Below are 61,739 nucleotides of genomic sequence, written 5' to 3' on the forward strand. Positions count from 1 at the left end.
GCTCGGGTTCTCTCCCCGGCCTGCTCCCCTGGGTCTCAGGGAGTCCTTCCCTTTCCTGGGGATTGTGGGGTCCTGCACCATCTGGGCCATTTCCCTCCAGCTCCTTTGGGCAGGGGCAAGGTACCCAGCAATGAGCCCGCAGGTTCACGACATGGGCTTGGCCGGGGAAACCCTGGGGACTTGCCACATGAGTTTTGCCCTTACTAAAAATGGCTGCAGGCCTCCCCATTGTTCTCAATAGAAGGTGAAGCTCACAGGCTGCCCACCAGCAAGATGGCCACCATCAGCCCCCTGGCAGGGGGCAGTGAGGCTGCCCTGACTGAAGATGGCTGCCACTGCCTACTGTTTGAAGCCAGGCTGCCCTCAAGGAAGATGGCTGCTCCTCCTTCACCATGTGTGTCCCAGGGAGGCGGCAGGGAGGGGTCAGGGGAGGATGGAAAGGGAAATGTGTCTGTGGGGGGAAGTGGGGCAGGGGAAGGTGTCAGGGCAGAGATGTGTGCTGGTAGAGAGGGGAAGTGGGGGCAGTGGGATATGGGGGGCAGTGGAATGGTGGGGTGTACAGGGAGGGAGACGGGGGGCAAATTAATACAGGGAGGCCGGTCAGGGGTCTGAGGAAGCGGGAGGCTGCAGAGGGAAGGGAATGTAGGGGGAAGGGAAGGAGACAGAAGGCTGAGAAATGGGGGCGAGAGAGAGGTAGGGGGAGGGGAGACTTGGAGACTATGAGGGGGCAGGAAGCGAGGTTATGGGGCCAAAGGCATTGAGGAAGAAAGCGAAGGATGAGAGAAGGAGGGGACAGGGAGGGAAGATGTTGGAGACTGGAGCATGTTGGGGGCAGAGACTGAAAGAGATCTGGGAGGGATCTTGATGGGGGAGGGCAGTGGGCTGGCATCACCCCTACTCCAGGGGTTAGGGGAGGGTAAGTGGAAGCCAGAGGAGAGGACTGATTTTTTGTGTGTGCCTTTAAGGCTGGATTTTCACCCTGAAATAATCACATGCAAATTGGGGGTGGGTTGCTCTCACAGCAGTGTCTCACTGTTGCAGGATCGGGGCTTCCTGTGCGCCCCATTATGTTCAGCGTTGTTTTACTTTGTGTTCCTGCCTGTGTCTTGTGCAGTTTCCACTCTGCGACTCCAGCGTGCTGGGCTTTGTGTTTATCCATAGCAAACATGATCCATTTAGCAGCTGGCCCTGCAAGCCCTGGACTCTGAGGCCTTGTGTGCCCTAGAAAAAATAGTGGATGAATCACGCTCTCGCTGCCACCACTGGCGTTAGTTTTAGGGGCAGAATGGGATAAGAACTCAGGCGTTTTCGTTGTTGTTCTGATCGGGTTTCCTGAGGTGGTGGTAAACATGTTTGAGCCCTGTCTGCATTAAGAGCTAAGTACGTGGGCTGCTGCACCACACCCCTTACTGCTATAATATGGGTATTCATTTTTGTAATGTAGATGCACCCTGGGAGTCATGCTGGGGTAAAGACTCTGCTGGCCAAATTCTACTCTCAGTGATCCCTGTACAGCTTCATTGTGGTGTTGCTGACTCTTGTGAGTTTATTGAGAGTCTTGTGATTTTCTGAAAGCCCTGGCTTCTGGAGTCCTGGGAATAAACGAGAATCTTGGTTTTCATTACAAAAAAAAATAGTTTCTACCCCCCCTGGATGCAGAGAAAAACTTGGAAACGTGACCCAAGGGTAACCTAAGGCTAAGAAACCAAAGTCTTACCATTTTTTTATGATAATCTCCTGATTTGGGGTGAGTGATACAGCCATTGATGTCAATGGGTTTGCACAGGTGTAGCTGGTCAGAACTTTCAAAACAATCCTGTTAATGCCGCATAAGTTGGCACCATTGTTTGCCTTGATGGCATTGACAGATGCTGGCTCTGCTGATGATAGCTGCAGGGCCAACGGCAAATGAGCAGGCATTCGTAAGTGGTTCGCTGCACAAAAGCTGGACCCGCCAGTTCACACCAGGTCTTACACCCCTAGAGAGAGGAGTTTGCTCTGTCCCAAAGAGCTGACACTCTGATGAAACGTGGGTCAGCAACTGTGGGGGGAAAGGGTGCAGGCAGTTCTTGATGAGCATAAGGAGGTAGAAAGTGCTGAGGTGGAGTTTAAAGAAGGACTCCAAGGAGGAGAGAGGCGGACACTTGGCGGATGAAGACAGGGAGACTGTGCCAGGCAGAGGGGGCAGCATGACAAGAAGCAGAAACGGGAAAAGAAGTGGAACCAGGAAAGCAAGAGGATTGGGAAGAGCATAAAGGGGAGCTGGAGGACATTCATAGAGGCCAAGGCCAGAGAGGACCATTTAGATGATTTAGTCTGACCTCCTGTGTAACATGGGCCGGGGAACTTCCTAAAATAATCCCTAGAGCAGATTTTCTTTTAGAAAAACGCCCAGTCTTGATTTCAAAATTGTCAGTGATGGAGAATCCTCCATAACTCTTGGTAAGTTGTTCCAGTGGTTAATTACTCTCACTGTTAGTAGCCGTGTTAGTCTGCATCAGCAATAAAAACCAAGGAGTCCTTGTGGCCCCTTAGAAACTAACAAATTTATTTGGGCATAAGCTTTCGTGGGCTAGAACCCACTTCATCAGATGTATGAAGTACAAAATACAGGAGCAGGTATAAATACATGAAAGGATGGGGGATGCTTTGCCAAGTGGGAGGTCAGTCTAACGAGATAAATCAATTAACAGCAGGATTCCAAGGCAGAAAAAATAACTTTTGAAGTGGTAAGAGAGTGGCCCATTACAGACAGTTGACAAGAAGGTGTGAGTAACAGTAGGGAGAAATTAGTATGGGGGAAATTAAGTTTAGGTTTTGTAATGACCCAACCACTCCCAGGCTTTATTCAGGCCTAATCTGATGGTATCTAGTTTGCAAATTAATTCCAGTTTTTCAGCTTCACGTTGGAGTCTGTTTTTGAAGTTTTTTCATTGAAGAATTGCCACTTTGAGGTCTGTTATTGAATGACCAGGCAGGTTGAAGTGTTCTCCTACTGGTTTTTAAATGTTATGATTCCTGATATCAGATTTGTGTTCATTTATTTTTTTGCATAGAGACTGTCTGGTTTGGCCAATGTACATGGCAGAGGAGCATTGCTGGCACACGATGGCATATATCACATTGGTAGATTTGCAGGTGAACGATCCCCGGATGGTGTGGCTGATGTGGTTAGGTCCTGTGATGGTGTCTCTTGAATAGATATGTGGACAGAGTTGGCACTGGGGTTTGTAGCAGGGTTTGGTTTCTGGGTTGGTGGTTTTGTTGTGTGGTGTGTAGTTGTGGTGTGTAGTTGTTCAAAAGACCATGTGATACTGGGTCAAATGCTTTACAGAAGTCTAAGTCTATTACATCAACACTATTACCTTTATCATCCAAATTTGCAATACTGTTCAAAATATCAAGTTAATTTGACATGCTTTATTTTCCATAAACCCATGTTGACTGGCATTAATCATAGTACCCTCTTTTTATTCATTATTAATCAAGTCTTGCCCGCATGCTCGGGGTTCAGCTGACCGCCATATTTGGGGTCGGGAAGGAATTTTCCTCCAGGGTAGATTGGCAGTGGCCCTGGAGGTTTTTCGCCTTCCTCCGAAGCATGGGGCAGGGGTCGCTTGCTTAAGGAGTGGGTGGATCGGCTTATGTGGCCTGCATCTTGCAGGAGGTCAGACTAGATGATCATAATGGTCCCTTCTGATCTTGAATTCTATGATTCTATGAAGTCCCATATTAGCCTCTCCATTATCTGGCCCAGGATCGATGTCAGAGTGACAGGCTAAACATTACCTGGGACATCCCTTTTACCCTTTGTAAATATTGACACAATATTAGCTTTCTTTCAGTGATGTGGAACTTCTTTGGTGTTCTAAGACTTATTGAAAATCAACATTAATGGTCTAGCAAGCTCCTCAGTCAGCTGTTTTAAAAACTGTTGGATGCAAATTATCCAGACCTGCTGATTTTAAAATGTCTGACTTTAATAGCTGCTGCTTAACATCCTCTGGGGTTACGAGTTAAATGGAAAGAGTTTCATTATGTAATATATTTCCCATATTCATTGAATACATCTTTTTCTGCATTATTTTTGATAATTCTACCATTTCCATCTAATAATAGACCAATACTATTGTTAGGATTCTTTTTGTTCCAAATATACTTAATAAGCGCTTTCTTGTTGTCCTTAACTCACTGGCCATAGATGTCTCCTTGTGTCCCTTTTGCTTCCCTTATCAATTTTCTACAATTCCTAGCTTCTGATTTATATTCATTATTATCTGCTTCCTATTTTTTCTACTTTTTTATACATATTTTTGTTCTTTATAGCATCCTTCTCTTTTCCTCTAAATCAGGTTGTTTTTTAAATCAATAAAGCCTTCTTCCTCGATTGTGAGAAGTGAGAGCTGAGTCTCAAGAGGAGCTGGATTATGCAAGGGTCCCTGGCTTGTAATTTTTATTTGTAATTACCTGGGTGATTAATGATATTTATGGAGGGCTGAGAGTTTTCTTGGAACCAAACTTGCTGTGTATTTTTTTCTGTGGAAATATTTCATGGATCCTTTGAGCTTTGTTCTTTCTCCCCTGCCCCCACTTTTTTTTTGGTTTTCGACTCAGGTTTCTTTTTCCCAGCAGCAAGATTTGTGTTGCGCCCGTCTTAGGTGACAGTTAATCCCGATGCATATACATACACACGCACAAACACCCAGCTTTCATTTCAAGTATGTGCCTCAAATCCTGCCAGCTGCAGGTGCTTAATTCGCTGTGCTGTTTGTTTGGGGGATTTTTTTGGCAGCCGCTGGGAACATCGGTATTTCTGAGCTGCTGAGCAATCCAAGCAGAAATAACAACACAAAAGTTATTCACTGATACAATGGGGCTCAGAAATGCCACGTGCATCAGGAAGATGCTGTATATTAGAACTTTCTGTGAGCACAAGAGGCCCCTTCTGAAGTTATGCCCAAAGCAGGAACCGCATGGCCTGCCTTATGAATTCCAGCTGAAGTCAGTGAAATGTAGGCTCAGATCCTCTCTGGGGTTAGTTTATTTGTGGAGAAACCCATTTTTAAAAAAAGACGTGCTGTCTCTGTCGGTGAGATTTTTGCCCTAGTCAGTGTCAGGAGTGGGAGGGGCTGGGGCAGGAGCAATTCTCCCCCTCCTCAGGGGCTCCCCGCTGGGGAACGTAGGCTCTGCCACTGCCCCAGCCTTAGCAGGGCAGCATGCCTCCTGCCGCACCCTCAGCTGACGCAGAGAGGAGGAGGAGCCACGGGGCATCTCCTGCTTGTGTGGGTCACTAGGACGACCACTGGGACTCGGGTGCAGAAGCTCAGATCTGACAGCTGTAGAGATGAGGCAGGGGAATTCTTTATTAAGGCTGCTGGACACAGACAAGCCTTGTGGTTCTCTCTGGCTTTGTAGCGCCTAACCTGTGCTGTCCTGCGTCTCTGCACAGGGATCCCCTACCTTGGGGTGTTAATTCACACCTTTGGGATTTGGGGGAAAGGCTGTGTGTGGATGCTCATTCTGGAGCAAAAGTGTCCTATTTTGGTAACAAAAGATATGAACTAAACCAGATTCACTTAGTTTGGTGCTGTACGTACAGCAGCCCTTGGTCCGGATTGAGCAGCCACGCACGAACTGGAGCTGCACTACAGAGAGCTGATGGCTCCCAAAGCTCCAGGCAGGCGAGTTTGGGTTTGGGGTTGTCAGATGTTGCCCTTCCTCGGGGGTGTTGTGAGTGTCTCCCTAAAGTGGTTTGTGCTCATGTGTTCAGGGGCAAACTTAGCATCAAACTAAATTGCACTGGGCTGTAATCAGAGTGACGGGAAGAGGAAAAAGGGAGCGCGTGAGAGAAGGAGACACTGCAGGGAAAGAAGAGAGAAAAAGGAAAAAAGGGAGGCGATCAAAGGGAAGGGATCAAAATAATGGCAGGGCAGACCTCCGTGTGGGATTATTAACTAATGAGATAATTAACGCTTCACGCCTCTCTGGTTCCTTTCATCTAAAGATCACAAAAGCATTTCACAAACAGCCCACAAACATACCTGTGCGGAAGGTCTTCGGATTACTGGGCATAAAGCCAATCTTGTAATTGACAGAGGTGTTTGCTCTTTGGGCATGAGACGCATGGTTGGGATCGCAGGAGGGGACAGAGTTTCTCCTACACGATGATGGCCCCAAACGATTTCTTGCAACCTCTTGAGCAGGGAAATAGCTAGGAGTTGTTCTGAGCAGCTGGGGCTGGACTAAGGTGGGGCTCGAAGATAATCCATGCTGCTGCTGCTGTGTCAACTGTTAGTGCTGGCTTCGTCTTAAATACAGGTTTGGTCACCTCATCCCAGAGAAAACCACCTCAACGTTGGGCCAGATTCTGGAGCTCTTCTTTAGACATTGGCCACTCTGATTTGAGTGGGAGTGCTGTCCCTGCAAAGTCTGAATAGCCGTTAATGAATCCATGAGCTGCAAAGCTATGATTAACCACTGGAACGAACTCCCAAGGGAAGTGATGGACTCTGCATCTCCCAATGTCTTCAGATCCAGACTGGCTGCCTTTCTGGAAGAGATGTTTGATCAAATCCAAATTATTGGGCTCAATGCAGGGGTAACTGGGTGGAATTTTAGGGTATCCCAAGGACGTCACTTGGAGCAGTGAAGGTCAGCTTCTTCCAGAATAATCTGCATGTGCACTTGAGGAGTCATTGCTAGAGCCCTGGGACCTTTGCTCTAAACATACAGGCCTTTACTACTTAAGCTAACCTAGACTTCCTGTAATTGATGCTACTAGCAGGACCCATTTGATTCCTACAGGCCAGCTAGGTCACTCATTTACTCCTGCACAAGGTCAGTACATTGCTTCAGGACCTAAAGAGTGCCGCATGCAGATATTTGATCCAGAGGAGAGATCATGAACTCTGGAGAAGTTCGGAAGTAGGTTTCGAGCCAGTTCTGAATGCCGCATCTAGGTGGCAAGGCAGTGAACATGACTCGAGGCCAGAGTGAGAGAAATTAAAGCTGAGGAACTAGATTTAGTCCTTCCACAAGTGGTTTCAACTCATCTGGACTGACATTAACTTAAGCCAGCAGAGCGTTTGGCACTGTGACTGTTTTGTGCAAAAAGGAGATTAATAGGAAATGTGATGGAAGAATGTAGCGTAACAAATGGGATTGCTGGCCCTCATTGCAATGAAAAGATACCGCCTTTAAAACAGATGGAAAGAAAATACTTTTTTTATGCAGCACATAATCAGCCTGCTGTGGAATATAAACTGAGACAAGGAGTTAATTAAGGAGAATTGGATGTCAGGATGGATAACGTGTATTTACACCTGCTGGGGTAATAAAATCTAGCCAATATGAGGCTTCAGGGCAGAAGCTCATCACCGTCTTGGGTCAGGAGGAAATTACTCCACTGTGGCATGGTATTGCATTCTGGGATATCAGCCCCAGAGAGCTTAAAGAACCAGGGCAGCACGGTTACAGTGTATTGCCATCCCACGAAAGGAAAAGAGCTGTAGAACTATAAAACCTTGCAACGATTATTGTTCATTATCGTAAAGATGTTTGGTTCCTTTGCTTTCTAGATTCTGGCAGCATGACCCACCAGGAGTCACTCGAGAGTTACCTGAATGGGAGTAAGAAGCAGTTAGGTCAGTGCAAGATGGCACGGCTGGGTTGTTTGGTATTGGGAGAGCGGATGGGGAATGGCGTGTAGGGAGCCATAGTAAGTGGGGAGTTAAGAACCTTGACTAAGAATGTCCCAGCTTTAGACCCTGGCACTAAAAAGAGAGATCATAGGATCTATTTAAATGATTTTGGCTGGGGGACTGTTCATTCACCAAGGGTTTGGTTGTGCCGTTAAATCACCATCTTTGCCCCGGGATTGTTCCTGAGGGAAAACGACTGAGACGGGCCCTTCCTGACCCCTTGGACTGCCCAGCCCATGCCAGCTCTGCTTGGCTTGATTTTCCCCAGTGGACTCCAGCCCCAATGTAAGTGCTGGTTTCCCTCAGTCCTCAGGCACCAGAAATCCAAGAGCCGAGCTTGCAACAGGCTCCGGAGCAGGCGTGAGTGGCAAGGGAAGGCTTCCGGTGCTCTCTGTCCCCTGGCAGGCTCTACACCGGGCTGGGCACAATCTAGTGCTTAGTGAGGAGCAAAGAAAAAAACCGGGGCTGGAGCTGGGTCTCGCTGGAATGGACTCTCGCTCTGCTCCAGTTGCCCCAAAGGCCACTTCTAATCAGGCCTGTGGGATCCCAATCCCAGTGGGTCCCAAGGTCCTCCTCCAATCATGCCAGCAGCAAGCAGTACCCGAAGCTCCTTGCGGGCCTTATGGTGCTGTCATCTGTCCTGGTTCTGCCTCATTTCCCCACGGGCCAGAGACTGTTGCCCAGAGATGGCTAATGGCTCAGCGTTTGGCTGCTTTTCCAGATTTCACCTGGGAGGTGAAGGCCAATGACCGAGCCTATCACAAGCAGTTCAAGAAGAGAGCTGCCTTCTGCCTGACGAGGAAAAAATATGAGGTGAGTCACCTTGCTTCAAGCCTGTGCTTATTTTATGGCCACTAGTGTCTCTGCTGATTTCCCAGCTGGCAGTGCAAGCCCCTTGGCCGTGGGCAGGGCTCGAGCAGACAGATCTCCAGAGCGGCTGACTGGAGGCGCCTTTTCTGCGAGTGCCTTGTACTATTGCTGCAGTGTTCGCCAGTCACGGTCCAGAGCAGCGTGTCGGGCCATTGAGATTTCTCCTAGAAGGGAGTCGTGGCTTTGTGTGCTTGAGGGAGCCGCGTGGTCTGTAGTGGCTGGTCCGTAGAGAGCGTAAGGGACCGGATAATGCTCCCTGCTAACGGAAGGCTCCCTTAGCTTGAGTGGTAGAAGCCACTGGAGAGGGTTTGGAGCAGGGTTCTCGTCCTGCTTCTTCAGAGGCGTGTGAGTTTTGCAGTGACTGGGTAGGATGTGTTACCGTGGGACCTGGTGGCAGAGGTCAAATGGAAAAGCCTGCATGCGAGAGAGGGGATAAGAAAGGGTAGGATGGGGTGTGTAACCCACAGACTGTGTTCCATGTTCCCCGCTCTGCCCGATCCACTGAGGATACGAGTCTGCTGCCTGCCTTTAGCTCTGGAGACCCCTGGCTCAAACCCGGGTGTCAGCCACACTGCCAGCTGGCTGGACCCACCCGGAGTAAGCCTGGGAGATGAGCTGATAGGCCCAGATGCTCAAAGGTATTTAGGCCCCTGACTTCCATTGATTTCAAAGGGAGTTAGGCACCTAAATACATGTGAGGAACTGGGCCACGAAGAGTAAGGGCCTGATTCTCAGTTGCCCTGCACCTTGGGCAGTCATTCACTGGGCACAAAGCGGGGCTTGGATGCTTCCACTCTGACCTGTTAGTGCTTTGTATTGGCGTAAAAAATGACCCAGGGTTGCTGAGCCTGAGGCGGAGGAGTGGGTGTGGGGGGAAGGAACTCTGCTTCCACCGTATTCCCCCTCCCTCGGTGTAGATCCCTGGCACTTTCTAGGCCCAGCAGCCACGCTGCAGAGTGAATCTGGAGTTTAACCTAGGAAGAAGGGGATGCCTGTGCCCCATGAGATCCCAGTGGCTGGCAGGAAGCCCTGCTCGGCCCAGCTCTTGCTGTGTCCTGAGAAAGCCCAGCCATGTCAGTCTTTAAAATGCTCCTTCCAGGATAACGCCATCAAGACAGCCAAATACAATGCCCTGACCTTCTTGCCGCTCAACCTCTATGAGCAGTTCCATCGTCTGGCCAACCTCTACTTCCTCTTCGTCATCCTCTTACAGGTGAGATCTCGCTGGAGGTCGGGGGGAGACTGCTGGGCCTGCCAAGCCAGTGCCCTGAGATGGGCACAGAGGGGAGAGAGACACTGTCTAAAGATGGAGCTGTGTCTAGTGCTTGGAGCGCGGGACTGTGAGTTAGGACTTCTGAGTTCTAACCCCAACTCTGCTACAGAATCGCTGTGTGATCTGGGGCGAGTCCCTTCACCTCTCTCGGCCTCCGTTCGGGCTGGAGCAGTCTCCCTCTCTCTCAGTTTTATGGGGATTTTGGATGATCCATTGGATAATTTAAGGAGACCGTGTTTCTCTAGCAGCTTTCATGCAAGGATCACAAAATACCCTCCAGTCCTCACACTGCCCCCATGAAGGATATTAGCTGCAGAGACTGTGATGGAGCGACTCACCCAAGGTCACACAGCAAGCTGCTGGGCACAGAACCCAGGAGTCCTGGCTTCCAGTCCTTTAATCACTAAGGATGGGATTGTCAAATGTTCCTATGCGAGTTAGGAGCCAACTCCCTTGAAAGTCGTTAGATCAAAGCTGCTTCTCTTTGGCCTTGTCTGCACGCAGAGCTGTACCAGATTTTAAACTGATTTAGCTAAACTGGCGCAAAAGGCCATGCAGATGCTCTTAGGGATTGGCCACATGGGAACCAAGATAACCATATGGGTTTTAATTCATCCCCTTAGTTATTTCAGTGTCAGGCTGCGTGGGGGCTCTCTCGTTTCGCCCCAGGAGTATTCCATTTTGAAATAACTGGCTGAATTGACATAAAGCTAGGAGAATATACCGTTATTGAGGTTGTTTAGGCAAGCTCTTATTTTGGTTTAACCCAGCTTTGGTTTAACGTATCGACGGGGGGATATTGACCAGAATAGCTTATTCTGTAGCGGCTGTTCTGCAATAGCTGTTCTAGCTATTGTGGACTATTTTGTTCTGCAATAACTGTTCTGGTCCATTTCCCCATGTCACCCTGTCTGGAGTGGCCCACAAGCGTGAGGGCCGACCTTCGAGCAGACTGTCAAAAAGCAGGGCTGGCACCCCAGACGGGTCAGATGTTCTGTAATTAGATTTCACCAACCCCGTACCAAATGTGAACTCCCAAAGTACTACAATATTCTTATAACGGAGTCGCAGACAGGCCCCGTAGACGCTTCAGTCTGTCTTGCCACCCAGGCAAGCTGGACGATGTGATAAATGGTCACTGACACCAACAATTACAAACTAATCCAGTCACACCCGGTCCCAAGAGACCAACACTCAGCTAGGGCGATTTGCATCCCAGATCTCACACCAAAGACAATCCTATAGTAAACTGACTAAAGGTTTATTAGCTAAGGAAAAGAAATGAGAGATTAAAGCAGGTAAAATATATGTGTACAGGTGAGTCACACACTATAATTGCAAAAGCGAGCAGAGGCGCAGTGTTCTTCCAGTTTCCCTAAACTCTTTCAGGGCAACCCAGAATAACTCGGGGGATCTCTGCCTCCTTATTCAGTTTTCTGCCCTGTTAGAATCCACACAGCCAGGAGATGAAGAATTTTTCCTTGGGTCCATATTTATAGCTTCTCGCAGAAACCAGGCGGTCAGGACAGTCCCCACGTGGGTTCTTTCTTCATGGCAGGAAAAGAGGAATGTACTTAGAGACTTTGATCGGACACATAATGACCACTCGCTTTCAGTGTGCAGGAATTAACACTCTCCTGTTAAAGTTCTTCATTTGCATTACATAAGGCTCCTCTCTGTTTGATGAGCTATTTAATTACTGGGGTATATGCAATGCAGATGCTTGCTCTCACATTGTAACAGGGGACAGATAAGGGAAAACAATGCCTGCGACATCTCACCAGTTCTTCATGGAGTTTAAACACTAAACACATTTTTATACATTTCACATTTACTTTGAACTTTACTAACATGCAAATGAACTGGCCTGGCTTGCAGGTGTGAGTTTGTCAGTTCTCAGCTGATGCCTAGGCCTTGGCCAGAGCTGGCAGTCGCCACTTACCAGCGTCACACTCCGCGGAGACAAGTCCTTAGTTTGGTTTAGCTTGAGTTGATTAGGAAGATCTTTAAGCTAAACTGAAATAAGCTGCTCGTAAACCAAAATAAGAGCCTCTGTGCTGGTGTTTAAAAAGAGATTGAAGTTAAACTGGAGGAATTTCTGCCTGGGGACAGAGCTGTTGGTTTGATTACCAGAAAATTCAGATGCTCCCGTAGAAAGAAGTTACCCCAACTCTTCCAACCCGCAAGAAATGGTCAGTGCTTCAGGGTGGGGGGTCAAGGCTGTGTCTGGTCCCCCACCTTCCCCTAGTAATGTGATGCTCCTCTGCTCTCTCGCCTCCCATTTCAGACCATTCCTGAAATCTCCACCCTGCCTTGGTTCACCCTGCTGCTACCCCTGAGCTGCCTCCTCCTCCTCAGAGGCCTACGGGACCTGATTGATGACATTGTGAGTACCCCGTCAGTTCACAGGGCTGGAAAGCCACGAAGGGGCCCGGTGCATGGTGTGGCTTCCCAGAGAGCCCGGGACTGAGCTGAAAAGCAGCCTGGCACTCTCTGTATCTTTAGGCCTCAGCACCCGGCATGTATCCACAATGCCTTCATGGAGGCAAGGGGCTGTGGATATCTACCATCCTCCCTTTGGAGCGGGGATGAGTAACTGGCCCCTTCCCCTGGTCTGGCCTCTCCATGACTGACCCACTCCCCTCCCCGCTCTTTGGGGTCCCAGCCAATGGACATGCTTCCTCTTAGATCCACAGACATATTGACCGCCCCTCTACTCCCCACGTTCAGACCCACTGGGCATGCCTTGTGTCGCGCCCGTGTGTGCCGACATCAGGCCAGGCACCCCTATAGTTAGATTTTACCCACCCAGAACCAAGTGTGAACTCCTGGATCACTATCACAGTCTGCGCATGGAGTCACGGGCAGTTCCTTTAGACCAGTGCGTCTCAACCTATTTATCATTGTGGGCCGCATATCTGACGCACAATGTATTCCTTGGGCCGCAGGTGGAGAACCACAGCACGGCCCCCCAAACCCTGCCCCCTACAGACCCCTATGCCCAGCGCCAAGCCCCTGCCCAGAGACCCCTCCACAGGGTGGGGCCAGGAGCGGACCCCGCTGCGTGGCAAGGCAGCACAGGCTCAGCGGCCCAGATCCCGCCCTGCAGGGCAGGGCAGCCCCGGAAGCCCGGACCCTGCCACACGGGGCAGGGAAGGGCAGGGCAGCCTGACAGCCTCAACCCTGCCATGCCGTGCTGGGCTACAGGCAGCCAGGGCTGCGGACGCTGCCGGGTTGGGCGGCCAGGCAGCCTGGCCACCACCACACGGGCCCTGCAGCTTTTAGCACATAGCTGGGCTGCAGCTCTGTGCTAATTTGGCCACGCGTGGGCTGCGGGTTGAGAACCACTGCCTTAGACTCTCCAGCCTATCAGGGAAACTGGACTTGGGGATATATGGTCACTTACACCAAAAATCACACAATATTCAGGTTGCTTCCAGTCCCAAGGGAGACCAGTCACTTACCCCAGATCAACTGGTTCCCTAGATCTCACACCAAAGACAACCCCTGTAGCCAATCCTGGAATAAACTATCTAAAGGTTTATTAACTAGGCAAGATAAATAAGAGAGTTGTTTCCAGGCTAAAGCAAGCAGACAGACACACAACTGAGTTGCAATAAATCCTAAGAATTGCAGTGATCTGTCACTTCAAAATGTCTTTCAGGGTGGACCCAAGGGTAACCCCTGGGGATCTCTGGCTTCAGTTTGGTGTCTCTGGCCCTGTCAGAATTCAAACAGCAAAGAGATGGAAAGTTTTCATGTGTTTTTGTTTTATTCCTCCCAGTCCGTAGGATGAGTTTCCTTGGACATTGCCTTTCCAAGGGGCGATAGAGCCATTCACCAGTCCTTTGTATTGCAATGTTCCTTGATGGATCATCTGATTTTGATAGTTCTTCTGGCCACCAGGGTAGGGGTGGAGGTAAACACTCTTCCCCTCCGGGTTCACAAGTTTAGAGCAACATTTTCAAAGTTCTAAAGCAAAACTTACATATTTCCTTGTAGCCTGGAATACAGGCATTGCAAATCAGATTCATGCAGGCAGCAACTTACAAACAGGCAGTAGAGTTGTAACACTAGTAAATCCAGTCTCATAGGATGAACACCTATTTTAAGCAACATTACCACATAAGCGAACTGGCCGTGCCTATGAATGAGTCAGTTCTTAGCTAATGCCTGCAGCCCAGGAAAGAGCCTGCCAGTATCACACCTGGAAAGGGCAGATCTCCTCGCCCGGAGACTGGAACTCCCGGACAGAGCCTGGTGCTAACAGGGATGTTCTCTTGCAGCCCTGGTGAATGGGGAAGCCGGACATGGCCTGTCTTTGTCTTTTCTCCTATTTTTGCAGGCCCGACACCGGAGCGACTGGATGATCAACAACAGGCCCTGCGAAATCTTGGTTGGGAAAAGGTTAGGGGCCTTGAGAAATGTCCAGCTGCGAGCTACAGGAGAAAACTCACTCTTTTCAGTCATGTTCTCCTCCACCATGTGTTTGAAGAAGCGGGGGGAAGGTGGGGTGGTGGCTCTGTGCCATTATCTAAGCTCATAGAGTTCTCCCAATTTAGCAGCTGTGCTCAGAGAAGTGGTTGTGATGTGTCATCTCCCCCAGGCTGCCCCACAGAGACACACCTTCCCACAACCTGGGGCAGGCCTCATTTGCTCCATCCTTGGGATTAACACATCCCAGTCCCAGCTGGGATGGGGATCCAGGGGACCCTGGCTCCAGGCGACACCTCCTCCTGTCCTAAAGGAGTTTTCCTTTCCTTGGAAGGGCACCCAGAGAGTTTCTGCCACTTCTGGCCCATAGGGCTCCTAAAGGGAGCGCTGCAGAGTGTCACCCCGGCTTGAAGTTGCTCTTCTCAGGAGGCGGAAGGGTGCAGAAGGGACTGAAACATCCCATCTGAGCCCAGGTTGCTAATGGCCAAAAGTCACTGCCATTGATGGCTGCTAGGTGGCCTGCCTGCTAGGCATGGGTGGGTCCCATGTCACGAAACCACCCGCCCAGCTGGTCTTCACATTGGCAGGCTTAGCAGAGTGGCTAAGGATTGGATGGGCCACAGAGACTGAAGTCTCCTCTCATCTTGGAGGTCAGGGTCGAGGCGTGGAGGCTGGGGAGGTGGGAGTGAAACTTGCCCTGCTGCTGCCCGGGCTACCCTGTGGAGAGAGGTCTCCAGGGCCGTCAGCTCAGCACGTCTCCCCCTAAGTGGCTTGTTTTTCTCTTGCAGCTTTAGCTGGAAGAAATGGCGGGACATCTGTGTCGGCGACATCGTCTGCCTGCGCAAGGACAGCTTCGTTCCGGTGAGTCGGGCCCCTCGTGGCGGGCCGGGCCCCTCACTCCGAGGCCGTACGCTGGGGAGCGGGGTTGAGGGGGCCTCATTAGTAAAGTCTCTCTGAGGCCTTTTCTCTTTTGCTTGCTTTTAAAGGCCGACCTGCTCTTGCTGTCCAGCTCGGAGCCCAGCAGCCTGTGCTACGTGGAGACAGCGGATATCGACGGGTAAGGAGTGGGAGAGACCATGGGGAGACCACAGCCACCGGCTGGGGACCAGAGACACCACAGCCAACGTTCTGAGGCCTCCATATTTGGGATCCTGGCTGGAGACACCTTGGGCCTGGGTTTCAGAGGTGCTGGGTGCCTGGCAGCGGTGGGTGCTCAGCACCTTCAAAAACCAGGCCCCAAGGGATTCTGAAATGGGACACTGGAAATTCAAAACCTGGGGTGTGTTGCATCTGCAAAGCAGGGGACTACAAGTCCCATCAGCCCCCTCTGTACACCCCCATTTTCCTAGCTAAGCAGGGACCATATTTCCTACCAGCCCCATCCCCTTTGCATTTCCATTCCCCTGACCGGGTAAGAGGAACGGTCGTGAGCCAGGCTGGGCTCGGTTTGGGGAGCGGGAGCCACACGGCAGCAGGGGGCTGGAGAGAAGCCCCAGGAACCATGTGCAGAGCTGCAGTCAGCATGGGTTTGTCAAGAACAAATCCTGTCAAACCAACCTGATAGCTTTCTTTGACAGGGTAACAAGCCTTGTGGATGTGGGGGAAGCGGTAGATGTGGTATATCTTGACTTTAGTAAGGCTTTTGATCCTGTCTCGCATGACCTTCTCATAAATAAACTAGGGGAATACAACCTAGATGGAGCTACTATAAGGTGGGTGCATAACTGGTTGGAAAACCGAGAAAGTAGTTATCAATGGTTCACAGCCATGCTGGAAGGGCATAATGAGTGGGGTCCCGCAGGGATCGGTTCTGGGTCCCGTTCTGTTCACTATCTTCATCAGTGATTTAGATAATGGCATAGAGAGGACACTTACAAAGTTTGCGAATGATACCAAAGCTGGGAGGGGTTGCAAGTGCTTTGGAGGATAGGATTAAAATTCAAAATGATCTGGACAAACTGGAGAAATGGTCTGAAGTAAATAGGATGAAATTCAATAGGACAAATGCAAAGTTCTCCACTTAGGAAGGAACAGTCAGTTGCACACATACAAAATGGGAAATTACGGCTTAGGAAGGAGAACTGCGGAAAGGGATCTGGGGGGTCATAGTGGATCACAAGCTAAATATGAATCAACAGTGTAACACTGTTGCAAAAAAAGCAAACATCCTTCTGGCATGTATTAGCAGGAGTGTTGTAAGCTAGACACAAGAAGTAATTCTTCCGCTCTACTCCGCACTGCTTAGGCCTCAACTGGAGTATTGTGTCCAGTTCTGGGCACCACATCTCAGGAAAGATGTGGAGAAATTGGAGAAAGTCCAGAGAAGAGCAACAAAAATGATGAAAGGTCTAGAAAACATGAGCTATGAGGGAAGCTTGAAAAAACTGGGCTTGTTCAGTCTGGAGAAGAGAAGACTGAGAGGGGACATGATAACCGTTTTCAAGTACATAAAAGGTTGTTACAAGGAGGAGGGAGAAAAATGGTTCTTCTTAACCTCTGAGGACAGGACAAGAAGCAATGGGCTTAAACTGCAGCAAGGGCGGTTTAGGTTGGACATTAGGAAAAACTTCCTAACTGTCGGGGTGGTGAAGCACTGGAATAAATTGCCTAGGGAGGTTGTGGAATCTCCGTCATTGGGGATTTTTAAGAGCAGGTTGGACAAACACGTGTCAGGGATGGTCTAGATAATACTGAGTCCTGCCATGAGTGCAGGGGACTGGACTAGACGACCTCTCGAGGCCCCTTCCGGTCCTAGGATTCTATGATGAACCCTCTGTGACTGCCGGACATCACAGGTGGGTGCAGGCCTGTGTGGGACTTGTGTGGGAGCAGCAACGGCTGGCAGGGAGCCAGGGCGGAGGGGCCCCAAAGAGAGACACTGACTGAGCTTGGCTTGGAAACCTGCAAATGTCTGTTTGCAGGAATAGAGACTGGACTGGAGCGGTGCCCCGGGCCCCAGGGCTGACCAGCCCTGACCCTCGATGGGACTGTCTGGGGCCCGAACGGGAACTGCTGTTGCCCAATGTGACTGTAACTGTGTAGGCTTCTGTACCAAGGGTATCTACAACCTCCCCCGTCCTGCCAGCCCCAGTGACAACCTGCCCATCAGCCCTGTGTCTGAGCGGTTACTGGGACCCACCGGGGCTAGCGCCCACAAGGCCTCGCTGCTGAAGCACCTGCAGGCCTTGCCTCTGAGGTGCATGCACCTGGCAGGCTCCTAGGACCTAGGGGTTTGGGGTACAGAATAACCCCAATAATTACAGGGGCCAAAAGAGGATGCTCTGGAGGTTAAGTCACTGGCCTGGGACTCTGCAGAGTTGGGTGAAATCTCCTGCTCTGCCCAGACTCCCTGCCTGACCTTGGGCAAACCATGTCACCTCACTGGGCCTCAGTTCCCCATCCTTGCTCTCCCCCTCTCTGTCTGTCTGGTGTATTTAGAGTGTAAGTTGTTCAGGGCAGGGATGGTCTCTTACTCCATGTATCAGCAACAGCCAGCACAATGGGGCCCTGACCTCAACCGGGGCTGCTAGGTGCTACCGTAATGCACAAAAATCGTAATAATTAATAATACCCCTCTCACCCCACGTTTCTCGAACCCTTGGGGACAACAGGGCAGTGGTTCTCAATCAGGGGTGTGGGTACCCCTGGGGGTAGGCAGAGCTCTTCCAGGGGGTACATCAACTCATCTCTAGATATTTGCCTAATTTTACAACAGCTACATAGAAAGCACTAGTGAAGTTGGTACAAATAAAACTTCATTCAGGCAATGGCTTGTTTCTACTGCTCTATGTACTATCCACTGGAATGCAAGTACAACGTTCCTATTCCAATTGATTGGCTTTATAATTCTAAGGTAGAAACGAGGACGTGAGCGATTTCTCAGTCCTCAGCGCTGTGACGCTTTGGTACGTTTGTGTCTGGTTTTGTAAGCAAGTCGTTTTTAAATGAGGTGAATCTTGGGGGTACAGTAATCTGGAAAGATCGAGAGCCGCTGCACTAGGGGAGCGACCGCCACCTCCCTCGCTTTGTGGCTTTTCCTTCAGATTGTTTTCAGACCCGTTCTTGTTTTCAGGGAAACCAACCTGAAGTTCAGACAGGCCCTTCTGGCCACGCACCAGGAGCTGGTGAGCGAGGCGAGCATGGCTGCCTTTGACGGTGAGTGCCCGGCAAGAACAAGGTGCGTGTCGTTCGCCTCGCCGGCTCCAGGAGAAACCCGGAGCAACGGGGATATTTATTTAATTACCCTGCCAAAACGAAACCCTCCCCGGCACGTGAGTCCTCCCTGGTGCAGAGGGCAAAAGCCCAGACATGTGACTGACGCAGAGCCCCCTTGGGAGGCTGGTGCCAGTGCTCTTGCTCATCGTGCTGGAGGAGGCCAGATTCACATCTCTTTGTGCCGGGGGTGGGAGCTGGTGGAACAAGGCAGTGTCACGGCTTGGCCTCGGGGGATTCCAGCATGGGCGGCTGCACTGGGTAAAGAACGCATCCCTCGTCCGTGTTTGCCACCACCCCTTTCCGGTCAGTGTGGCGGGGCGACGACTCACCGGTGCGGCGCCTCCCGCTGGTCATCCTGGGAATGAGCTCTTTCCAGCCTGGAGCACCCTCTCGCCTGCCGCTGGCCCCCGTGTCCCTCCCGGACCATGGTGCCCTTTATGTCAGGGTTCTGCCTCCTAACAGTAACCCACAATCTGGGGCTCCCCACCCAGGGGATCCCCCAACCCTCTATCCCCACCTTGCCTCAGTGGCTACTGCCAGTCACCATCTAGCCCCCGCTCCCTGGGGCAGACGGCAGTTTGTAAACCACTCATCATCATCACTCATCACCAGCTGCCTCTGCCTGTCTCTGGGCTGCCCCCTGCAGCCCCAGGACCCTTTCATAGGCCCTTAACTCGCCTGCAGCCTGGGGCTTTGGTAGGCTGGAGCTCCCCACCCCCTTCTGCACTTCCCCAGCACTGCTCCATCCTAGATACCCTCCTCGGCTCCCAGGCAGCCGGGTCCTTCTCTCTCTAGAGCCAGAGAGAGTGTCCGGCCAAGCTTCTGGCCCACAGCCCTCTTATAAGGGCCAGCTGGGCCCCGATTAAGCTGGCCACAGCTGTGGCTGCTTTTCCCATCAGCCTCCCTTTTCCCAGCTGCAGCCCTCTCCAGAGCTGCTTTCACCCCTCCAGGGCCGGAGTGGGGTGACCACCCGCTGCAGTCAGCTTTGCCTACCTTGGGCTCCCCCAAGCGGCCTGCAGTCCCCTTCCCAGCAGAGTTGCTTTCAGAGGCTGCGGCGAAGGGGACCAGACACATTCCAGGCCAGATAGACGGAAGGGGAGGTTGTGGCCGCCTTCAGCATTCTGCCCTTAGGACCACTCTGCCAGGGCCTTAGCCCTGGGGTGAATTTACACCAGTGTGGCTGAGATCAGAATCGGACTGATCTATTGTATATTAGGATAAAAACAACCAACCCCTGGCCCTCCCGCCATTCCCTTCCTCCCCTCAGGACCTAGGTCTGTGTTCTCAAGGATTGTCCTCAGCCGTGTCTCCAGCTCCTGCCTCTTCTTTCTTCAGCCAGACAATGCGGAGGGTGATGCTGAGCTACCCCGAAGCTGGGGTTCTGAGGATGAAGGGGTTAATGTTTGACCCTAAGAGCCTCCTTCATTGCTTCCCAGGAAGGTCGCTGGGCTCGCTCATCCTCCCGCCATCCCAGTCCGTCCCCCCACCCGCCATCCCTTGGCATATCTCTCTCAGGTCACTGTGGCCTCCTGCGATTCCCTGACAAATCCTGAGCAAGCCCCGTCTCTCCCTGGTCTGAGTTTCTTCCACAGAAGCTGTGTCATCTCCCCCGATCAGGCGGAAGGGGGTGAGGGGTGGGAGGAGGGACCCCTCTCTTTAGTTGCTCCCCAGAAAGCCAAGGAGTGATTCAGACCCTCCTTGCTGTTGGCATCCCAGGGAAAGTGACCTGCGAGGAGCCCAACAGCCGCATGCACAGCTTCATCGGCACGCTGGAGTGGAGGGGTGAGAAGTACTCGCTGGATACTGAGAAGATCTTGCTGCGAGGCTGCAGGATACGCAACACCGAGACTTGCTACGGCCTCGTTATCTACGCGGGTGAGTGCCAGCGGCATATGCGGCCCCCCGCACTGCCCTGCCCGCACCCTGCCCAGCCCCAGGAGGAGGCAGGGATGAAAATAATAATAATAATTATTGGAAATATACCTATTTCCTAGAACTGGAAGGGACCTCGAAAGGTCATCAAGTCCAGCCCCCTGCCCTCACTAGCAGGACCAAATACTGATTTTTGCAACAGATCCCAAAGTGGCCCCCTCAAGGATTGAACTCATAACCCTGAGTTTAGCAGGCCAATGCTCAAACCACTGAGCCCTTGAATCGCAAAGGTCGGCCATTCACGTGCAAGTAACACTTCTAGAGTTCCTGCACCAGGAGCTCTCCAATGGCTGTACAAAGGGCTACACATAATTATACTCAGTTTATAGATGGGGAAACCAAGCCACAAAGGTGAATTGAATTGCTCAAGATCATACAGTAGGTCAGTGGCAGAGCTGGGAATGGAACCTAGGAAGCCCCTGGTCTAATCACTAGACCACGCTGTGGGATGGTGGAACGGGCTTCCCTGGAATGAGTTCCTATCACAGTGTGATGACACCTACATCATGGGGCACGTGTGAGACTTTTCTCCCCAGTCTGGAGAGCAAAGTGGGTGTGATGCAGCCAGGGTGCCAAACATTTGCCAGGACCATGGGTTTTTTTATTTTCCTTTCTAAAATGTGTCTCGTCCAGGGTTGGATTCCAAAATTATGAAAAACTGCGGGAAGATCAAGATGAAGAAAACCAAGCTGGACCGCTTGATGGACAGACTGGTGATCTTAGTAAGTGCATCTCTTCCACAAGAAACGGGCTGGCCAGCTGAGCTGGCGGCTGCCTGACCGCTCACTCCCCAGAGGTGAGGCTCTGTCTCTGGGTCAGCATGGAGTGGAAGGCAGGTGTGGGACTGGTGTTGGGAGCGTTTTATCTGGTGGTTTGAGGGCGGGGGGCAGTTCAGACCCAGGTCAGTCATTGCCTTCTAAAAGCTGCTGGGGGAGATGAGTTGGGTGCTTCTCAGTCCGGTTCCTAGTGGCTGGATGTCAGTGTCTCTCAAGGCAGCATCGCAACTGGCGTTACTTTGATTGCTGGCAGCTTCAGCAAAGGGACCAAGGACAGAGGCAGAACTCCCCTCTCCTCTAAAGACAGTGCCTCTGACACAGCAGTTAGTGCAGCTGGGACACTTGCATGGCTTTTCGTTCTCAGCAGCTGTCAAAATGGCACTTTCCCCATGGCCCCTCCCCTGAGTGGCCAGACCTGTCCTTGTCCTGGTGGGCTCTGCCCACCCACTGTGAAAGCAAAGAGACCAGCCCCTTTCCCCAGCACTGCAGTTTACGTTAAATAAGAAGACCAGGTTGACTTCACTCCATTGAAGTCAAAGGGGCCAGATTCTCAGCTGGTGGACATTGACCGTAGCTTCCCTGTAGAGCTGTGCCAGTGTACACCAGCCGAGGATCTGGCTTGGAGAGCACATCGTCATGTTCCGTTTTCAGAGCCACTAAAAGGTCCTCTGTCCGTAGATTCTAATTTAAAGGCTAATTCTTGTCCTGCTGTCTTGAAAAACTGCGGCCACGTATGTTTGCAGAGGGCTCAGCAGGCAGATGGGTGAACGTGGTGGTAGGACCATGATGCTCTGTTGATAGCTACAAATGAGCTAGTCGAGGCTTTCTAAGCTCCTGCTTTCAGGTGTTTGTAACTTTCCAACCAAATGACCCATCAGGCCTATTTACATCAACACTAGGAACAGCAAATATTCCTCGTGGATGTCTGGTTAGATACCAGCTGCCCCCGGGGCTTGTATCGTGTTTATCTCGGAGACAACACGCTCCACGGCTATTTATAATACCATCTGTGGTGTTCAGCACCGTTGTACATCAGAAACGGGAACAAATTAGGCTTCCCCACACAGACAGCGAGGAAGTGACTTGTCCTCAAGGTGTTTTTATTTATTTTTTGGGTGGGGGGGGGCAAGTGGGACAGGACACAAAACCCAGCTCCCCAGAGCCATCGTCCCCACAAGACCATCCCGTCTGCCCTGAAGTCTCTATTTAAAGGCAGCACTCTCAGTCACCTGTTCTAACTACGCTGCCTCATTGGCTCTGTTCTTCCATCCTTTGTCGGTGGCTCCCACATGATGCTCTGTGGCCCTGGTGGGGGGGGGTCTGTGGATGGTCACGTGGCACTAGCTCCTCCTCCTGCTTGCCAGGTGCATGGAGAGAAACGAAAGGGGCATTCAATATTTTCCTACTGGTGCTTTGCCATATAAGCACTGGCTGCGGGGATGTTCTGTGACTAGGGATGGGCAGGGGTGGGTCTAAGCCATAACAACCAGGAAGGGAGGTGCCCATGAGATGTATCTATATTATTATTATTGACTGTGTTATGTGTAATTATTATTATTTTATTATTAATTTGTATTCCGGTGGCACTGAGGAGCCCATTCATGAACCAGAGCCCCAGTGTGCTAGGTGCTGCACAGACACAGAACAAAATGACACAATCTCTTCCCCAAAGAGCTTCCCCTCTAAGTAAAATATGGCCCCCCACCAGGGCAGAGCTTGAGAACTCGGGCTCTGTGTCGAAGGTCTTGTTCACATGGGAACGTTTTACCAGTTATCCGGCTCTAGTTATACTGGTATAAACCTCCGTTGTGTGGACACTCTTATTCCGGTATAAGAGTGGCTCTTTTGGGTTTAGTTCTAAACCCCTTCCCAAGTAACCTGAGAAAAGGCCCAGAATAAGGATGTCCACACAAAGGTTATACCAGGATTCATGGTTTCATCCATCTTCTAGTCTGAGCTCCCTGCGTAGTTAATTTTCACCCGGAAACCCATGCACTGAGCCCAGAGACTTTAGTTAGACTGAAGCATGTTAGTCCTCAGGAGACTCAGCTGTGTCACACGGCGAGACCAGGAGACCAAGGTGCCGCCCATGCCCAAGGCCCTGCAATCGCAGGGAATTGATGAGGTGACAGATGCCCAGATGATCCCAAAAGGTGATCCACACTCCCAGCTGCAGAGGAAGGTGAAACCCCCCCAAGCTCACCACCTGGGGGGGAAATTCCTTCCTGATATCAATGTGGCCATGTATGACCAGGGCATGTGAGCAGGACACACCAGCTGAGGATCTAGGGATAACTCTAGTGGTTTAAATTCACACCGTAGGTTATACCGAAGAAGGGCCTGTCTGCACCCGTGTAACTACCCTGCTTCACACCCGTGCAGCCATTATCTGCACGGGGAGAACACCAGTGTAGCTAAACTGCTACTAAAATGGCTAATGCAGACAGGCCCTCGCTCCTGCCTCTCCGGACGCCTGGGCGGTGCTGCTTGGCCCGGGAACCCCCTTGGACAAAAGCCTGGTGGAATCCTGCACAGTGCCTTGAGATGTGGATTTCTTCCCCTGCCCCCAGATCTTCGTGATGCTGGTCATTACATCCTTCTGTCTCGCCTTTGCCGCCGGATTCTGGGCCGTGAGGTTCCACGCGGAGCACAGCTACCTGTCCGCTTTGTATGTCGGCACAAGCCCTGCCGAGCAGGCCTTTTTCACCTTCTGGGGCTTCATGATCCTGCTGAGCATCATCATTCCGATGTCCATGTACATAACGTAAGAGCCTCAGAGCGGATTCTGTGCTGCCTATAAATAGTCGCTGTCTTTTACGTTTACCCTTTTGCCTTCCTGGGGCAGCCTGCCATTCGGGGCAGCGGGGAACGGGACTGGGGGTCGGCACGCCTGGGTTCTGTTTTTCACTCTGTCGTGACCTTCAGCAAGTCACTTCTTCTATTTGCCTATCCGTGGAAGGGGGTAATATTGACCTAGCTCAGAGCTGTGATGCTCAAATTCGTTAATGTTAGTAAAGTGCTTTGGGATCCTCAGATGAAAGTCACTAGAGAAGCGCACGGGAGGCTGTTGTGGTCTGGAGGTACGGCTAGGCTGGTGGCGATAGCGTGATGATGAAGATAATATTTGGTCACTGTAGACGTGCAGACTCAGCCCTGCGGCGCCTCCTGCTGGTGACTCCTGGGAATTAGCTCGGTTCCAGCTCTGGAGCGCCCTCTGCAGGCCAGTGATCCGCCTGTCCTCTGGACCCCGTGTCCCTCCCTGGACCCGGTGCCCTTTTACATGGGGTGCTGCCCCCTGGCAGTAACCCCTTTCTCTCAGGGTCTCCCCTCCCCAGGGAAACCCCCACCCTCTATCCCCACCTTGCCTCAGTATATGGCTACTGCCAGGCATTGTCTAGCCCCACGGCCTGGGGCAGGCTGCAGTATCAGCCACTCATCACCAGCAAGGGTTGGGTTTGGACCTGCTGCCTTGGCCTACCCCTGGGCTGCCCTCTGCAACCCCCAGTACCCCTTGGCCTTCTGCTAGGCCGCAGCCTGGGGCTTTCCAGGCTGGAGCTCCCCAGCTCCTCAACCTTTCCCCAGCCCTGCTTCACTCAGGTACCCTGTGTCCAGCTCCCTGCAGCCAGGCCCATCTAACTCTATAGCTAGAGAGAGACGTCTGCTCCTGGCTTCCCTGGCCTTCTTATACGGCCCTGTTGCTCAGTTTGGGGTGTGGCCCCAGCTGCAGCCGCTTCCCCCACTCAGCCAGGGTTTTACCTTGCCCAGCCCCAGCCTCTTACAGGGCTTTTCTAACCCCTTCCAGGCTGGAGCGGGTGGTCACCCCGCTACAGTCACTAAATGATTCCGATGAGGACACAAGTGTGAGCCTGAATACAGTTAATGCCCAGCACTGTGGCTGTTCAAAGCACTTTACAGGAATTAGATACTGAATCCTCTCCGGCCGCAGTGAGGTCAATGTTCTTAACCCCACTTTACAGAGTGGGGAAACTGAGGCACGCAGGAGGGACGTGACTTGCCTGAGGCACCAAGTCAGGATTAGGGCTCCTGGCTCCCACTCCTTTGCCTGGGCCTCCCTCGGTGCTCATCAGTATGGTAACAGGATGTTAGATTGAAGGGTGGGGAGGATGGAATGTGATAGCTGGTTAGGGCTAGGAACAGGAGAGAGCAGACTCTCCCTCCCCCTCTAAACCTGACCTGAGCCTTCGCTGAGTCTGGAAGAGTTTAACATTCTCCTCTGCCCATTACTTTGCACATTCACTCCCCTGGGAAGCAGGAGCGATGAAGATCTCTGGGACATCTCTGCTTCCGTCCTGACCAGAGGCAGGAATGACTGGAAATCTCTTGCTCACCCAATGACTTGAGATTCTCAGCCCAGCTGGGAAGACACCAGAGGTCCGATTCGTCAGAAGTAGCTTCCAGACTTTTGGGTCCTTACCTGAACCTTCAGACGTTTGAGGTTTGTCATTAAGGGCCAGCTTTTCAAAGGTGCTGAGGGACAGATGTTCTGGCACTCGGCACCTTCCATTAGGGGCAGATTTTCAAAAGAGCTTAGCTCCCAACCTGCTCCCAACCCAGAATGCTGAGCTCTCATGAAATTCTGACCCGAAGTGATCTGCATTGTTTTGGATTCGAGCAGGCTCCGAGCTGTAAGACAAAGAGAAAGGGGGAGATGTCAGATTCCCAAACGCCCCTCGCTCTGTGGCTAAAATAACTATCATGCCTGTTTTGTGTCTCCTTCCCCCGGGTCTCCTAGGTTTGAATTCATCTACATGGTGAACAGCTATTTTATTGACTGGGACCTGGAGATGTATTACCCTGCAAAGGACACGCCGGCAAAAGCCAGGAGCACCAGCCTCAATGACCAGCTTGGCCAGATTGAGTACATCTTCTCAGACAAGACGGGCACCTTAACGCAGAACGTTATGACCTTCAAGAAATGTTGCATCAACGGGATCATCTATGGTACCTCTGAGTGGAAGCAGGTTTCTATGGGTTCATGGGGGAGGTTGACCTTGAAGAGTTGCGGGGTGCAGGACACCTGGGTTCTATTGTTCAGCTGGGGATTGGTCCTGCTTTGAGCCGGGGGTTGGACTAGATGACCTCCTGAGGTCCCTTCCAACCCTGATATTCTATGATTCTGCTGCAGACCTGCTGTGCAACCCATAGCAAATCATTTAATCCAGTTCATTAATATTAGCAAGGTGCGTTTTGGTCTTCAGGTAGCAGGTGCTGTAGAACGTCAGCATGCAATTATGTCAGATGCTGTTGGGCAGCTGATTTGCTGGGACTGCTGCTTTTCATGCTGGTCAGTATTGTCCCATTGTTCACTGGTGCTCTTCCTGGCTGCGTGGTGCACCCATTGCTTCGGGTAACCATACGTTGGCCGGGACAGACCCTTTTTAAGCCCTGTCTTGGCTGTCCTGACTTTTTTGGCAAAAGTGGGCATTTCTCCTGTTTGCTCTTGCCAACTGCGGGACAAAGGCACTTTTGTCAAAAAAGCGGGTGCGTCGGAACGTGCCGGGGGAGGGAGTGGCAGTGCCGGCCCCTCGTGGTGGGGAGGCAGGGCTCAGGAGAGCAGCAACGCCCGCCCTGCGTGGGGAAGGGAGGATCAGTCTTGGGCCAGCCCCACACGGGGGTGGAGGGTGGCTTGGGTGAGCGACTCGGGCCAGCCCCGCAGGGAGGTGCGGGCGCTCTGGCTAGCCCCACGCGCGGTCCTATTTTCCCTTTGGGAAGTATGGTCGCCCTACTTGTCTCTCACTTGGATTGTAAGGTCTTCGGCGCAGGGACTGGCTTTTTGTTCTGTCTCGTGCCTAGCACAATGGGACCCTGATCCATGGCGGGGGCCTTTGGGTGCTACCACAATACAAATTATTGTTATGTCTTCTAAAGAATGAGCCTTCTGTATAACCCCCTGGGGAATGTCTGTCAGCCTACAGTCGCTAGAGAGGGCCCAGACCCCAAAGCTCCTCCTAGGATCCGCCTCAGAGAGAGGGGAGCAGGGGTGGTTTCAGATCTGAACTTCCTGTCCGACCCATCCGGAAAGCAGCCAGTATGGAGCATCTGGTCTCCGTTCTGGCACCGCAGCCTTTGGCCTGGTGACACTAGATGAACTGAGACGTGACGTGTGACCTGGGTGATTGAGGGCAGGGTGCGGGGAAGGCGGTAGGCAAAGGTGCTTATTGAAAAGGGGGTGGACCCATTGGGAGCCGAGTCGAGCTGGAAATGTATCTTATTTCCCACAAAACATTTGGAGAGGAAATGAATTTTGTCCCAGAATGTTTTTGAGGGTGGGGGTCATTGAAACCCTGCAAACCCTGAATTTTTCAGTTCTGGGTTTTGAAAACTGGTTTTCAGGTTTTTGACACCCCCCAATTTCAACAGAAACAGAAATTTCTACAAGAAAATTTCCATTTTGTTGAAAAGACCTTTTCGGTCAGGGTTGTGTCCCTCCCAGCTGGAGGGCTGAGGGGAGTTCAGCACAGCAATGATGGCTTGTTCGTAAATTCCTGCCAGCCGCTGCAGCTCTCGTGTGACACTCCAGAATGCATTCATGTGCCTTCCCCTGCTTTACTTCAAGAGCTCTCCTTAAATGTGACCTGCAAAGGAGGGAAAGAAAAGGGGTTGTTCTTTTATGATGAAGGCGGCCCCCAATTTTCTTTTTTAAAGTTATTTTTATGCTTGTTATTACCCTTAGAAATATCAGGATTGTCAGGTCTTGTCTCCCCTTGTATTGCTGGATGACTAGTTGGAAGTCTCTCATGGTTTCTCAGGCTCAGCTCTTAATTGATGAGACTTGCAGGGCAGGGAGTATTGAACCTTTAACACAGAGAGCTTTTCTCCTGACTGCCTATTGTGCATTTGTGTTAAAGGTTCTTTGCCAAAACCAGACAGGGGGAAAGCCCCAAGGAACTTTAAGGAGTGTGAATAAAAACCACTTTCTTATCAGAAGTAAATCTAATTTCTCTTCCTTGGTATCTGGTGTCATAACCCTTTCAATTCTCTGGTCATCCATAGAGTTTCCCAGGGAAAGTAGGTCAGGTGAGATCTGAATTTCTAATGCTAAAAATATGCAAAGAACCCAAACCAAACAAAAAACTTCAACCAACCAAACAAAACGCCCTTATTTTCGATCCAATTAAAAAAAATCCAAGCCTGTCAGGACTTCTTCATAAAGAATCGGATAACAGGACGAAGACCACAGATTTTTCCTTTTGCAAAGTCACCTTGAAACCCTACAGTTAGTGGACGGAGCTTAGGGATTGGCCGTTCTTTGGATCTTTCAGCCGGGTATCTGGGAAGGGGCTTGGCAGTGAGAAGCCAGGAGAGATCAAGACTCCCACAAGGCAGTGATGAAAGTGGGAGACATGGGAGGGCAGGTGGCCAGTGCTGGAGAAAATTGTTCTCTAATGAATTAAGGGAAGATTTGCAGAAGTAACTAGTGATTTTTGGGTGCCCAACTTGAGATGCCTAAAAGCGCCTGATTTCCAGAGGGTGGGCGCACTCCGTTTTTGGACAGTCAGGTCAAGATGTTGTCAGCTGGGTCCCCAAAATCACACGTCACCTTTGACCATCTCGGCCTGAGTGCCCACTAAGAAGCGTTCAGTGCCGGCTCTTTATTAATTGATTTTTTTTTTCAACAGGATCTGCAGATGGTGAAAACAAACCTTCGGTGCGTAACTATCCGATGCGTAGTTATAGTAGTTATACGTGGCAGAGCCGAGAATCCCTGCATAGCAGAGCCGTACGCTCCTCATTGTGCTCGCTGTTCCCAGGCCCAGGGTTTAACACAGTGACAGCCATTGTCAGCTTCCAGGGAACGGGAATCGGGCCTGCCGATCTCAGGGGTTATCTCTGAGGATGCTTCTAGCCCCATGTTGGCCAGTGCAGGAAATAACTGTCTCCAAACACTGGTTCATCAGGTGGGCTGATGGTGGTTTTGGACTGGTCTGTATTCCTGGGGTGCAGAGGGCTAGGAAACGTGTAGCAGATTTGGGGCCTGATTCCCCATTCCCCTGCACCTGGTACAGTCATTTACACCTGTGCAAATGTCCCTCAAATTGTACCATCTCGTAATCATGTATTAATGTGTTATAAACAGATCCTTAGAATAAAGGGTGAGATACTGGCCTGTTTTGCCCATTAGAGGGGAAATGGATGGTAGGAGACAGGTTGCTAAGGGAGCTGGAACCAGCTTAGGGTCCCTCTGCACTTGGAGTGGGGGTGATTTCCCGCTCAAAGAGACGTACCTGCGTTAGCTCTGATGGAGCCAAGGTGCTGAAACCAGAGCAGGGGCTCATTTGCCCTGAGTATATCCCGGTCTGAGACCACAGGCTGGCGCTCAGCCTGACTAACCCATCCCGCGGCTCGCGCTGCCGAAGCTACGCTCCAGTTTTAACACCTCCGGTCCAGCGCAAGTATCTCTCCTCGGGCTGGGAATCCCCCCCTCCCCGGCCAGGCCCTTTGATTTCTCCTTCTGGAGAAAGGTGCTCCCCATGGTGCTGAGCCGGGTCTGCCTGGCTCTTTGATTTTGCTCCTTGCTCCTCTGAACGTCTTGGCCCGCTCCCCTTGCAGAAAGCCAGCATGAGCTGGAACCCCTACGTGGACAGGACGGCCGAGTTTCACGACCCCGCACTCCTGGAGACCGTCCTGCGGAACGACGACCCGGTGATGAGGGAGTTCCTGAGGCTGCTGGCCCTCTGCCACACCGTCATGGTGGAGGAGAAGGACAGTGAGTTGGGTCTGAAAATGGCACCCCGCCGCCCCGCTGGCTGAAGGGATTCTCACGGGGCCCCAGCCTCTGACGCGGCCTGTCCGTCTTCCCGGACTTGGCTGCTTTCGGCAGCCATGTCTGGAGCTGGAGGCCGGTGCATTTAAAGATGAGCCTGGCTGGCTGAAGGCCCATTCCCGCCCTGCACCAGAGCTCTGTGTGGGGTGGGAAGGGGTCATTGGGGGCATGGCCCCAGGTCCAGCAGCGCCTGGCCCCAGCTGAGGGCTTAGTGCCTCCTTCGGGATAAGAGATTCCCCAGGGCAGATCAGAGGGGGAATGCGGCCGCAAAGTGTGTGTGTGGGGTGGGGGAGGGCGGCGCGCTGGGAACCCGCCCCCTAGCAGGGTGATGGGTGGGCTGCAGTCACCCCTCACCCCCACCCCAAATATGGAATTGATGCCAAACCTAGCGAAAGGGGAACCCCCCAGAGGATTCTCACCCTGGTTAGGGCTGATACTTTCTGTGCACTGATCCCAAACACACAGTTCAGGAGGAGCGTGCAAAGGCAGGGGGTGTCTCCAGAGGCTTAGAGGGCAGGTGGTTCGCCTCGGCTTGCGAAGTGGGGCTCTGCTCTGGACTGAGGCTCCTGCTGCTTGGAAGAAAACAACCAACCCTTTTTCTAGCAAAAGTCAAGAAAGCCCGAACCTGGAAGATTGTTCCCTTTTCCCCCAGGGCATCACAGGGTGGCAGTGTGAAACGGGCTAACCTGATCTTGGTGTGCAAGGCACATTGACACTAGGGGGTGGCGCTGGGGCAGGTCACGTCTATGCTAGGGGTGGCACTGGAGCAGTTCATGTCTACGGTAGGGACGGTGCTGGGCCGGGTCACATCAATGCTGGGGGTGGTGCTGGGCCAGGTCACGTCTATACTAGTGGGTTGCACAGGTGCACCAGCATCAACGTAGCCGCTCCAGTGGCCCAAAGCCTTCCAGAGCCTGGGCCAAGGCCTGCGGGGGCGCTCCTCCGAGCAGCAGGAAGAACGAGCTTTGACCAGGAAGCGGCACAGCGCCCGCATGTGACGAGCTGCCTTTCTGCCCACATGAAGCAGGGGATTAGCCCCATACCAGGGTGTTCATTTAAAAGTAACGAGCCGGGGAACAAAGGCTTCGGGGGGCTAATCCTCTGGCTTCTGGGGAACCATCATGGCATGAGGCCACGTTAATCCCCACAACCCTGCACAGAGACCTTGCTTTGCCCCGAGGGGGGCAGCCAAATGGTGCCATCCAGGAGCCGGGGGAACGAACAGCTCAGAGACAGCCATTCGCATGGAGCTTCGAAGCCTCTGTAGCCCTGGCTGATGATTGACCATGGCCCTGTAGGCAAAGCCAGCGTCCTGCTGGGTGCCAACTCGGCTCAAGCCTAATGTGAAGACCCTTGTCTGTCTCTCGCCCTGTTCCTTTAGCCGGCCAGCTGGTTTACCAGGCGGCTTCGCCGGACGAAGAGGCCCTGGTGACGGCAGCCAGGAACCTCGGGTACGTCTTCCTCTCCCGGACACAGGACACCATCACCCTCAGCGAGCTGGGCACGGAGCGGACGTACAGCATGCTGGCCATGCTGGACTTCAACAGCGTCCGCAAGAGGATGTCCATCCTGGGTGAGCCGGCCGGCCGGGGGCTAGTTACGTGCTGGTCGCTGCAGATCGCTGCAGGCCTAGCCGCTGGAGGGCAGCATCGCTCCCACCCGCGAAGACCCCCGAATGGGAGAGGTGCTTTTCAGCGGTCGCACTAGGGGGTGCGGCCAGGCCACCGAGAACCAGCCCTGAGAGTCTCCCTTCGTCTTGCTGGGCGCCTCTGGTGCCTTTATGCAAACCTGGCCCTTAACGGTGGGGGGGGGTCTCCCCAACCCCCATGGTGTTGTCCTGCACCCCACAGTTTCCTCGGCAGCCGGGGAGGGGCCGTGGGGTGAGGGGAGACGCAGAGTGCTCCGTGGCTAAGCAGGCTCCTTCCCCGCAGTGAGAGACCCCGAGGGGAAGATCCGGCTCTACACGAAGGGGGCGGACGTGGTGATCCTAGAGAGGCTGCGTGAAGATGGGCCTGCCACGGCTTTCACCCAGCTGGCCCTGGATGTGAGTGCGGGACCAGCCCTGGGAGGGGTGGGCTTACGGCTGCTTGTGCTCCTTCTTTTCCCTACGTCCCGGGTGTGATCTCACTCTCGCTGTCTGCCTCTTGCTCCAGCTGTCTCCCTAGCTCCACGTGACTTGATTCAGTCTCAACCCTGCATGGGACAAGGGCCCCAAAGCTGCCAGCGTGATCTAGGCCTGGCAGCCTCTGCCAGTTTGCTCCTGCTTCCCCAGAGCTGGATCCTGGCTCCCCCGGTGCATCCACGTCCCGGGGTGACAGGTGCCGTTACCCTGAAACTCTGACAGCAGCATCAGCAACTCTTGTGATTTTATGGCAGCTCTTGTCGTATTTGATGTTTTCCCGGCTCCAAGAGTCATGTGATTAGCTGAGACACTCAGAGGCAGATTAAGCTTTTGGGGGGCTCTGGGTCAGAGCAAGTGGGGCCCCTCCCCGCCCCTTCTGCCTGCAAGTCCTCCCTCCCCATGCTTGTGCTGGGGAAATGGGGTCGGGGCGTGGGAGCTTGCCCTGTGCCCCCACCCAGCACTCCTGCCGGGAGCGGGGCTGGCACGCGGGGGCTTCCCTGGCTCTGCCTGGGTGGCATTACTGCTGGGGAGCGGGGTCAGGGCACAGGAGCGCCAAGGGGGTGGAGCGAGGCAAGTCCCCGCATGCTGACCTCACTTCCCGGCAGGAGTGCTGGGCAGAGCGGGTCGGGGCGCGGGAGTGCCCGTTTTTCCGGGCCCCTCCAAGTGGACAGGGCCCCTGGTCACGGGCCCTGTTGGCCCAGTGGCTAATCTGCCACTGGAGCAGCTCAGCTTTCATTTAAAAAAGAAAATGTTTTTCTAGTCTTCATGGTTGCGGAGAAAAGCTTGAAAACGGAGCCCTGAAGGCTCAAACCCAGAAGGCACATGAAAGAGAACCCACCCCCCACAGTTATTATTGCTTAAAAAAATCTCATGACTTTTGAGCCACCCTGGTGGTTTTCCAGGACCTGCCTCAGGACGTTTGGATGCCGGTGGGGTCAGAAGGGTCCTTCAGCACCGACCTCTGGAGCTCCCTGTTGTAGCTGAGTAGCCTCCAGGAGGTCTCTGTGCTGCAGCTGGCAGTGGTGGCAGCCATGTGATGGCCGCTGTCGCCAGGTTAACACTGACCTAGCTGCAGTGTAACTGACCTGCCTGCTGTATCCCCGTCCGTCCCCTCTGCAGAGCTTCGCAGAGGAGACCCTGAGGACCTTGTGCCTGGCCAGCAAGGAGGTGAAGGAGGAGGACTACGCTGAGTGGAGCAAGAAGCACCATGAGGCCAGCGTCTTGCTTCAGAACCGTGCCCAAGAGCTGGATAAGGTGTACGAGGAGATCGAGCAGGATCTCCAGGTAGGATCAGGCTCTCCAAGGGCCGGGAACTCAGTGGGGGCCTGGTACGGGTGGGAGGAGGCAGGATTCGGGGCTGGCTTGGCGTGGCTGTTGCAGAGTCTTATCTCTGGTGTGAATCCATGGGTCTTGATGGTGTCACAGTTTGCCAGCATAGGGCTTAGGGAGAAAGGCCTCCCCTGCTCGGTGCTGACCTGCACGGCCCACCTGGAGGAGGGAGAGGGCCGCTTGGTGTCCGTGGTCCTCTGCCCACCGTGAGGCCAGTCGTCATGGGTGGTTTTTGTGATGTGGGCATCTCCCCACTGGAGACTGGGCTGAGAATCCACCAACTCATTTCCCGTAGGGGCCACCAAACAGCCATCATCTGGGAATGGCTTTTGGTCACTCCCCACCCGGGCAGGAGTCTGCAGGACACGGCAAGCAGAATTGTGATGGAGAGATCATTTATGGGTGGGTGGGTAGACCAGGGAGCAAGCCCCACCCCTGGATCCTGCCCCACCTCGCTCCATCCTGCGTGCACTGATCATTAAACCCTCCCACGCTCCTCTTTCTCCAGCTCCTCGGAGCCACGGCCATTGAGGATAAGTTGCAAGACGGGGTCCCCGAGACCATCCAGCTGCTAAAAAAGGGGAACATTAAAGTGTGGGTGCTGACTGGAGATAAACAAGGTACAATCCACGTGGAACCTCAGAGCCGGACTAGAACCGTCCGTTCTTGCCTGGGGCAGGATCCTCCCCCGCAAAGACCCCCACTTCGTTGCTGGGCTCTTTCTGGGACAACAATATGTAGCATTTTCCATGGGTCTCTCTCATTTTATGGAGGGGGAAACTGAGGCAGAGGGAGCAACCTGCCCAAGGTCACCCAGCAAGAGCAGGGCTAGAACCTGTCTCCTGCTGCCCATGCACGTGGGAGCTGCCCAGCCGTGCTGGGAGCTGCATAGCTAGTGCTAGGAGTGAGTGGGGGCAGTGCTGGGATATTCCCCTGCTGCCGGGGGACCCCCGTTGTAGCAGCAGCTTGGTGACTTGTGCGTTGCAGAGACAGCGGTGAACATCGGCTTCGCCTGCCGGCTGCTCTCGGACGACATGAAGATCCTGGAGGAGAAGGAGATCTGGTGAGCGGGTTCCCGTCCCCTCCCAACGCCTGTCTGATAGAGCAGCAGGCGGGAGATGAAGTGCTCCCTGGGGGATACGAGCCACACTCAGAGCCATGCTAGTGCGTCTGCAGCCTCTGTCTTGTTATTGCAGCCATGGGCTCCTCCCAGCACCCGCCCAGCTCTGCCAGTGCCCCTTGGTCCTGACCCGCAGCCCCCTGCTAGCCCAGCCCTGGGCTCCCTGCCAACTCCAGAGCTCTGCCAATACCCCGCAGGGCCCTGCTAGCCCAGCCCTGGGCTCCCTGCCCACTCCAGAGCTCTGCGATGCCCCTCACTCCCGACCTGCAGCCCCTGCTCTCCCACCACTTGGCTCCCCACCACTCCACAGCTCTGCCAGTGCCTCTGGCTCCCGACCCGTAGCCCCCCTGGAGACTAAAGCCCACTGTTCCCCTGCAGAACAGGAGCAGGAAAAGCAGCCACAAGGCTCCTACCCCGTGAGCCCACATAACCCCCAGCTGCCCCTTCCCCAGGGGCTAGGAGTTCAGTCTGCACGGCCTGTTCGGGGCAGGGCTGCGTGCCAGCCAGGGGGCTGATTCTGGAGCTGTGGGCAGGTGAATTCCCAGCTCGGGGAGATGGACCCCGGCTGGCGCTGATGTGCGAAGCCTAGAGGTGTCGCTGCAGTGGTGGGAGGGGCTTGCCAGCCAAGTACGATCCTGTCCCTGGGTAATACCTGGGGTGGCTGGGCTCTCCTGCAGCTCGGGCCACCCTGGCTGCCCTGGCACAGTCACAGCAGGCATAGAGGGTTCTGCAGCCTATGCCCAGAGCTGCCCAGCCTCCCCAGGGTGGCCCCTGGCTCGCCTTGGCTTTGCCCCCACGTTCCATCCCCTCCCTGCCCCTTTCTTGCCCAGTGAGATGCTGGAAGCCTGTTGGGTGAGCAACAACCACCTGGCCAGCAGCGGGGAACGCCTCTGCCGGTTCCAGCAGCACTCGGGGGTCTTGCACCAGGGGAAGATGGCCTTAGTCGTCACCGGGGACTTCCTGGTAGGTGCTGCTCCGCCGCGCCCTCCCCTTCACCGCGCAGTGCCAGATGGACCGTAGTTATCTCCCTGGAGTCCAGCAGAGAGCAAAGCGGGGTAAAAACCGCCTAAGCGAGGCCAGGGGGAGATAGAACCCAGGAACCCAACCCCAAGTGCCCGGCGTGGGGCCCATGGCGAACGCCAGGTTATTGCCTCATTTCTACAAAGCCTCCCCTTCCCGAATGATCCCAGGATCACCCCACCTGCCACTGGAATGCAGCCCCCTCTGGGGCGCAGCACGGCAGCTGTTTAGCAACGCACAGCAATGCCAGCCAAGAGTTCAGGGCTGGAAGTGAAGATGGGTCTGGCCCCACCGGGCACCGCAGGGGGAATGGAAGGAAGCTGAATGTAGCTATAGTTACTAAACGTTTCTATGACGGTAGCGCCAAGCGGTCCCAATCAGGCTCAGCATTGTGCTGGTGATGCTCGGAACACACAAGAAGACGTGGGTCCCGGCCCTGCCCTGAGCCGTTCACGCTTTAAGAAGAGCGGAGCGGTGGGGCTGGGGCATGGGGAGGCCAATCTAACTCATGGTTATGGACACGAGCAATTTAAAAAACTAGATCTCAAAGTAAGTGTCCAGAAGCCTCTCCAACCACCCGCCCCGGTAGATTTCTCCTCGGCAGCAGGGGAGAGGGGGTCTTGAACGGACATTTAAAGGAGATGCTGGTGGTGGCTTCTGGATTGGACACTTTGAGTTTCCTATCGTGCCTCCAGTCCGAGGGTCTCAAAACGCTCGGTGAATGAGGGGGAGAATTTGCAAAGTGCCCAAGGGGTTTAGGAGCACAGACCCCAGTGTATGTCGATGGGCCTCATGCTGCTAAATCGCGGGGCCACCTTGGAAAATCTTGCCCTTCAGCTTTACGGTGGGCAATTCTTACCCTGTTCTAGAGGGGGAAACCGAGGCAGGGAAGTGACTCTCCGGAGGTTGCGGAAAGACTCGGTGTCTCAGCTGAGAATAGAACCCAGGAGTCCTAACTCTCGGTCCTTAGCCTGAACCTCATAATCATCCTCCCCCTTCCCCACCAGCCAAGTGGGGTGTGGCTCGGGCACGGGGCTAGCACCCCTCGCCCCTGGGGAGCCGCTGGTCTGATGCCATCTCATGTGTCTCTGCTCTGTCCTCAGGAGAAAGTCCTGGGCACTGGGGAGAAGGTGAAGAGGAAGGAAGGTTTCTGGGCGCGGCTGGCCTGCTACAAGGCTCAGACGCAGCCGGTGGCAGACAGCTCGGTGGAGAAGGCCTTTGTAGACCTGGCCACCAGCTGCCAGGCCGTGATCTGCTGCAGGGTCACCCCCAAGCAGAAAGCCCTGGTAGTGCAGCTGGTGAAGAGACACCGGAGCGCCATCACGCTGGCCATCGGGGACGGAGCCAACGACGTGAACATGATCAAGAGTGAGGCCTCAAGCTGGCGGGTCGGGGATTGTGTGAGCTCAGGAAGCCCTGCGAGCTCAGCACAGACGCCTCCTCCATGCAGGCTCCTCCCCTCTTCAGCTCCCTGTATAGCAACCCCTCCCACGCGTCATCAGCCGGGCTTCACCCTGTAGCCTTCTGCACCCCAGCACAGGCCACTGTCACTCGAGTGAGAGGAGTGACTCTGTCAGCTGGTAGCAGTAGTAGGCTGTTCTCTAGTGGCCCAGCCACTTTGCCAGTATGTTACAGCCACAGGATGAATCCATGGTGGCCCTGGGATTCCCCTTTTGTGGCCGATCGGTCCAGAGCTCACCCGCAGGGGCTAGGTCTCAGGGCAGACGCAGGTCAGTCAGAGCGAGTCTAACCCAACCCCACAGGACCGGGGCTGATTTCCCCTGCCCGGGGACACGTTTATAGTGTTTACTCTGCGGCCCTTCAGCCCTGCCTCTCTCTCTCTTTCTATCCAGCGGCTGACATTGGGGTTGGAATTAGCGGGCAGGAGGGGATGCAGGCTGTCCAGTGCAGCGACTACGCCCTGGCCCAGTTCCGCTACCTGCAGCGGCTGCTGCTCGTGCATGGCCGCTGGTCCTACCTGCGCATCTGCAAGTTCCTCCGCTACTTCTTCTACAAGACCTTCGCCGGCATGATGGTGCAGATCTGGTTCGCTTTCTACAGCGGCTTCACGGCCCAGGTCAGGCTGCAGCCCTGGCTGTGCTCAGAGGGTGCGGTCGCGTCGTGCACCCTCACTCCCCCTCCTACCCTTTGCCACCCCAGCCAGCCCTTTCCCTCTCCTCACAGAAGGGTGGGATGTCAGGCCATGGCTGAGGCTGGCTGCAGCAGCACCTTCTGGGGGTGGACATGTGTCCTTTGTCCTGGTAATGTGCCCGTTTCTGGTACCTGGGGGCAACAGCTCAGCAGTAAAAAATCCCCACGGGGTGAAAGCTCCCCTGAATCCATTCCAGGTGGGCCCAGAAATCCAGGCCAGATTGTGCCCAGGGCCCTGCGTGGCCCTGGAGTTTGATGCAGCATCCAGCCTCTGCTACAGAATTATCCACTAGGAATCTCAGCTTCCACTGGAAAACAATCAGGCCGAAGTTTGCAAAAGTGACTCCTGATCTTTGGGTGCCCAGGTTGGGATGCTGTAGAGGGGCGAGCGCTGGGCACCCGCGCTCTGGAAACCGGCTCCTTTGAGGGGTCTCAGGTTGGGCTCTCAAAACCACTAGTCCCTTTGAAAACCTTGAGCTGAATTTCTAGCTCTTACGGTCATGAAGAAAACCTCCCAGACATGGACTAAGGGCCCGCTGATGCGGTGAGGCCTGCAGGGAGTCTAAAACAATAGCTCTGAGAAGTGTGTGCGTTACCTCTGAAACCTAGTGATGACCATGTACGTACCAACATTCTTAACCCTGACCCAGCTAAAGTGCTAATCCCACAAAGCCAAATTGCGTCTCACGCCTTCCCAGAGGCGAAACCCGCTGCCTCCCCCGGCGACAACTTCCACCAACCACTTCTGCCTTTGAGTCCAACGTGCTGCGGCAAGTTGAAAATTAAACTTTTAGGAGCAGGATAAAGTAAACGCAGACCGATCTCAGATCCTACAAACCTGGGGCCTCTGTCCCTACTGTCTCGTCAATTTCATAGTTAATCCTCCATTTTTTTACCGTGTTGGAGGCGAGTGCAGAACCTCCATTCTGCGGCAGATTCGCAGGCCGTTTGGGTTTGATCCAGAGTCCGCTCGGACTTGGTACTGACTGCAATGATTGGACTCTTTTAGATCTCTCTGGCTGCGGGGCCCAGGAGACTTTGCTTATGTCCCTCTTGTTGCCTGCTCAAAGCACCTGGGTTTGTTCTGATTGCTTTCTCCCGGCTCTCCCCCTTTAGCCTTTGTACGAGGGCTGGTTCCTTGCACTCTACAACGTGTTCTACACCGCCTACCCCGTGCTCTCCATGGGACTGATGGAACAGGTAGCGTTTTCCACTTTGCTGCATGCTGCCGGGGACAGCCCTGCCACTGGGCTGGGGGGTGGGAGGCCTTGGGTTAATCCACCCATTCTTTGGATTGAATACGTGTGTTTGCCAGATTGTGAGCTGGCTGCCCAGCCGCGGGAAATCAGAATCCCTCGGGCTGACTTCAGTGGACTCTGCGGGTTTACATCGGGTGGGGATCTGGCCGTCAGCCTGGCCACACTTGACTGTGTTCAATCACATTAAATACCCCGACAGTCTTGCACATTCTGCATGCTAGCACCCTGCCCTGCCGACCCACCCTCAACGGCCTCTGCATGTATATCCCAGAGAGCCCAGCTCAGCTCCCAGCAGCAGTGCGCTCTGGGATTGGCATCGTAGGATATCCCGGGGACCCCAGGGGAATCATCGAGCTCCCAGAATCCCTCCTTTCCTGGGAATCGGCGGTAGTTCCGCAGTGCGTATCTCACAGAAAGGTGCAGGGGTGACCCTCGCTGTCTCCGGTTTAAATAGCAAACGCCCGTTGCAATGTTACTCTAGTTTTAAACGCATACACTGCTTTCCACCCCGGACGGAGTAGTCCATGGTACAGGTGACCTGCCAAGGGTATGGCTGATGCTGGCTTAGTGCCCTTTGCTGGCTTACAAACAAAGACTGACATTTTTTTGGTTGATTTTTTTGGCACTAATTTTTTTTCCTGCTTGTTTTTACGTTCTGACAGTACCGGGTTTACACGCCTCAGGGGCCTCGGTGCCCCAACTGTGGCCCCACCCCCCTGCTCCACCCGCACGCCGCTCCAAGGCTCCGTCCCTGATTGGCCTCTTTCCCCCGAGGCCCCGCCCATGCTGTGCCCCAAGGCCCCGCCCCTGCTTGGCCTCTCCCCCCCGAGGCCTTGCCCACCTCTCGCTCTTCTCTGCCCCTCCCCACATTTGCTCCTCTCCGCCCCGTCCCCCTTTTGTGAGCGGCAGGCGGGGGGCCTCCAGGCAGAGCACAGGCGGAGAGGGAGGGTGGGGCCACAGACCAGGCACCGGGGCCCACAAAAGATTATTCCAGCCCTATATTCTGATGTCAGGTGTTGCCTCCCGTTTTTCCTGAGACGCTCTGCAGCTGCATGGGAAGCTAGCAGGGCACGACAGGACAAGAACCAAGGAAACTAACCCCGGTGGATTAGGGAAGGGAATTGTGGTCAGAAGGCAGGATTTGCAAAAGCCCTCAGTGCCATCCTAAATCCACTCTCACGGATGTCAGTGGGAGTCTGAAAATCGCACCTGGGTGGGTTAACACACTTTGCTTTTGGTTGATACGTCTTTAACTCAAACACCTAACAAGCTGCTGGGAGGAAAACGCTCTATGGTAAAGATTCAGCACCTCCTGCTCCTTCAGTTAAGGGCCAAGAAAACTCCCCATCCCCATTTCTGGGTCTTCCTATGAGATCTCCAGCAAAAGCAGAAATTTACTAAAGTAAAAAGCCAGGCAGAAACTCTCCGCCTTGTTTTGAAAAGCACTTTTCAAGTCTCCTGACTGGCAATCTTAGAGAAGCAAAGCAGGGCACAAACCCAGATCTTCCCCTATGAGGAGGACACAATCAACCCGGTTATGGACCCTCCAAGGAGAGGTCGGCCCCTTGCAGCATCTCTGGCTCGGTCTCTCCATCTTTCTTTCCTCCAAGATGCTCCATGGGACTTAGAACCCCAGAAGGGTCGGGGTGGAAGGGACCTCGAGAGGTCATCGAGTCCGGTCCCCCCATGCTGAGGCAGGACCCAGTCTACCTTCAGGCCTGGCCGTGTCCCTCTTAAGTGTCCTTGATCAGACTGTGCCTGGTACTTCCATGCCTCTGAACCGCTCCCCACTAGGAAATGGTAGCAAGGGCTCACGCTACCCCATTGGTGAGCGGGGGCTGAACTCCATCTCCCCTGTGCCCCTCAGCCGGCTTCTCCTCCCTCTGCTGTGGTCTGGGATCTAGGCCTCGGCATTTGGAGCTCCTAGCTGTGTGCGAAGGCCACACACAGAGATCGCACATGTCCCTGGCGCTGTAGCACCCCAAAATCTCATGCCCCCCGCCCAGCACAGGTGGGTGGATGGCTGGCTCCCCCACCGGTCCCTCCCTAATATCTCCACCCCTCCACCAACCTCATATGGGTGGGCTCCTCCTCACCCCAGGCTCATCATGGGTGCATGTAACATGGCTGGGTGGGTGGCCTCATTAACGTGGGTGGCATCTGCGTGTCAGAGACCCCCATCTCCCTTTCTTCTGGCTGCTCGGCAGGACGTGAGCGCGGAAAAGAGCCTGCAGCTCCCCGAGCTCTACAAAGTGGGCCAGAGAGACGAGCTGTTCAACTACCGGGTTTTCTGCGTGACCCTCCTCCACGGCACCGTCACCTCCTTGGGGAGCTTCTACATTGCCCTGTGGGCCTTCGAAGACAGGGTCGGCAGCAGGGTCGTCGGCGATTACCAGTCCTTCGCCGTAACAGTGGCCACCTCGGCCTTCCTGTCTGTCATTGCTGAGGTGAGCCTCGCTTCCCCCCCCCCCGCCCCATCTCAGAGCAAGGAGCTGGGGGGGGGCACTCTCGAGGACAAAGGTGGCAGGGCAGCATCAGATAAACTGGGCCTCATTAGGAGCAGCATCTCAGCAGATGTAGGACCTTGAGCAGCACCAAATGGGCTACTGTTGAGGTTGTGGGCCTGAAAAGCCCCCCAAGTTTCCAGGCCTTGACGTGCGGGGACCAAACGGGTGTCGTTCCACCGGAGTCGAGGGCTGAAGCTGGCCTGGTCTGTTCTAAGCCTCCTTGGCTGGAAGGGTTCCCTGGACGCAGCCAATGGCCACGTGGGGGGAGGCGCTGCAGTCCAAAAGGAGGTTGGCTCGGCTTGGCGTGAGCCGTCACGGGGGGCTGGCGCGAGTTGGGGAAGGGGCCAGGGCTGGCGATGAAGAAGAGGCCATTTTGCGGCTGTGAGGCGCCGGGTGAGGGAACTGCTTTGCAGGGCTGGTGGGAACCCGCAATTCTGGGCAAACGGTTCCTTCTGGATCGGAGCGAAACCCCAGCGTTTCCCACGGAACGAAACCTGGAGAACATTTTGAGTCAGGGCCAGCGAAACGTTTCGTTCCAGGAACGGTCCCACGCTTGGGGTCGAGACGGTACAGATGTGTCATTCCCACATCACTGGGTCTCGTTCGTTTCATCGCTGGTGTATTAAATGTAGAAACGTAGGGAGGGACCGTCTGCGGATTGATTGCAGGCTGTGCCATTGCAGGAAGCCAAGCAAATAACCCCATTCACAAACATCGCTGGCTCCGGCTATTTGCGCCCCCCCCCCCCCCGCTCCTATTCAAAGGCTGTTCCAGAACCTCCCTCTGACGGCTGGAAAACTTCTCGTTTCTACCCTCAGTGCATCCGAGTCCATAGACACGTCTAATGTTAAATGTAAAACTAGAGCTGAGGTTTTCCTGTACTCGAAAGATAAAACTGACGTGAGGAAGTTGAACCGTTGTGACCGGGGCAAAGGGAGACGTTTCGGCGTTGTTGAAATGAAACGAGAAAGTCGAAACAATCCTGTTAGGCTTTTCCCGTCGGAAATGGCATTGAAATGACCGCGGCCCCGTGGGACGTTTTGATTTTGGTGAAACTGCGTTCGCTGGTGGGAAACTGCTCTGTCGAACCCCTTTTCAACCCCTTTGAGCCTCTCAGACTAGGAGATGAACCCACATTAGGGAAAGTGCTGGCAATCTCCCCTGTTGGTTCCACCCCTGCCAGTGGGTGACCCAAACACTTCCCAGCCGTTGCTAGCCCTGGCTGCACTCCGCTAGCATCAGCTGTGTCAGGGGCCCTATACAGACAAGCCTCTCTGGCGAGCACTGTGTTCTTGGGGAACATTTCCACTGGCACTGGAGGGGTAATTCCCAACTCCAGAAGCTCTGATTGAGCTAGTGCAGTGTGTGCTGAGGCTGCCCGGGTGGCAGGAAGGGGTGACCGTCCCAGGACGAACCCCTCTGAGCTCTAGGCGTGTCCTCGGGGCGCCTTTCCCCTCCTGCATTTTTAGTGCCCTAGGTCAAGCCAGGCTACTGCAGGCATGTCTGCCTGAGCAGCAGGTCACAGCTCCAGCTCTGAGGCAGACCTGCCCTCACCCTTTTGCAGAGTGGGTCTGATTGGCACGGGAGAAGCACTAACTGGATTTGGGTGCCCCCTCGCATTGACCTTTACATCCCATCTCTAATACCACCAACCGGACTGGCCCATTTGGCAACAGTGACTTTCCTCAAGGCTCAGCCGTGGCCTAACTCAGGGGTCCCCAATGCAGTGCCCGCGTCCTGGCCGGTGGTCGAGCATCCGCCGAAATGCCGCCGAAATTCGGTGGTGACACCTCTGGATGACACCGCTTGCCGCCGACAAACGGCGTCATCCAGAGGCGTTGCCACCGAAATGCCGCCGAATTTCAGCGGATGCTCAACCGCCACCACGGTCCTTCGTCTGGCGCCTGCCAGACGAAACGGTTGGGGACCACTGGCCTAACTGCTGCCCTGGCAATCAGCAGGAGAGTTAACAGCCCCAGAATGAGGCCAGAGCCGAGCGCTGGGGCCAGTCCCACCTGCTGTGTCAAAGGCCTGGGAGAACTCTCCTGGGTTGAAGGCTCTGCGAGCAGCTCTGGGGAGCAGAGGCTGCCGGTTCCTGGACTCAATCCCAGAGCTGGCTGCAGAGTCTAAAGGGTTAACGGGCTGCCGGTTCTGCTTCTTCCTGGACAGATCGTCATGGACATTAAGTTCTGGACCGTTCTGACCTTCCTGACCATCGCAGGCAGCCTGATCTTCTTCTGCCTCTTCTCCTTCCTCACCCAAAATTTCCCGGCCTTCAGAGAAGCCCCTACCGTCTTCCGCTTTCCGGGTAAGGCGCCCCCAGGGACTCCATGGTGGAGGGACTCGCATCTGGGGTCGCTCCCTCTCCCCACTCCCGCCCCATTTATCCTGAGCCCTCCTCTCTCGTCCCCCTGCTCAGCGGTGTCAGCAGCAGGAAGTCGGGGCCACGCGGAGTGGAGTGTTTGGAGACACCGCCCCTCCCCCTCCCCCGTACAGCCTGTGGGATCTGAGTCACGATCCCATTGGCCTTAGGCAGAGCCCTAAATCCATGTGCCCCTGGGCTGTGCTGGGAGAGCGGCGCCCTGATTCCGGGTGAGCTGGGAAGATGCCCTGGACGCTGCAGTTGCCTCAGGGTGAGGTCTCGGACCTTCTGTCCCCACCGACCGGGCCCTGGGTATAGGGTCATTAGGGTCTTTCCCATGTCCTGTGCGACTCACCCTGGCCTGCATCCTATTGACAGATGCCTCCCGGAACGCCCTGACCGACCCGTACGTCCTGGCCATCGTCCTGCTGTGCGTGGTGGTGAACACCATCCCCTCCCTCACCATCCGCCTGCTCCGCGTTATCACAGGCGCCGGCACCATTCAGGATGTAAGTTTAGCTCCGGGTGACGGGGTGGGAGACCAGCATCTCTGAAGGCCCTTTCCTCGCAATCCAGGCCCTGGGCTATTCTCGAAGGGTCCGTTGCCATGCCGACCTGTTTGCCAGGCACATCAGCACGTCTCTAGCCTGGGTGTGGCTGGATTTATTAAAGGGGTTGGCCGTTGCCGTACGTGCTGGGATAAGGACAATCCACTCTCATGCTTCAGGGCATCAGATGATCACCTTGGTGGTCAGGAAGAAAAGGGGCCAACCCACCACTGGCACATATGGCATGATACATTGATACAGGCTCCCCTGAAGTATCAGGTACTGGCCATGATTGAAGCCCTGATGCTGGGCTGGAGTCTGATCTCGTTCTATGAAAGGGTCCTTTGGTTTTCTGTATTGTTGTGTGATGCCATCCCATCCTTGGCAACGAGATCCTGTGTGTTCTTTGGAGTTGAAATCTCCTGGCCTTTTCTCATCGCATTGTGGTGGGAATGGCCAAGCATCACCCGTTTACCCCCATTGTGAATGGGGAAGCAGGAATATACATTGCCAGCACCCCCTGCTTTCCCCTCCTGGCTGATGGCCTAGCAGCAAAGCCAGCTGAATTGGTGCCCCCCACAGGCTGAGCAGCGCTAGCGGGAGGCTGCTTCCCCCGGCTCTGCTCACTGGCTGGGTGGGAGGGAACCAGCCTGCGCAGCAGGGAACCTGCTCTGCCCATGTGACAGACGGGACCCCGAGAGCTGAAGAAACTCGTCCCAGGCCAGACAGGGAGGCTGGGGCAGACCCCAGATCCCTCAGAGTGGTGCCTTCACCCCAGGGCCAACCTGCCTCTCTCAGCCCGAGTTCTCTCCCTTTGGGGGTGGTGACCTTTCTCTCCTTGGCCCCCCTGCAGAAGATCAGCGCCAGGGACATACGGGTGGCGGAGAGCACCGTGGAGCTGAAGTCGCACTTCCGCAGGGGCTCCTTGCAGCGGCGCTCCAGCTACGCCTTCTCCCACAAGGAGGGCTACGCCGACCTCATTACCAGGGGCGCCAGCCTGCGGATGAAGGACTCCAGGAGCCGAGGCCCCGTGAATGCTGGCAGCTACCAGAGCATCCTGCTGCCCACCAGGGAGGGCGCAGCTTCAAGCCCCAGTGTTGTCCTAAAGGAATACAATTAAAGGGATTTGATGTTTCACGCTGCTTTTGGACTTGGGAAACTGCTTCCCAGCTGGGTCTGGAGGTTGCAGACGGTGAGTGCTAGCCAGGCACTGAACTAGCTGCACCTCTCCTTTAAGGGTCATTTTTTCTATCTTTTGACTGCCAGAGAAGTACTCCTTTGCCAGCCTTTCTGCAGAGCAACAGTGACACCTGGTGGCCACTAGTGTTATTTGCAGGCGTGAATTATCTGTGGATATTCCCTCTGGACCCCTCACTGTTGTTTCAGGATATGGTTACTACATCATGCCAGCTGCTGTGTCAGGGCGGAGTAAGGGTCTCTGGGCAGGAAAATAGTGCCCTTAGCAACACTGATGGTCAGAGCATGAATGGTCCTTGCCTGACACAACTCAGTCTTTCATACACTGTGCTCAGAACTCTCCTGACTTGGCAGGAGTACACAGAGCGGAAGGATGGTGGCCTCTTTCTGCCCCAAAGCTCACCTCTCAAGCTCACTGAAACAACCTCTGTGTTGTAATGAACTAGCTAGTGCTTGTGTGCACAGCTGCCCTCGCCTGGATGGACTCAGAATTGCTCCAACTGCGGGTCATAGGCCCTATACTGTTAACAGGGATTCTTACTGACCTTAAAAGACCAAGGCCTGTGGCTTTGGAGCAGGAGGATATGGATCTTGTATCTGCTACAACTGTGAAAGTGCAGGCAGCCTGTGCGTGCCACAGAGTAAGTGGGCGTGTGTCTGGCCCCAGCTTGTTATGGTACATTCCGTGTTCCGAATTAATAAAGTGCCCCAGTACGATAAGAGCTCTGGGTCTGGCTATTTAATGCCATATGGGTCCTCTTGAAGGGCTGTCTGGGGATGGATTGCACCCTCAGCAAGTTCGCAGCTGACACGAAGCTGGGGGGAGAGGTATATGCTGGAGGGCGGGGATAGGATCTAGAGTGACCTAGACGAATTAGAGGATTGGGCCAAAAGAAATCGGATGAGGTTCAACAAGGACAAGTGCAGAGTCCTGCACCTAGGATGGAAGAATCCCATGCACTGCTACAGGCTGGGGACCGAGTGGCTAGGCAGCAATTCTGCAGAAAAGGACTTAGGAGTTACAGTGGATGAGAAGCTGGATATGAGTCAGCAGTGTGCCCTTGTTGCCAAAAACACCAACAGCATATTGGGCTCCAATACGATTATTCCCCTCTATTCGGCACTGGTGAGGCCACACCTGGAGTATTGTGTCCAGTTTTGCCCCCTCCCCCGCCCACTACAGAAGGGATGTGGACAAATTGGAGAGAGTCCAGCGGAGGGCAATGAAAATGTTCAGGGGGCTGGGACACATGACTTAGGAGGAGAGGCTGAGGGAACTGGACTTATTTAGTTTGCAGAAGAGAAGAGTGAGGGGGGATTTGATAGCAGCCTTCAGCTCATAGACTCATAGACTTTAAGGTCAGAAGGGACCATTATGATCATCTAGTCCGACCTCCTGCACAATGCAGGCCACAGAATCTCACCCACCCACTTCAATAACAAACCCCTAACCTATGGCTGAGTTATTGAAGTCCTGAAATCGTGATTTGAAGACCTCAAGCTGCAGAGAATCCTCCAGCAAGTGACCCGTGCCCTACGCTGCAGAGGAAGGTGAAAAACCTCCAGGGCCTCTGCCAATCTGGCCTGGAGGAAAATTCCTTCCCGACCCCAAATATGGTGATCAGCTAAACCCTGAGCATGTGGGCAAGACTCACCAGCCAGCACCCAGGAAAGAATTCTCTGTAGTAACTCAGATCCCAACCCATCTAACATCCCATCCCAGACCATTGGGCATACCGGTACTTACCTGCTGATAATCAAAGATCAATTGCCAAATTAATTGCCAAAATTAGGCTATCCCATCATACCATCCCCTCCATAAACTTATCAAGCTTAGTCTTGACGCCAGATATGTCTACCTGAAGTGGGTTCCAAAGAGGATGGAGCTCGGCTCTTCTCAGTGGTGGCAGGTGACAGAACAAGGAGCAATGGTCTCAAGTTGCAGTGCGGGAGGTTTAGGTTGGATATTAGGAAACACTGTTTCACTAGGAGGGTGGTGAAGCACTGGAATGGGTTCCCTAGGGAGGTGGTGGAATCTCCTTCCTTAGAGGTTTTTAAGGTCAGGCTCGACAAAGCCCTGGCTGGGATGATTTAGTCCTGCTTTGGGGATTGGTCCTGCTTTGAGCAGGGGGTTGGACTAGTTGACCTCCTGAGGTCTCTTCCAACCCTGATATTCTATGATTCTGTGACCCTTCCCTCCTGGGAAGTCCGCCTTCTCCCATCCCCTCCCTGCATTTCTGTCATGGAGCTGATGTCTGAGCTTCATCTGGGTCTGTCTTCTCCGTGGCTTGCCGCTTTGGGAAGACTGGTTGCTCTAGGGTTTCGGTGCCCGACCTCAACCTCATGCACAGGCTGCCCCACTCTAGCCGAACTATTTCGTTGCCACGAAGCTAGGGGAAAAAAAAGAAACTGCTTGTTGGACTCCCTGGCTTTGTAGGCTAATCCTTTGGTGTGCCTGTTCCCCCACAGGCTGCAAAGAAAAGAAAAGAAAGACAAAAAACCTCCCTGACTTTCAAGCAGCCAAAAGGAAAAATGTGTCCTTTTAAAATCCTGAGGTCTGCACCTCTGGTTCAAAATGATCCCACCGCTCTGCCACCATGTCAAGGCTGAATCCCCACTTTGGCACTCCGAGTGCAGAACTGAGGGGCCCGCAAGGATTCTAAGAATTAATACTGGCCACTCCAGGCTTGTATTAAACTCCCAAGGTTACAGCTTCTCTCTGACGTTGGCTTGGTAAACGCTGCCACCACCCAAATGCAAAAACTGCCTTGGACCCAGGAAGGAGCACTTGGGAATTCCTCCCTGTGGGTACCCTCAAGCCCTTTCACCCCCGCCGGCTCCCCTTCCCCTCCCCCCCGGGGAAGAGCTGAGAAAGAAAACAAAGGAAATTAGCTGTTGCCACCAGCTAATCAGAAACATGCCAAAAATCCAGTCCTGGTCTTAAAAAAGATCAATTTTATTAAAAACAAAAAGGAAGAAAATACATCTGGAACTTAGGCTTTTGCTAGATTTTAAAAGAGCAATTCCCAAAAATGAAACCCCCAAAACAGCTTCTTGGGAGTTCAGCTTAAAGGTTACAAGCAAACAAAAGCATCTGGGGTGAGCACAGAGGGGTCCACAAGCCTTAAAAAATAAACAGAAATGAACCTAGTTGCATCTTTCTAAACATTCCTAATTTACTTACATATTTGGGTTGTTAAAAGTAGCTCTAGATCTGATCCGATGACTTTCATATCTGGTTCACAGCATTCCTGCTGCCCCCTCCCTTCAGCCCGAAGAGAACAACCGCAGACAAAGGGAAAGGTTTGTTTTCAATTTTAAAAAGTTTTAGCCTTTCCATTGGCTTTTTTGAGCAGGTGCCCGCTTCCTTGTTTTACCTGGGGAACTTTTTAACCCTTTACAGGTAAAGCAAGTAGAGAACAGTTACCAAGAGGGAGTTTATAGCTAACTGGCTGGCTGGGTGTCCATCAAAGGGAGCTATTCTCCACCCACCCCCCCGTTCATTTATGACACCTTGTTCTGGGATTGGTAGCAGGCTAGATGCTGTCAGGGGTATTTTCTCTGGACCCAAAGGCCCAGCTGCTGCTGCCTGACCAACAGAAGGATTAGGACATTTCCTCATTCCGAGTCTGACTCCAGGACTGGATATGGTGCAAGGCCTGTCTGGGTATCATTGAGACGTCTTGTGGGGTGGATCTTTTCGCAGGCTCGGGGCCTGATCTGGCATTTCCCTGCTGAGGTGCCAAGCGGGTGAGACTCCATTGTGCTCTTCTGCAGCTGCCTCAGCTCCCCCGAGCTGATGGAGGAGCAAAGTCCTCCAAACTGGGCTGCTCTTCAGCCTCTCTCATAAGACCAAGCCAAGCAGGTGTCCCACAGACCTGGAAGGCAGCAGATTCAAAACCCACCGAGAGTCTGGCACGCAACAGGCGTTTAACCTTTGGAACTCCCCACCCCTGGCTCTCAGTGAGACAAGGAGCCTAGCAGGGGAGGTGAGAACACTGATTAAGTAGATGAACCTTCCTGCTACAGGGCACAAACCAGCTTCTAACTGGTGGGGTGGGGAAGAAACTTCCCACAGGGGATGATTATTTCATAATTGCCCGTTAGGTTTGCTCTGTGCTGTCCTCTGTGCCATGATCTTGAATTACTTGGACCTCTGGTCGGATCGGATTTAGCCTCTCCCCAGGCCTGACCCTGCACTCCTGGCAGTTAGCGGGAGCTGGAGCAGGCCCTGAGTTGCTAGATGCTAGGTCCCCGTTAGCACCATTGGGAGCGAAGGGTGCGGCTGTGCACCTCAGGGGGCTGGGGCCTTTGTCAGTGTGTTGAGCACACTGGACCCATCTGCCCTCACACCCCCCACATCTCTATTCATGTTCCAGCAACATGCTGCAGTCACTTCGCCTGACTGTGATGGGCTGCACTTACCCTGCCCTGGACAGCACAGAGTTAACTCCTCAGCCACGCCCCCACGTCCCTACTGGGCATGCCCAAGTGCCGTGCTAGTATAAAAGGGAGCAGCCCAGTCCAGTCTGGGCTGATGGCTGGAGTGGGAGGGTGGATCTTGCAAGCTCCAGTCTGACAGCAACCACAGCCCCCAGCTGTGGAAGCCAGAGGTGCTGAGACTCTGGCAGATGCCCCGATACTTGCTGATGCCCCGGGGGATTCATGACTGCTGAGCACAGCATGGGCTGGAGATTGTGGAGACACCCAGGAGTCCTGGCTGCAGGAGTCATGGTAGGAAGTAGCCCAGGGGAGGGACTAGCCACAGTCCTGAGCATAGTTGGCATGTTGTGGCTGGATCCCTGCTGACTCAGCGGTGAACTCACTCGCTGCTGTCAAGGCCCTGGTCTGGGACCCCCAGATCGTGGCCTGCCACCCCGTTGCCTCTGGCCACTGGACCTTGCAGGCCTGAGGTGGAGGGCAGCTCAAAGGATGGGGTGCACTCACCCTGCACTGGGTGGGGACCTAGGGTGACTAGATGCCCTGATTTTATAGGGACAGTCCTGATATTTGGGGCTTTCTTTATATGGGCTCCTATTACCCCCCACGCCCTGTCCCAATTTTTCACGCTTGCTGTCTGGTCACCCTATGGGGACACCCCCTGTCACACTGCCCCACCCCAGAAGGCTGGGTTGACACATGGGTAGGAGATGCCCAGGGAGGTGGCTCCACAACAGTTCTGACACTCGCTGCGGGACAACACAGGCCCGTGTCTCGGTGACGGTCTCTAACAGCTGATGAATGAAGTGGCTGATGGTGCTTTACCCATGGCCGCAAAGGGCAGGTGTCTCAGCCTGCCTCGATCACCGGCAAACTGGCTCGCAGCTTTGCACGGCGCTCGGGGTTTATGCGGCACGTCGGTTTTCTTTTTCTGTTTTCATTTTCGCCCATCCCACCGTTAATCAGGTGATGGGGAGGCTGAGCTTAGAGTGGAAGGCTTGTCCAGTGGTTAGAGCACTAGCCCTGCACTTAGGGGGCTGAGGTTCAATTCCCTGCTCTGCTACTGACTTCCAGTGTGACTTGGAACAGTCTCTTGGCCTCTCTGTGCCTCCAAGGGCAGCCTTCCACCTAGCCAGTGATTTCCCCCAGCTAGCGCCATCCACACTAGTGTGTGGGGTGGGGGGGGGGGAGAGAGATGTATTCTTTGTCTTGCGATTCCTGGGGTTCCACTCAAATGAAATGGAGGGTTTGGGGTTTGTTTGTTTTTTTTTCCCTACACAACGCCCTTATCTTCAAAATCCTGCTTAGCTGGCACCCTAGAAACAGGGAAACTCTTTATTCAGGCCAGTTCACAGTAGTTGTGCCCATTCTGTAAGCAGAGGCCTGAGCCTCGCGTGGTCTGTAAAGGGCACCCTGGGAGAAGCAACTCAGCTACCCCCTTTTAGTGACAACGTCTTCCCTGCCTCCATCTTGCAGCAGGGCAGGAGAGGCAGCTAATCGAGTGCTGATTGATACCTGCCGGTAATTGACACGGTGTGCGCTGGCCAGAGAGACCAGCGCAGTGACCTCCCCCGCCACCCTCCATCCTGCCCCTACCTGCAGCAGTCGTGTGGACCAGCCGCTCGGCCGGCAGACAGCGACACGCTCTCCTGGCGCCGTTTCATCTACACTCGCATCAGCTGCATTTTCCAGGCGGTGGCTTTTGGTTCACCGCAAGCTGCTCAGGAGTCGTTCAACTGCAACCGAACAGCAGGGCTCTGGCTGCCCTGACCCAACAAGCCCTGGGCTCTGTGTTTAACAGCGTTTTGGAATCTGTATGCAGTGCAACGGGCGAGCCCTGGGGTGAGAAGTAAAACGTGTCCTTTGGGACACCGCCAGGAACACGCAGCGTCGGGGAGAGGGTAAATTCAACCAAAGCTTCCTCCCCATCAGGGACCAACCTCATTTAACCTCTTGGCTTTGCAGAGTTGAGCTGGAAACAACATGAGAACCTTCCCGGTCAGATTGTACCCCAAATACTCATCCTGTATCCACAATCCATATCCTGAGATCTCAGCTGCGGCGGGGGGCTGATGAGGCAATGGACATCCCCCACCTTAAAAACAGTTGAAGGAGATACAGTAAATCTGGCTCGGTTTGAGTGTTTGGGTCCAAATCAAAGTTCCCGATTCAAATAACCCCAAACTCTGAAATGAAAGAGCCTAGGCTGGGGCGAGGGAGGCTGGAATAACTAGGGTGACCAGACAGCAAGTATGAAAAATCAGGACAGGGGGTGGGGGGTAATAGGAGCCTATATAAGAAAAAGACCCCAAAATCGGGACTGTCCCTATAAAATCAGGACATGTGGTCACCCTATAACTCAAGATTTGCCTCATTGAGACCTCAGGAATTCTGCAGCGCCAGTTGCATTTCTCAGGTCGGTGGTCAGCAGGCACCAGCAAGACATCAATTGGCTTATGGGCAAGAAAGGCAAATCTGGATCCATAATAAGAGGACCACTTACCAGAAGAGTGTGTGTATGTCAACTGCCCCAGCTTTAAGCATCCCCCTCCGGGCCGCGGTTCTGGTAGATCTCCCAAACCAAACTGCTTTGGTCCTGAAGGGGCAATCCACCAGCTAGCCTGGGAGGTGGCACCCGTTCCTCTGAGTCAGCTGGAGCCCAGAGGAAGGTGCCATCCTTTTTGTGTCCTCGCTGGTGCTCATTAAAGATCTACCCTATCCTGGTGTTCTCTTTGACTGACTAATAACCCTGTCTCTTCAAAACCACGGCAGCTTCATTCTGGCTTAATTTGTTGAGTTTCAGCTTGTGGCCATTGGAAAGCCAAAGGCCCGAGCCCGTAAATGTTTAGGTAATAAGGTAATAATTGGAGATATACCAATCTCCTAGAACTGGAAGGGACCTTGAAAGGTCATTGAGTCCAGCCCCCTGCCTTCACTAGCAGGACCAATTTTTGCCCCAGATCCCTAAGTGGCCGCCTCAAGGATTGAACTCACAACCCTGGGTTTAGCAGGCCAATGCTCAAACCACTGAGCTATCCCTCTCCCCCCTAAACATTTATTTTAAAATATTTTCACTGGCTTGTTAAATAAACATCCTGCTGCAGCATATGCAAACCACTCCTCACAGCTCGTGGGTTCGCACTGGAAATTTGGAGCACTGACCAGATCTGCAAGATATTTAAGACCCAGTTCCTCACATGCAGGGCAACCAGACAGCAAATGTGAAAAATCAGGACAGGGGGTGGGGGGTAATAGGAGCCTATATAAGAAAAAGACCCAAAAATCGGGACTGTCCCTATAAAATCAGGACATCTGGTCACCCTACTCACAAGTATTTAGGGGCCTAACGTCTATTGAGATCAATGAGATTTAGGTGCCTAACCAACTTCAGCACTTTTGAAAACCCCTCAAGGCACCTAAATATCTTTGAACCTCTGGCCCCAGATCAAAGCATCTATTACCCCCTTTACTTCCCTTGTGGTTCACCTGCATGGGAAACTGACTAGAATCAAAAGTGAAATGGACTCATCTGGTTTCACCACCCAAGAGAAATGAATAATCCGGGTGCTTTTCACTGCACAGGGAAAGCTATTTTGAGATAGGGGTTTATGTGTGTGGTGAAAAATATCTGGATTATTCCTTCCACTTGGATCCTGAAACCAGCTGAGTCAGTTTCACTTCTAGCCAGTTTCTCTTTCATCTTCCCATGTACATGGACCAAGACCTTCCCTTTCTCACAGCATGCCCTGGCAACAGGGACAAAATCAGATCCTCCCAATCCCAAGCATTTGAACAAAGAAAGGGGGGTATCTGTTAGCAGTACAGAATTTAGGAGAGACAGATTAGTGGCTCGGACTCCATCCAGCCAAGAGGGTAGTGGTAACACACACATACGGCAGATCCTGAGGAAACCATAAAAGTCTATGGTATCCAGCCAGGTTATAGTAGCTGAAGATCTGGCCCATGATTTTTAAACCTTCTTTTTCAACCAGACAGAGGAAAATTAAATCATACACAAGACCCCACAGCGCCCTCCAAAGGCCGAGTAAAACCGTGCCATTGTCTGACATACATGCTCCAGGGTGAATGACTAGAAAATAATTTATTGAAGAAACAGAAAGCTGCAGAAACTTACAACACAATCATGAATAGCAGAAGATGAACAAATAGAGATTTTTTTTGTTTTCCTTTTAAAATCTGCCAACAGGCTGGAGTTAAGAATACCCGGTAACCTCCCCCTGCGTGACTCACCGAAGAAGCCCAGCCCCCCAACTCCAGATTACACAGCACAGTTTGGATAAAGTGCCTAACACATACGACTCTTTTTATTTTTATTTTTTTAACCTTTGTAAATAGCTTAAACAAACATAACTGCAAGACACAGAGGAGTACCAATTGCATTTCGCTGTAGAATAGACCCGATCCCATGAGATTACCAGTGACACAGTAGCAAAATAAATCAATTCAATTAAATGAAAAAGCCATTTCAAAATTAAAGAGATGCAATTCCCCGCCCCCCTTCTCCCTCCCCCCGCCCCCCCCAAAAAGTTCATGCAGTACCAGGGTGAGTGTCACCTATTGCTATAGAAAAAAGACAAGTGATTGTTTTTCGAGGTGTTTGGGATAGTCCATTTTGGTTGTTCTTGGGATGATTTCTGGCTGACTTCGTCTTTTTTTTAATTTTTAAATTTCAGAAAAAAAGGAACAATTTTTTATTTTTATTGATTTTAAAAAAAAAAACCCAAAGAAAGAAAGACAGAGGTAAGAGGAATTGGATTCCACACCAGGCCGTGTGAACCCAGAACCGACCCTGGCTCTCAGAGCCTTCTTGGGGTAATTGTCCCCTGAGACAAGGGAAACGACTCCTAGATTCCAAAGCCAGAAGGCGTAGAAAACAAGACCTGATTCTCTTGTCACTCACTTCTACAACTAGATTTTGTAAAAACTGATTGAGTTAACCAGTGTAAACCACTGCATAGCCAAACAGTCTGGTCCAACTTGGGCTGGTTGGGCCGATATACATTTCCTGAAGCAAACCAAACCGAGCGTCAACCAGTTTAAGGGGGTTCACACAGCGGTTTGCATCGGTTTCACTAAACCGATTTAAAATCACTGTGGCAGCTTTGCAGGCGGATGAGACGTTACATGCGTGTAAATCGTGAGTATGTGGGGAGGATGATGCAAAGCCCATTAAAGTCAATGGGAATATGTCCATTGACTTCAACAGTTTGAGACCAGGCCTTCCCTGAAATCAGTGGAGTCACACAGGTTTTAAACCGGGGGGAATCAGGCCTGTAACCTCTAAACATTTTGCGTTGCTTTCCTGAGATGCAGTTGGGAGCCTGAGCCTGCCCTCCTTACCCAGCCTGACTTAGGGGCGTCAGGAACAGGCCTGGGATCGATGACTGGAAGTTTCTTGAGCGCTGGAAATGGACAGAGCTGGAGATACTCTCCCACTTGACCCTGCACAGAAATCGCATTCAGGTCTCCTCTGCTATAGCCCGGCCCCTCGGCTCTACGGACCAGGGGTGGTCACCCAAGTCAAACCACTGGATGCGTATTGGCATTCAAGCCATGGGGGTGGGTAGCCGGGGGGGCTCCCCTTGGCTGCTAGGTTTTGTAAGCAGCTCTCAACAGAAGCAGGACTCTCTATAAGCTCATTGGGAAATGGCAATTGGACCTGCCCTCCTACAGCACCTTAGGAAGCGCTCAGAGGCCCAGCCCCTCGATGGTATCCAGGTTCCTGAAATCTAAATACCTAAATAGGAACCTAAATACCTTGGTGGATCTGGGCCAAAGTGTTTTAGAAACATCAACGAATTAAGCCTCACTCTCACTGGCGGGCAGAGGAATGATCACGATCCCCATTTTATAGGTGGGGAAACTGAGGCACGGCGTGGTGAAGCGATGTGCCTGAGAATGAATGCCCGAAAAGGAGTCCATGCTTCCCCCCACCCCCCACCACATCCAGTGGCAGTTTTCCCTGCTTTTGCAGGATCTGAAGTGAAAACGATTCCTGCTTTTCATTTACTGCCTGGGTTCCCTGCTCCGCACCCTCTACCGATGGCCTGGATCCCGTGGCTGAGAAGTGCTGCTCTGGAAGGTGCCCGGCAACCCTGAGTCTAGTTCTCAGGGTAGCTGCCGTTCCAACGGGATGCCAGCATCAGCTGGAACTGCCCAAGACCTACCGAGAGCAAACAGCTACACGGGCAGGGGTGTCGGCCAAGCCCCTTACAACAACCATCAGCCACAAGCCAGACCCCCAAAGCTTTTGAGCTGCTCACATGTGCCAGGCCCAGGGACAACATGCAAAACGACAGACACGAGGGATGGGGAACGTTGCGTCCTCTGGGAAGGCACCAGGGCTTTTTTTTTGCTGGAGCACTGGGGAGATTCAAACATGCTCAGCAAGTGCCAGGCTCCCCTGCTCTGCTGGAGACGCGCGTTTGATTCTCTGCTGGAATCGGGGGTCTCCAGAAGTGTCTTTGACTCATTCCCCCACTTCCCGGGGCCCTACAAAGGCTCAGAGCTCCCCTCTGCGGGCCAGATCCCAGCGACTAGGCTGGGACTCAAACGCTCGGCTGAATCGGGGGCCTGGGGTCCCAAGCGCGGTCACACGTTTTGGTCCCGCTTCAGCAAGATGCTTAACTTTAAGCACATTCCTAGTCCCATTTACTCAGGTGCTTGAAATTAGGCACGTGCTCCAGAACCCTGCTGACCCGAGGACCCCTCAAGTCCCCCTGCCTTTCTGCTGGGGAGTGTCTGCCCCTAGGGAGCTGGACTGAAACTAGCAAACTCATGGTCACAAAACAGTTGTCAGACGGGCACGACATGGGTAGAATTGAATGGGGTGACCTGGGGGGGGGACTTAGAACCTTTTCAAAAGGAAACAGGTGTTATTTTGTTTGACAGTTTTCACTTTTTCGTTTTAAACAAAACAACATTTTTTTGTTTCCTTTTAAAAAATTTCATTTCACATTTTTGCAGCCCCCTCCCCAACCTTTCCGCACTCCCCACTGTTACGGAGAGGAGAGAAGGAAAAAAAAAACCCTATGAAAATGGGGTGTTTTTTCCCTCGCCATTTTGAAGTGAACAATTTTGAAAATTAAAAAAAAATGGACTTTCCTTTCAAAATGTTTCATTGCACATTTTTAATGTCAAAAATGACGTCCCCCCTCCACACACAAAAAGTTTCCGACAAGACCCCATTTTTCTAATAAAAACCTCTTCGCTGCAAAAAGTTGGCTCAAATCAAAGCAGACTAGATGCTCTTCCATAGACACCTAGCGTGGGCAGATCGGCCCGGAAAGGGACAAACCTTGCAATTTTGGAAATTAGGGATTAGCTGATCAAAGCAAACCCCGCTCAATTCCAGCTGTGGGAAGGGTGCTCCCGCCCCCCAGACACTGAATGAGAGAGCTGCATAGGGTAAAATCCTGTCCCCCTTCCCCATTGCAAGCAGTGGCTTGAGTTTTAGTGGGGCCAGGATTTCACCCGTAGAATTCCACATTCCACCCATCCTCCAGGTATATGGGGATTGTCCTAGCACGTTGCACCAGCTGTTTGCTCTCTGGGATCCCAGACCCAGCACTACTTGGCTGTCCCCGCACTGAGCACTTTTCATCCCTAGATCTCAAAGCACTGCACACATTAGCTCCATTGTACAGTGGAGCGCTGGGGAGTGGAGCAGGGAAATGACTTGCCCAGAGGGGAGACCTCAAGTCTCCCGGCTCCCAACCCAGTGCCGGTGGCAGGTTTAGAAATCACTGGTGCCCCTTACTGCATTGCACCCTCGCCTTGTAATCCTGGATACAACTAGCTGGGAAGGAGGGACGGTGTCTGAGCAACGGGAAGCCACAGGTGGGTCGGCAGCAGAATTTCACCTTCTCCAGGAACGATAAAATGCTAATCACCGGCCATTGCACTTCCCAGGGCTGCCCCACAGGGTCCAGAGCTTGCGTCTGCTTCCCACAGTACGAAAATGTTCTTCAGGGACACCCCTGGTTGAGAGAATTGTCGTTAGGACACAGCTAGGATTGTCGTTCCCTGTACGGAAAAATCTTTGGTATCGTGACAGGTTGTTCCTCAAGCCATTTTGGTGACTGTCTGGGCAGCCGGCAGCGCCAAGGGGACCCTGTGGGAGCCAGCAGGGCACTGGTGCCGGGTTCGGTTTACCGTCTGTGACTCAGCCTCCCCTCCCCCAGGCAAAGGCAGGAACACTTGCTGCAAGAGGGGAGAGGGACAGACGCCAGACTTGCCGACTTGCTCGGCGTTCGCCTCCTCCGGCGCCCACCCGAGTCAAGCCCGTCGACTCGCGTGGGAGCGGAATTAAGGCGCCACCGCTGAGCCCGTCTGCAAAATCCCCCCTTGCGCCCGTCACTCCGCTTTGTTGGGGCCGCTTGCTCGGTGCCGGGCTGTGGAAACAAGCTCTCAGGTGCGGGCGGCCCCATGGCAGCGATGTGAGCTAGGACTAAAATCCCAAAAGGACCCAAGTTTAGGCAATGCCAGGGAAGCTCCCCTGCTCCAGGAAGGACGGACGGGGCCGTGAGTGTCCCGAGCAACTCTGGACGCAAGATTCCTGCCCTTCTCCTGCCCAGCAGCTGGCATCTCAGTGACCTCGGGGACGACTCCTTGTCTGCACTGTAGGTGAGGGCATCCCGCGGATGGAAACGTGGACTGAAGTGGTAATGAGATCTGGGGGAAAGCCCTGTGCGTGGAGAAGGTGCTGGTGCAGGTCGGGGGGAGGAATCTGGGGATCTCCCCCCCCCCCCCGCCACTTAAAGAGCCCAAGAGCTGGGTGGGCCAGGCCAGTCTCTCATGCTGCAATCCAGTGCTGAGCATCCGTGCCAGCGCTGTGGCTGGCGCTAGGCAAATTGCCAGAAAGGCAAACCCAGTAGGCACCGATCCTGGAGCCTCCAGGCTGCATCAAGGCCGGTGGAGCGTTGCTTGCTGGGCTGGGGTTGCTAAAGGAGACCCCATTTGAAGGAATTCAGCTAGCCTCATTAACCCCGTGTGGGCCAGTGAACGGCCGCCCCCTGCCATGTGCGACAGCGATACAGGCCAGGCTATCTTGCACAGCCAGGGGATAGCAAATCCCTTTCCTGCCACAAGAGCTGCTAGTAGGCAAAGAAATAACGTGAGGCCAAGGTGGCAGGACGGCAGCTCCTGCTGCTACGGGGAGCAGCGGTAGGAATCACCGGAGGCTGCAAATGGAAGGCAAAGCTGTTCCCATGGGCCCTGAGAAAGGTTTGCCACTCGCCCTTTTGGCCAGTAGGCCCAGCCCCAGCCCCTGTGGGCACCAAGGGAAGCTTCTGAGCTCATTTACACTGGCGTAAATCCGGAGCAACCCCACTGCAGCGAACGGAGAGTTACTCCAGTGCGCGGGGCGGCTGGGAGGGAAAACAACTGGCGTTGAAAAGAGCAAGGATGAGCAGCCATTGGCAGCCCCAACAGGTGTGGCCGGCCATGAGGCCGTCGCTACCCCTAGAAGTCGGGACTGCGGAGTTCTGCAGAACCCACTGGGCCTGGCGCGGCCCAGGAGCCGAGACAAGGCAGCAGGGCCGAGGAGAGCGTGGGTGGCGGAGATGCTGTCTCGTGCTGCCTGCAGGGGGCACTGTAAGAAGCTCCAGTCTGGGTCGGAGCTGTACCGTGCCTGCCGCAGTGGGCTGCAGAGAAGCTGGGATCTAGCTCAGACGAGCTCAGGGCAGAGGGACCGTCTTCAGGGGTCGGGGTGCAGAGGGGCCTGCGGGGGCGGGGGGGGGGGAGCGTCATTTAAGGCATTGGCTCTTGTAGCGTTTGAGAAGCAGAAAGAGGTAGTTTATACTCTTCCCCCCCTCCAGGTGTGGCTATTTCCTCGTCTTTTCATGCGCCCCCGGAAATTCCTACCCTGCACCCCCCTCTTTGGACAGGTGGGGCTGGGTGGACAGACCAGGACGGGGAAGGCAGGCAAAGCAGGCTGCACTGCGCACATTTCGGGGACAGTGAGCTGGTTATATTTTGCCCCATGGCTGGAATAGGAAGTGGGTTTCTCCCTAAGCCTTTTAAAACCTTCCCCTGGCCAGCAGGACTAGGCAAGCTAACCATCTCCCTCAGCTCCCCCTGCCATGGGTGGGGCCCCACCACGGCCAAGCCCACTCTCAAGTGTTGTCAGACCCGATCCAGCAAAGCAGGTGTTCGGCTGTAACTGGGATGCAATGACCTACCCGCTTAAAGTCAAGCACGTGCTGTGCTGAACCCCCCAAAGAGAACAGCAGTGGCAGGGTCTCATGCAAGGGAAACTGACCGGGGTTATGCACTGAATCCCTCCCAGGGAGTTACGTATCCCCTGGGTCATAGGCTGGCACAGGGGTGTGAATTTCACCCTGAGTTAAGGGCAAAAATGAGCCATCGGTTTAAACAGCGACAATTGTAATGAGCTTTAACACAACAAAGAGACAACCACCCAGCTCTCCCGGTTGTGATTCCTGGTGTGTGTGAGTAATGAGACAGCTATTTAAGCATGGGTGTATGCACCCTCCCCCCCCCGTGTAACAGGCACGGGATAGGAGCCCCAGTAGAATACAGCAGGGTAGCGAGGGAGAAGGGTGTGAAACTACAGCTTAGCAGACCCAGGTTCAGGCCCTTCCTCTGTGACTTTGGGCAAGTCTCCGTGTCTTTGGCTCCCCATCTGCCCCTGCCTCTCACAGGGATAAATGCATTAAAGCGTGTCAGGTGCTCTGATCGTGCGGTACGAGCCTGTCGCAACAGACTAAAACTGGCTCTTTGGTCCATCCTGGAGCAGGAAAGTGGAACTGTGCATGGCCAGGCATCGAAATGCTTTCCAAGCCCGCTGAACCGGGGGAGCCTCTTTTCCCGCTTTGTTTCTAAAGCTGCCAAGGGATTTGGAATTAATGGGATCTGAGCATCCAAATCACTTAGGTTGCTTTGAAACATCTCAGCCCAATTGTCTTCCTGGCCTGGTTAGATCCTGGCACCGGAGCCGAAGTGGCTAAAACAAAGGGGACGCCGTTTGCGGGTGTGTTCATTGATTTGGGCCCATGCTGGGCCGTTTCCCTTGTCTCAGTGGGCGCAGAGGCCTTGCTGGTTCAGCTGCAGGGGTCATCGTGACTGATTGTCTCTCTCGCTCTCTTCTGCGCAAAGACACTTGTGATTTGCTACGAAGTGAGCAAACAGATCTGCTTAAAACAAAACAAGGTGACTCAAGATTACAAGGAAAAACTTTGACAATGTGGGGGATTTTTTTGGAGGGGTGGGGAGGTCAGATGGGTTGGACTGTCATGATGGTCACTCATGGATGCGATCGGCCTTGTGTCCCAGACACTCTTACCCTGTTTGCTGGACACTAGGATCTGCCATGTGACTCGGTCCAAACCCCATCCTCGATCAGCATTCCCCCCCCCGACCCCTCACGGTGGGGGAGGGGCTTCTTCTAAACTCTCCGGTGTTGTTACAACACAATTATATACAAAGGAAAGGAAGAGAAGAAGAAAACTAAAGAAATAATCGTCTCCCATGAGCGCATGATTTTGAAAAACATGATCCATGCAGAGAAGTCCGAGTCAAATGAAACCTGGTGGACAAAATGCACATTGTACCCCCCTCCCCCCTCCCCCGAATAATTATTACATTACTTCAAGAAAGAGTATATTTTTCATGCATAAATCAAATTTTCATCTTGTCTTTTTTTTTTGTCTTTTTTT

The 61,739-nt window shown here is 53.5% G+C and overlaps 1 protein-coding gene and 1 long non-coding RNA gene across 2 annotated transcripts; one reads left to right on the forward strand and one right to left on the reverse strand.

The window, feature by feature from the left end:
- The first annotated feature begins 279 nt into the window (after positions 1–279).
- ATP8B3 (ATPase phospholipid transporting 8B3) lies at positions 280–46,304 on the forward strand. Its single transcript, XM_039515787.1, has 28 exons — positions 280–394; positions 7,578–7,643; positions 8,422–8,513; positions 9,670–9,783; positions 12,131–12,229; positions 14,189–14,250; positions 15,066–15,138; positions 15,264–15,334; positions 18,350–18,432; positions 20,209–20,367; positions 21,058–21,146; positions 23,771–23,964; positions 25,954–26,162; positions 28,841–28,869; positions 29,772–29,928; positions 31,367–31,558; positions 31,917–32,029; positions 33,227–33,391; positions 33,945–34,056; positions 34,424–34,499; positions 35,387–35,519; positions 36,680–36,944; positions 37,430–37,653; positions 38,844–38,927; positions 41,194–41,433; positions 43,663–43,801; positions 44,234–44,364; positions 45,257–46,304. The coding sequence occupies exons 1-28, from the start codon at positions 373–375 to the stop codon at positions 45,521–45,523; spliced, it is 3,660 nt and encodes a 1,219-aa protein (XP_039371721.1). The 5' UTR covers positions 280–372; the 3' UTR covers positions 45,524–46,304.
- LOC120391746 lies at positions 34,185–35,876 on the reverse strand. The gene is made up of 2 exons (XR_005591467.1): positions 35,758–35,876; positions 34,185–34,479 (listed from the first exon to the last, which is right to left on the reverse strand). It is a non-coding gene; the product is annotated as an uncharacterized LOC120391746 (long non-coding RNA).
- Positions 46,305–61,739: the final 15,435 nt, after the last annotated feature.

This window comes from Mauremys reevesii, linkage group 26 (genome assembly GCF_016161935.1).
Source record: "Mauremys reevesii isolate NIE-2019 linkage group 26, ASM1616193v1, whole genome shotgun sequence".
NCBI classification, from domain to species: domain Eukaryota; kingdom Metazoa; phylum Chordata; order Testudines; family Geoemydidae; genus Mauremys; species Mauremys reevesii.

Bases quoted from the DNA above. Each gene is read 5' to 3' on its own strand.
- ATP8B3 (XM_039515787.1), top strand. From the start codon at position 373: ATGGCTGCTCCTCCTTCACCAT. The intron at 395-7,577 runs GTGTGTCCCAGG...TTTGCTTTCTAG, and splicing joins GGCTGCTCCTCCTTCACCAT to ATTCTGGCAGCATGACCCAC. The intron at 21,147-23,770 runs GTAAGTGCATCT...CCCTGCCCCCAG, and splicing joins TGGACAGACTGGTGATCTTA to ATCTTCGTGATGCTGGTCAT.